This window comes from Copidosoma floridanum, unplaced genomic scaffold (genome assembly GCF_036245765.1).
Source record: "Copidosoma floridanum isolate Cflo_tuat_1 unplaced genomic scaffold, Cflo_Japanese_pri ptg000004l, whole genome shotgun sequence".
NCBI classification, from domain to species: Eukaryota; Metazoa; Arthropoda; class Insecta; order Hymenoptera; family Encyrtidae; genus Copidosoma; species Copidosoma floridanum.
In genome coordinates this window covers 40,513,900-40,585,988 of record NW_028321881.1, presented here as the reverse complement: position 1 = coordinate 40,585,988, position 72,089 = coordinate 40,513,900, and the positions used below count along the sequence as shown (strand labels likewise).

General features: G+C 32.2%; 4 protein-coding genes across 4 annotated transcripts; 2 read left to right on the top strand and 2 right to left on the bottom strand.

The window, feature by feature from the left end:
* Positions 1-11,993: 11,993 nt before the first annotated feature.
* Positions 11,994-14,198, top strand: LOC106644918 (choline/ethanolamine transporter flvcr2a-like). Its single transcript, XM_014360621.2, has 7 exons — positions 11,994-12,312; positions 12,388-12,619; positions 12,700-12,937; positions 13,031-13,239; positions 13,314-13,417; positions 13,497-13,607; positions 13,719-14,198. Exons 1-7 carry the CDS (start codon positions 12,110-12,112, stop codon positions 14,035-14,037), a joined length of 1,416 nt encoding a protein of 471 aa, XP_014216107.2. The 5' UTR covers positions 11,994-12,109; the 3' UTR covers positions 14,038-14,198.
* A 4,432-nt stretch (positions 14,199-18,630) lies between these two features.
* LOC106644917 (putative MFS-type transporter C09D4.1) lies at positions 18,631-21,320 on the bottom strand. Its single transcript, XM_014360620.2, has 7 exons — positions 20,994-21,320; positions 20,686-20,917; positions 20,374-20,611; positions 20,069-20,277; positions 19,891-19,994; positions 19,699-19,809; positions 18,631-19,587 (listed from the first exon to the last, which is right to left on the bottom strand). The coding sequence occupies exons 1-7, from the start codon at positions 21,194-21,196 to the stop codon at positions 19,272-19,274; spliced, it is 1,413 nt and encodes a 470-aa protein (XP_014216106.2). The 5' UTR covers positions 21,197-21,320; the 3' UTR covers positions 18,631-19,271.
* Positions 21,321-23,497: 2,177 nt separating this feature from the next.
* Positions 23,498-42,241, top strand: lovit (loss of visual transmission). Its single transcript, XM_089597703.1, has 9 exons — positions 23,498-23,841; positions 25,102-25,364; positions 28,413-28,658; positions 30,130-30,380; positions 30,984-31,091; positions 32,290-32,571; positions 40,250-40,380; positions 40,457-40,631; positions 41,689-42,241. Exons 1-9 carry the CDS (start codon positions 23,642-23,644, stop codon positions 41,917-41,919), a joined length of 1,887 nt encoding a protein of 628 aa, XP_089453829.1. The 5' UTR covers positions 23,498-23,641; the 3' UTR covers positions 41,920-42,241.
* A 15,759-nt stretch (positions 42,242-58,000) lies between these two features.
* On the bottom strand, positions 58,001-66,891 carry LOC106646284 (uncharacterized). The gene is made up of 4 exons (XM_089597194.1): positions 66,636-66,891; positions 65,287-65,445; positions 58,823-58,930; positions 58,001-58,308 (listed from the first exon to the last, which is right to left on the bottom strand). Exons 1-4 carry the CDS (start codon positions 66,889-66,891, stop codon positions 58,001-58,003), a joined length of 831 nt encoding a protein of 276 aa, XP_089453320.1.
* Positions 66,892-72,089: the final 5,198 nt, after the last annotated feature.

Here is a 72,089-nt window from a genome sequence, read left to right as displayed (position 1 = left end):
ATTTTCTTCATAAGGATACGTGAATAAATTTTAAATGATGAAAGGAAACCAACTGGATCAGTAATTGACATGATTCAACTTTTTGTTAAAACGTTACTACCATTGAGGATTGCAGGAGAAATTTTACTCACGTGTGTCCGTAACATTTAAGCAACGAAGACCTGAAATTTTTTCTAAATTCAAATCCAATTATTTTTTGGGAACTTTAGAACAGATTTACCTAATCTAAAATTTTAGGGTAGTACTGGCCCAACTGTGCATTTCCCAGTTCGCATGTTTATTAATTTCTCTGACCTGCATAACTCTTCTTTTTGCTTCTTCTAAGGCTTTTTAACTATCTAGATAATCATCTAAGTAACAATTTTCAATATTACTATTTGCTGCATCCATGATAAAAATAGACTCGCGTTTTGTTTTTAATAAATAAAGCCATAAATGAGGAAGATTTTGCACCAAAAACTAAGGAAGACATTCTAAATTCTTTATGTTTTCCTTCTTCATGATGCCAAAGAAAACGCTATGAACTTCTATCCTCTTTGAATTATAATTTTAAGAAACATATTTCTTAAGTCAGCTTTAAATGCAAAATTATATTGGCCAAAGCACATCAAAACCCCTAGAAGAGATTTCAAAAGATATGGACCGGTCAAAAGCATAAGTATCGCTAAAACTACTGGCTTTTGTTTTTGCAGCGGAATCAAAAACTATTCTAACTTTTCCGAGCTTGTTAGGGTTTTTAATACCAAAATGAGGTAAATTCCAAATTCTTTTATTCGAAGTAAATTGGGGGGCTTTTTTGGCAAAGTTATTTACAAATAATTCTGTTTGTTTCACAAAGGTACATACCAGCAAAAATCAGATCTTTATCGAGTTTTTTTTTTTAAAGTTGAAGTCTACGGTCTGCTGTTACGCACCCATCAGTATTTATTTTTAATTTTTCATTCTACAGTTATCCTACTTCCCAATGGTCGTTTTCATATTCACTGTTTTTTTCTAGAATTTCAATGGCAAGCTTATATTCCCTTGTTGTTTTAGTAAAATAAAGTACCTTCAATGATTCGATGTCACTGTAAGTTTCAACTAGTTGATCAATTTTTTCGTATTTTTTAAGTACTTTGGACTCTTTGTTAAAGCTTCCTGAGATTCAATTATGCTCACCAGCATATTCGAACCTAAGCTGCATCTACCATGAATCAACCAACCTAAAAGGCACTGGGAAGCTACCATATTACCTACATCTAAAAAGTAAAGTTTACGAGTAATGGTCAAATCAATATAATTTTGGCCTATAATACTGGCAGGAGCTTTGTTGAAATAGGGGCGCAATTCACGTAACAGTAAATATATGTTGTGAAGAAACATTACATAGATATAGTCACCAAATATGAACACAGTCACGTCTACGGATTTTGAGGAAAAATTAATGAAGTTTCCTTTTTTCTTCGTCTTGTGTATGGGCTCAAATGTAAGTTGTCAAAAAATTGTAGAAAAATACTAGACCTCTGCTCAATAAGTGCACAAATTAATTTTGATAATCTCGAATGAATTATCGAGAACAGTATAATTTTTTACATTGTTCCGGACGCTAGTCACTTTGTAGAATTGACGCTTTTTTTTTATGATGGATCTTGAGATTCAGTATATCTTCTAAAGTTATAATGATAGATGCTCCCCTTTACATGTATTGCATCCATTACCCTTATATTTCTCGAGTATGTGCCCTATTTTAACGCAGTTGAAACATAAGCTTTTTCTACGTACAAAATTCCAACGCTGATTAGAGGGAGTATTCAAAAAAATTTTTACACTCTGTTATCAAATGTTTTTTTTGTCAGCAAAAGATACATTTTTTATCGTTATTTTACTCATTAGTAAAACAATAATTACTAGAATTCATCTTATAAGTTGCATGTACAGTCCCCCTTCGTGATTATCGCTCCGTTTTTTGCGCGTTAATCTGTGAGACGGTACTTCAATGATACTTGCCTCAAGACTCATTATTGCTTCATTGTATAAAAATATCAGTAATTTTTTTTAATCGAATTTTTTAACATTTTCAGTTCTAGCAAAACGCATGTTGTTACTACACGCAAATTGCCAGAAAGTTTTTTCATTATTTCTTTAGTTTGGGTGTATTCCGTTATAGTCTCGAGACTCGCAAAGGAAATCGGAACGCTCCGATATTTTCTCGCGAAACTAAAATGGAGCGTTCCGAAACCTACGATTGCGAGAAGCGCCGACCGGTCGCGTCGATGGCAGCGCTGCGCGCCTTTAATCATGTTCGTATATATGTATATTTATTTATCAACATTACGTCGACAGCACACACATGTCGCATTGACCCTCGACTTAACCTTTTTATCTGTACATTTGACAATAGTGACCTTTGCTCGTAACCGCTCTGAAAATACTAATTGTTAGTTATTAAAAATTATTTGAATCGATGTTTTTTTTTTTTTATTTAGACTTATACAAATTTTAATACTGACCTTGTGTTGAAAGCAATTATCAAAGAGAAATAAAAACACCAGCAATGGGCGATCTACAAAATGTTGGGCCAAGGGACATAATACTTATGAACCAGTTGTTGGAATCTTCTGATGATTCATCAAGTGAGGAGGAAGACGTTGCAATCGCACTACTAGCACTCAAGAAAAATGAAATAAAAAAGAAAAAAATTTTGCATTTTAATTACATTGACGTGGTTGATCAGTACACTGATGAAGGTTTTAGAAAAAATTTTCGGCTGAACAGGGAAACTTTTAATTTTGTTTTGGAAATTATTGAAATTAAACTAACAAATACACGTAAATGTGGTCGAAAACAAACTTCTCCACGGTTGCAGCTGCTCGTGGCGTTATGGTTTTTTGCCAATCCCGACTCTTACAGGTAAAAACATGGATTTTTATTTTTAATTTCACTAACATTGCTTGATGTTTTATCTTAAATGTATATATTTTCCTAAAAGGGAAATATGCAGTCGCTTTCCTGTTGGAGCAGCTACTGCAGTGAGAGCAATTAGAAGAGTCGTTAATGGCTTATATGCCATTCGAAATAATTTTATTTTTTGGCCTGAAGATCTAACAGACAATGCTGAAAGTTTTCAGTTGCTTTGGGAATTTCCTGGAACTGTTGCAGCTGTTGATGGAACCCACATTAATATACCATTGTATATAAATGGGCAAGGTTATATAAATAGGAAAAATCAAGCGTCGATTCAATTACAGGTTGTTGCTGATCACACAATGAAATTCATTCATTGTTATACAGGAGAGGTTGGTTCTGTTCACGATCAGCGTGTGTTTCGTCTATCTGGACTTCAAGATATTTGTAATAATGATGAGTTCTTTCCTAACAACACTCATTTGATTGGAGATGCAGCTTACTCAATACAACAGCATTTATTGGTTCCGTTCAAGAATAATGGTCATTTGACCGAAGTACAAACTAATTTTAATACGCGATTATCTAAAGCCCGATTGGTGGTCGAACGTGCCATTGGAATGTTGAAATGTAGATGGAGGAGACTACTAAGAAAATTGCCTATGTTACGCATTGATTTAATTCCTAGATTCATTATGGCTGCTTGTGTTCTTCATAATATCTGCATTTTTCAAGGAGATTTATACAATTTTGGACATCAGCAAAGGATTCATCGAATAATTCAAAATAATGTAAGAACTCGAGCAAGTCGAATCGCTGGAGAAGCAAAAAGAGATGAAATCGCCAACCATTTATATAATGCTCCTTTGAATATGTAATTTTGTTGCGTGTATCAATGTTAAATAAATCAAAATTAAAAATGCAATTATTTTTTTTATCTAATTTCAATTTTTACTGATCAAATCCATAAATTTATTACGCAATACTACAGTTATTATCACTATCAAGTTTTTTTAAATGCGAGAGACAAAAAGACGACTAACGCTCGTCAAATAAAATTAAGTGTTCATTATAATTGTCATAGAAGCAAGGGTTTAGGAAGGTGGGGCAAATAATTTGAAAAAGGAGAAATGGTATATTTCTTACCTAGAGTAGGAAGTAAAATTTGTGGGCGGAAAGTATGCCCGAGGACACAAAGCACCGTGCGCGAGAAATGAAAAATCAATTAGAAACGTCGCCTTATTTATTATAATCCCTAATCACTAAGAGTAAGAGATGCATATAAATTTGAGATCGTTTCATAAACAATACAATACTTACACAATATTTAATCTATGCACATCAAACAATTTAAGTACATTTCAGTAATAATTTCATTAACTATTTTTAAAACAACACGTAGTACATATTTAAATGAATTACAAAAGACAAGACTACAGGGTTTAATTTTAATGAAAATTTTTTTATTATAATTAGTAAATAGGACATGTACAGAACAAATTTTTTCGCTCGCGTAATTAACAAATAAATTTTTTCGTACTTCTGATCAATGCTTTAAAAGCATATTTTTTGATGTTGATAATAACATATTCATATATAATATACATCCATCGCTCAAACTCATTGGATTGCACCTTCTGGCTGGGTAACTCTTATAATAAAATGAAATAAAATTTAAAAAAGTAACTTGAAAATGACATTAGCATAATAGTAATTTGTTTTTCAATATAGGTTAAAAGGTATAAAATTAGTTAAGAATTGTACTTTACGTACTTCAAGCGCATTAATTAATATTTTTTGTATGGTTTAATTGTCCAAGTGCAGTAAGAATTGCATTTGAAACCTTCATTTTTGTCTTGAACTCAGACTCCTTACGTTTTCTAGTTTTTTTTTTTTCATCAACTAGTTTGCGTACGGAGTCCTCAATACTTGGCTTAGCAGTTTTCGACGTCTTTCTTCTCTTAACTACTCTCTCCTCTTCTGATTCTTCGCTGCTATCAGAATCTTTAACTGAAGAAGCAGTTGATACTGGTGATATGAAGACTTCCTTTTTAAAAATACCATCCATTTCCTATTAACAATACACACACATATAAGTATTAAATATATAAATTATTAATATTTTAATTAAAAAATTGTACCTTCATATACTCAAAATCTCGCCGATTATTACCACTTTTACCATTATAGTCTTTTACTTCTTTATATTTTGTTTTCAAGTACTCTAACCTTTGGCGACATTGCTCAGCACTCACGTTATATCCACATTTTTCCATATTTTTTGCAATAGTTTTCCAGCAGTTGGTTTTTAATGCTTTAGGATCTTTGAATAAATAACTTATATCATCATATTCATGTAACAAGAGAAGTGTCATAGCCTTGTTCCACCGACACACTGAAATATCCAAATGTAGCTTTTTATTTAATCGAACATACATAAAAAATTTGGCCAAGAAGAGTATACATATATACTTGTTGATAAATACATGTGATGAACTTACCACCATGTGATTCTTTTACAGTAAGCGTTGCATCACATGTTTCACTTTCGCATTCTACATTTCCAATCAATTTTTTGCTAAAATTTTTCTTTGTTTTGTTTTCTGTGCCTCTTCCTGCTAGGTACATTTCATCTATATTATCATCATCATCGTTACCGTCATCTGAAGAATCTATATTGAGTTGAACGCTTGCAGATGAGAACATGGAAGAGCCTTGTGATTTTGGTGGGGCCTTTTTCGTTGTAACTAGTGCCGATTTGTTTGAATCATCGCTTTCATCCGTGGATGATATTTCAAAAGACTTGTCTTTCATTTTTGATGTCTGTCCTTCTTGCATGTTCTTAACATTCATTAATAAACACCTTCGAAATTGTGGGTCTAAATAATAAACAGGTTATGTTAGCATTAAGTAAACAATCAAGTCGCTATTTACTTTTAGAATCTAGCTCAGCGACATAAGTCCAAATACAATCATTAAGAGGACGAAAAAAAAAAAAATTATGCGTACCACTTCGAGCTTTCTCAGCAGTTCTTTGGCTTACATTCACAACAAAATGCTGGCCTGTTTCAGGATCCGTTAATCGCAAATCTATTTTAGCAGATTCCATTCTAATTAAAAGAAGCTTATGCGTCAGCAGTGATTAGCAAATGATTTGCATGACAGAAGAACAATGTAACGAAGACAAAGGACCACAATGCGATGTACGGCGTATACTGTTGACGGCTACGAATATGATTAAAGGCGCGCAGCGCTGCCATCGACGCGACCGGTCGGCGCTTCTCGCAATCGTAGGTTTCGGAACGCTCCATTTTAGTTTCGCGAGAAAATATCGGAGCGTTCCGATTTCCTTTGCGAGTCTCGAGACTATAACGGAATACACCCATATTGCAGCAGTAAGTACGTCCTCTTCCTGACCCTCATATTAAGAATAAATAACGTATTCTCGAGCGTATTCTCTGATGAAGAGATGTAACTCTGATTTTACAAGCAGTTATGATTAGATAAAAGTATAAATAATAGTAGAAAAAAGTAAAACAATTATCAGCATAAAAGTAACTTCCAACTTAAAAATTCAACTTTAGAAGTTCTGTGATAAAAAGTAAACGCTTTTTTAAATCCATCCTTATCTCTTTTCTCGTTTTCCTTAAAAAACCTACTGGTTAATAAATTTCCAATAGGAATGAGTAATAGAAATACACATATTAAATGACTAAATATTTTTAATACTACTATTTATCATTATTGGCATTTTCTTGAGTTTTTTCTTTATAATCTTATTTCACCTCAAGAAAATAAATTTTTTTTTAATTTTTCGAGACTTCTTTTACTTTCACTTATTTTTAATGTCACTAAGATATAAAATCACTAAAAATTAATGTTTGAAGTGAATACCACTATTGTTAGAAGGTTTTGAAATAATTTTTTGTCAATTTATATAGTTTTATGGAAAAAAAAAATTTTTATTACAAAAAATAAAGTAAAAAAGAAAAAAAAAGAAAAGAGAAGAAAAACAAAAACAAGCATCAATTATTGTTAAAAAGCTAGATTATATTTTTTTCATAGCATTATAATTTTTTGTATTCTTCGCGAAATTCTGTTGGTATTTGGACGAAACTTTATTTCTAACTATAACAACTGTTTTAGTTTTAGTTAACTATTACAACTGTTTTAGTTTTTAAATTTAGTTCTTACAGAAGTCACGATCTTCTCTTTTATTATTATTTTAAATTTCATTTAAAAAATTAACATCAATATCGTTGTCACAGTTGTCGGCACCTTCATGAGTACACGTGTCTCTACTTTAGTATTAGACAATCCTACCTTTCCTATTATTTCAATTCTGTCGTTACAAAAATAAAGTACATTTATTATAGCATGTTACAGTAATTACAAAATTCGGAGTTTTCTTACTACGTATTAAAAAAATTTTAACTTTCTGTACACCTACGCATAACTTAAATAATTTACTTAGTAAAACGGAATGAAAATTGAAAACATTTTCTTTAAACTGTATTAATTTTTACTTGCTAATCAAGCATTACAATGAGAGCATACTGCATATCCCAACTAAAAAAGTCCATAAGAGCAGTTTTCATCCATAGAAAAAACAGAAATTGTATATACAATAGGTGCCTTTAACAATTTATTGCAGCGACTTTAAGTGCTATTTAAATTGCTATGTAAGCACATCAGCTTGGAATATTTTAAGAAAGATTGCCTTCGATAAGTGAATTCTAGAGTTCCATTGTTCACTCATATTCTAAAATACATAGCTTTTGTTCAAATAGATCGTCTTTGTATCAAGTAGTTATCCTCCAACTGATGTAGTTATACTGTATGGTGCTAATCGACAAAAAATATTCCAACACTTATTGTATACGTACGGACAAATATTGAATCTAAATGAGCTCAAGGTAGATAAGTCTTGTTAATTTTTAATCTCACTTGGAATGAAAAAATTTTAAAACATCATTCTGCACACATTTGGATGGAGTAATTGATTTTTTTATGTGAATTGTAATCACCTACTACTAACTGTAATTTATGATACTTAATTCAATAGACGAGAAGATCACGCTTGCTTTAGACTTGTTCTATAAAGAATATTAAAAAAGCTTATTGGAACAGTAAAAATATTTATTTCCTTTTCATTCACCTATTAGATCAGCTTATTTTTATATTAATCTTATACTAGAATAGTATCTTCTCCAAGTACATTAACATCAATATTTTGGCGAAATTTAAATTTCAGATTTAATATTACATCATTCCATAATTAAACTAAAACAGATAAATTTTTAACACATTTCACAGCGTCTGAAGCGATATATTATCAAAAATATTTTATTGCTTTTATCATGGTGAACCATAGGGATTTTAAATTGTTATCGCTTTATTTAATAATATTCAACATACTTGACATCATGATTGGGCGTGGATTCTATGTTATAAGTAAAAAAAATTTTAGGATTGATTATTTGCCTTTGAAGTGATTGACTAGAGAATATGAGATTAATAATAAATGAGTAAATCCTCGTGATACAATTAGTAAGCAATTCATCTTCTCTCAAATCCTTGAAGTTAAATTTGTTTTTAATCAATTACTTAATTAACTAAATGATACAACAATACCCATAATTATTGTATCCATTCGGGATGTCTTAGTACTTCAATGTATATTGATTAAAATTATACAATAATGGTTGCTAATTATTTTTAAACCCTTTAACAAAATTTTTTTTAGACTTGGCATAACATAATACGCAAAAAATATATTGATTGAAGTAACTCATTTTTAATAAAACATTCCAATAAGAAATAGATTTTCTACTTCCATGAATTCATTCTAGCCGCATATAAAATACTTTAATGCATATCACACAAATATAGAGTGTAGTATGAAACGTAGAAGGTTGCGTGAAAAGGTCAAGAAAAATTATTAGTTCTTAGATACTTATGCTTACTAAGAAGTCCGACAAGTAAAGATGTAGTTGTAAAAGCAAAGTCAACTTTTGTAATTGTTCATTCACATACTCGAACATAATTTGTTCGTGACGAATATTTGTACGATTGACTTTATTGTTTTTTGATACTATTTAAAATATCGTGTTCTCATTATTTATTAATAAGAAAAAGGAATATAAAAAAATGGTATGTTAAAAGTTTTTATACGTATACTGATGTAAATACATTGATAGAACTTATTAACATTGAAAAATATTTTATTAATTGATAGTTTTCAACTTTTTCCAAAGGCAAATCCTATATAATTGTTGTATATAAAATAATATTTAAGCGTAAGAAATTGATCATGAAAAAGTTTCGGTTGATAACGTCTTACTGGCATCAAGCTGTAAAAAATGAAGGAAAAAAGAAAAATAGTGCAACATCAATTTTTCACTGTAGAAAGCTAGAGGCACTTTCTCCTTGTTTTTAATCCTTCTTCCACAAAGCTGAAGCGGCTTATTTCCAATTTAGAGGTAGGGCTGAGCTTTCCTGCCTTCCCATGTGAATTCTTATTTTCTCCCCTAGTATCCCCTCGGTGTTGCCTTTAAGTTTGTAGTGACTTGACTCTGTGTTTTAGGTTTTTTGCTGAGACGATGGTTTTTTTTCTATTTACCTTTTGCTGTTTTTTCCACGCAGAGTACTGTGCTAAGTGTAAAAACTACAGTCATTAAGTATTATTTACATTATATGTGCAGATAAGAATAACATTAAAAATAATCGCTGTGATTTACATTATTAAGAAAATTTATGAATTTCGAATTTTTAATGAATGACAACAAAATTATTGAAACATTTATTTTCATCACGCTTAAAATTCAGCTGCAAAGATTAAAGTTCAAAGTTAATACTAAACAAGCAGTAAGGTAAAAATATATATTAGTAAAACAGTTTGCTATTCACAAAATGTAAAAATATAACAATTAAGTGCGTCTTAGTGTTATCTTGAATCTAGATGTTATTTATCATTATATGAAATACACAGAAAAGAGCTTGAGTATTCACTTTTAACGATATTTTATAAATTGAAACGATATCAAATATATAAATTATCATTCAAGTTGTTCGATATTGGCGACTCTTTTCCATCACTGCAATAAACATATTAACATAAAATTTAAGATCACAAAAAATGTTGTCATGTAATTTGGCTCTATGTTTAAGCAAGTATTAGTTTATTACCTATAAATGCATGAAATCTTTTTGCTCGTATTAAAGGATAAAAAAAGTAAAAAGTGGCTAACATAGTATATTCATTACACAGGTATACAAAAACGGTTTATGATAAGTGTAAGTTTATTAAAGGTGATTTTAAAGAATTTTATCAAACTTAGATAAAAGTTTATCCATTTCATTAGTGTTTAAAAAAATTCTAATAAGGTTTCAATGTCACTGAAATGTTTTATGCATGGTAAATAAGATTTTTCAGTTTTTTAACAATTTACACATCATTTTCGTGTAGAAATATAATTTTCCTTTAATCAGTTTTTTGAATGTTTTATATACATATACACATATATATATTTATATATATTCTATGCTATCATACAATATGTCCACCCATGGTGAAATAAGGGTTCTTGCTTGGTAACTCAATAAGCACAAATTTTTGTAGTAAATCAGAACGCTGGAACAAGTGACGAGATACATTGCTGAAATAATCAATTAACTTAAGCCACTAAAATTTGAAGTACAAATATATTAAAATTGAAGAAACTGAATTACAATAGTAATCTGGCTTGTTTGTATACAAATCTGTAGTGAAGTACTTCGAATAGATTTCAGCTATATTTTGAAAATTAGTTATGACAGGAGAATTTTACTATAAAAAAAAGTAACAGTATTAAACATGAAACATTTACCAAACTTGAGTTTAAAACTGTAAAATTTTTTCGTAAGTTTTAACGTGTTTTCTCTTTTGTATAATAAATGAGTAAAAACAACAACTGATATACCAACATTTCTTTTGGCTTAAGAATTTAGATAACTAATTATGATGCTGGAGAATGTAAAATTTCATTATCCATATTTATGCTACACAAGCAAATTCATCGTTGCAATGTCAGTGGCATCGCAATTTAAATTTGAGAGCGCCGTCTAATCGGATGACGCGAAACAAAGAAATGATGCAAGCTAGCCCACGCAAAGAGCTATCACCAAGGCCGTTTACTGAGTGAGCCTAAGACCTACTTTTTATGACTTCAGCTACCTCACGCCTGCAAGGTGGGCTTGCGCTATTACTTTTTTTTTGAGCTCTTAATACTCGATTCTAACGCTTTTTCATCTCTATTTTTCTCTTGATGTGAAATTTGTTTATATTTCTACAATACTTATCTTATATTATAATTATATTTGTACGTTTCAAACATATGTCAGTCGTTCTATTATTACTTACAATATTAACTATTAACAATTTACAAATCTAGGAAGAGTAGTATTTGGTTCAAATCAAACATTTTGAGTGTATTATTAGAAGTTATTCATATACAATTTTGAAAGAAACTGAAGTATTTGACACATCCACTGTTTCCAATTTAATACATTTAGTGGCTTGAGCTTAAAAAAATACTGTAATCACTTGATGAAAAATCTTTTGAATGAAAATTAAAGAATTTTAAAGAAGAAACCAAACTCTATGTGAACAAGTACATTACGATGTGTCATGTGTGTCTAGTGTTATAGTGATCTTTCATGGGCTCATTAGAATAATATTAAAGGATCATCATAGATAGTTAAACTTATCTTAGAACAAAATTGTTAATTATTAATAATATTTTATGTAGCTTCCCTTTACGATTTATTTCACGGTCATTGAAGTAATTAGATTCCTTCGACAAAAATTTGTCCATCAAAAATAATACAAGTGAGATTATTTACGTTTTTTTCAAAATTCAATCGGTAAATTGTTGCGGTGAATGAAAACCTATTGATTATACCTTTTTATCAATGAACTTTTGTGTAAATTTCATTTGATATCGCTTGATAACGATAGCTCGAAAAAGTACGTTTTTTTAAATCAGCAACTGATAACACAACACTTTTCTTTCTTTCATTTCAATAGATAAAGCTGGCAACACATTATTGAACTGACAGTTGACAAATACTAGTTACAACGTTCTGCACCTAATGTTTCTAACCGGGTCTACGTCAAGGATAATATTAAGTAAAAGAAATAAAATTTAGTAAACAGGTTTTGTAGTTCATAAAATTTTTTTGAGTGATGTTGAAGAAAGATTTAAGTGCCTTGACGGATATACATAATGTCAAAATTGTAAGTTCAGTTAGAAAGTTAGATGTTGATAGCAAAATTGACACCAAAGTATATCGAAGAAGATGGTTGATCTTAGGATTGTATATGTTTTATGGAAGTTTAGTTTCGAGCCAGTGGATTCAGTATTCAATTATTGCCAATGTAGTGTCCAGGTATGAGATGCACACTTACATGAAATTCAACCTGAATTAAGTATCTCATAACTGTTGGGAACTTTTCTTAAACAGGTACTACGGTGTCTCACTAATAGCCGTTGACTGGACATCGATGATTTACATGCTGTTCTATGTAGTCTTTATATTTCCTATTAGCTATCTATCAGAACGCATTGGGTTAAGGAATATAATAATTTTAGGAAGTTTCTTGTGTTGCCTTGGAGCATGGATCAAAACATTTTCTGCTACACCTGAAAGATTTATTACAACTTTTGCAGGACAATCTTTATGTGCACTATCTCTTGTATGTTTATAAAAAGTATTTGTATCTCACACTCTAAGACAAATTTTCTACTATTATTTACTCTTGATTTTTTTTGGAAGGTAATAACGCTACCTATGCCTGGAAAATTATCCGCCCACTGGTTTGATTCAAGTGAATTGGCAACAGCTACGTCACTCGGAGTTGTAGGTCCCCAGCTTGGAATATCATTGATGTTCTATTTAGCACCTCAAATTGTAAAAAACCACGAAAGTTTACATGACATTGGCATTGACCTATCACGTCTGTTCTGGGGTGTAGCTCTGGCCTCATCTCTAAACTTAATCCTCATTGTACTGTGTAAGTCATGAAATATACTAGATAGTTATGGTATGTACAAAAACTGTTTGGTATAGTAACGATTATTATTATGCTGTGATGTATTACCGAAAGTTTTTAAGGATGAACCAAAAATACCACCAAACGAGGCACGTGCTTTGCAGAAAATAAATCTCAGCGAGGTTCAAGGATTTATTGGACCAATGAAAAAGCTTTTTACAAACAAGAGTTTCTTAATTCTTTGTAACTCATACGGAATAAACGTGGGCATATTTAATGCACTGAGCACACTACTTAATCAGTTGTTTGTAAAACACTTTGTGGTAATTTGACTGGCATTATCGAGACAATTTAATAAATAACAGATTAGTACAGTCTACTTTTTGTCACATTACAGAATGGCGATGAAGATGCTGGAACGATTGGACTGCTTCTTATTTTTACAGGAATATTTAGCTTACTAACTTTTGGCATTATACTAGATAAAACGCGTAAATTCAAGTAAGCCAGCAAATTGTCTTCTTATACAACATAGGCACATTAAAAAGTTTGATTTATAAAATAGTATTTTATTTTACAGAGAAACGACTGTGACTGTGTACTTTCTTACGTTATGTGGACAAATACTTTTTGCTATAGCAATATTTATGGAAGTCAAGTGGATGGTTTATACTTCTGCAATGTTTCTTGGGTGATTATTACGAGAGTGTATTTTTTTATAATCAATATGAACTTACTTTTTGAAATAAGTGTCGATATAATTACTGTAAATCCTGAATTTGAAATAAAACTTTTTTCTTAGATTCTTTATGTCAGGATATTTCTTGCTTGGCTTTGAAATGGCAGCGGAATACACCTATCCGATATCTGAATCCCATTCAGTAGGTATATTAAACATCGCTAACAATGTTTATGGCATTGTTCTTGTTATGATATTGGAGGTTGTGCTAGAACACTATGGTGATATACCTGTACATATCATTTTCTGTGTGGCTCTATTGGTTGGCCTAATAATGACAATAATGACAAAAGATGAGCAGAGGCGACAAGATGCAAGAAAAACAGCAGTATATCACGTTATTACCTTAGATAATACAAAAAAGCAAACAACAATAGAATAATTTTTCATATCTATTATACTTTATTGAAAGATGACGTCGGCTTATAAGTTGTTTCAATCTTATATCTTGTATTTTTCATAATCCTTAGATTTTTAAAAAAAGATGGTAAAAAAATTTGTTTTTTAAGCATAATTTATTATTCTAATGAAATTTGTATTTAGTAGAAACAGTTATGTTTAAATAAAATCGTTTTATTATTCACATTTTTAACGATTGAGTTGTAATTGTGCTATGAAAGTACTTGATAAAAAAAAATACTTATAAAAAATTTTTACCTTAAAAATTGTGTAACCTTCAGCAAGTTTTCATTTCAAACACCAACAAAATTTCATAGCCACGAGAAACTGGTCAAGCATTATAAAATATATTTTCATCCGTTTTATCCATGCTCTAAAACAGTTCAAAGATCTTCTTAAAATAATTTTGCTATTTAATCAATGCACTCCAATAGATTACTGACAGGGGTTATAAAGAATGTACAAAATAATATGTAAATCGTAAAAGACGAAGATATTATAAAACCATCTCATAAGTTTGCTAAATAAAAGTTAGTTTTGTCTTTGATTTTTAAACATTAATTTTATCGTGTCTGTCAACATTATTAGCAACAATCTAGTACTTAATCCACTGTCCTAAAACTAGGCTTGTACAAAATCTTTACAAAATCTTCATAAACATTGAGCTGTCTCAGTTTTTATAAGCTTTTACAGCAATCTTGCTACCGTTTTCAATTATAACCATAAACGTATACACGTATTTTTATTAAATAAAGAACTTAAACTTTTTCTCTTTATTTCCTAACTAGCAGCCCCCCGTCTCGGCTTCGCCCGAGACTTACTAAATAAAACACCGTAGTGTGTTGATATGTAATGTGAAACGTTTTCAGTTAGAAATTTTACACATATTCCTGACACATCTCAGAACAAATATCTTTTTATTGAAAACATATTTTTTCGGAATCCATATAGTTTATTTGGTCAAATAATAAGGTGTAAGAATTCAAAACAATAATTATGCTGAAAAGTACCGTGCGTTCTTTATGCCGTTAAATAATCGGTGGCCATAAGGAGCCGTTGATTTACAGTTTCATCCGTGTAATTCACGAAAAGGGCTAGTTTTTGAAACTGTTAAGATTTTAAACTCCCAAAAAATTTATACTAAAAAAAATTTTTTTTCTTTTATCTCACAACTTTATTACCAGAGCAACAAAGTCCTGGACCTTAAACCCTACATTTTTTAATGCCACAAAAACACAAATACATTTTCTACTTATTTAAAAATTTGAAGTAGGATCTTTAAAGATTTCAGAGATTGCTGTGAGGGTACAATGAAAAGCTGATCTCTCACGTAATGGATTCTTTATTTGTCGATTTTGACGCTGGTGTTCCAATCTCGATAAATTTTCTGCGTCAGTTTCTTGACGCTTAAGTGAAATTGTATTTATTAGATACATTTGAAGTTTTTCTTTCAATTCATCCTCTTGCGACTTTTGGCATGCTTAAAATTTTTGTGACCCCTAAAAACTGTTTTCTGTCAACTTTGTTAAGTTCTAATATATTTGTTGGCAAGGTAGTTTGACGTCAGATGGCCCTAAAAAGACCGGTGAGCTTGTTAAGTAAACTCTTCCTTGACTTTAGTTAACAGCAATTGTGACTGCCTGGATACCTCAGGGTGATCTTCTCTGGCCTGCTGTTGAAGACCCAGACTGATCGGGAGAAAAATTACAAAGTCCGAAGCTTTGGGGCTAGTTGTAGTGCTCTTTCCCAACGTCTCCTGGTATAACGTCGAAGACGTTGGTGTCTAAAGCACCTTTTTTAATTGCAGATTTAGTTGTTTTGGTGATCTTAGATGGGGAAATTGGTTAGTGATTCTTGTTCAGTGGAGGCTGTCCCGTTTGCTCAAGTTATTTTTCCTTCATAGCTGTTATAGGTTTGCCCAGCGCAGACCTTGGAGAGGATCAGTGATTCCTGGTTGAATGCTTAGAGTCGAGAGGGTAATATAGGGTCGTCGGTCACCGGGTTTTCCAGCCTTGCGAAGAACAACTCCGCAGGTGACGTCTGCCAGTGAATGGCTGACTTGGTTTAATAGTGCCTATCTTTAGTTAATAATATAGTCTTTTAGTCGATGAATCGCTTTTAGAAATAGTAGTAAAAATGTATTTGTTGGCAAGGTAGTTTACACTTAGGTGGCCCCTAAAAAGAACCGATGAAATCGATGGTTAAGTAGGGAACGTAAATACTTATAATGGCCCTAAAAAGTACGTTTTTTAAATCAGCAACTGATAACACAACACTTTTCTTTCTTTCATTTCAATAGATGAAGCTGGCAACACATTATTGAACTGACAGTCGACAAATACTAGTTACAACGTTCTGCACCTAATGTTTCTAACCGGGTCTACGTCAAGGATTATATCAAGTAAAAGAAATGAAATTTAGTAAACAGGTTTTGTAGTTCATAAAATTTTTTTGAGTGATGTAGAAGAAAGTTGTTATTATTATTCCTGATGATGAAAAGCTGGCTACAGGTAGCTTGATTCTTACCCTAGGAGTCTCTATGTACAGAGACTGTGATGGAGGGAGGTATGCTGCTGTTCAAGGATATCTCGTCTTCGGGTCGTTTCCCGGATAACCAACCGCTCACCGTTAGACGGGAACATGTGGGTAAGCGCGTTGGGGATGCGTTGACTAAGAAGGTAGCTGTTGTAGCTCCCCGTGCTCCTCAGAGCTGTTTTCCCTGGCTTACATTTGTAGCCAAAAATTCTCTGACTGTACCAAGCGGGATGTTGGGACTGCCACACAACTCTGAAGAGTTAGTGCAGATTGTGCTCTGGCTAGATATGTCTCCTGGTATTATGCCGGAGACATCATCGGTTGGAATGACTTTTTTTTCGATCGCACTCGTCGAGATTCAGGGTGAATGGAAAGGTATAGGTAGGTCCCTTTCCCCTTAGAGAAGAGTGTCGTCCGTAACCGGGTTATCCAGCTGCAGGACTATATTTTCCATTGTCTATGTAGCTCGTTTAACTGCCGAAGCACGACTGCATCAGTTATCGAGATGCTCCGGCCTATTATAACCACACTTATTTAATTCTGTTGCAGGTAGCCTTGATTTTATGTCGACGCCACCTAGTGAATTTTACTGAACTAAAGTGAAAAGCTGGCGTATTTTTGCAAAACTTTGAGCTTATTTATTGCTATTGTTATTTAATTTTTTAAGATAAAAACTATACTAAAACCATCTAGGAAGTATCATGAATCAGTGTGCAAAATTTCAGCAAAATATGTTCAGTAGTTTTCGCGGTTAGCGATTACAACGGTTTTAGCGAATTTGCTTTATATATTAGTAAGATAAAATTATTGCACAAAATTCATATTTGCTATCTTTATTTTACACCTTTTTGAAATAATTTTACACTGAGGATCAGGAGTTAAAATAATCAACTAAGAACATCAATAATAGTCATTTAAATTTGTTGTGTAATGTTATCACTTGCACACTATCGTTGATAGTGCCTTAAATAATTATCTCTAAAGATAAATTTTTCCAGGCTAAGGTATTCTGGCTAATCATGTTTTTTATTAATAAAGTCTTTGATTTCTAAATGAAGTTTTACCACGAATAAGATTATGTTTTTCTTAGGAATCCGACATATCAAATGAGCTTCGTACACTCATTAAAAATATTATCTAATCATGCATATTTTGATAAATAGTTTCTTAATTTACCAATAGTATTGACTGTTTGATTAATAAATTTTGTCCACTTCGTAGTGCGTCTATTCTTATCTTGGTGGAAAAAACTGTGTAACGCACTTAATCTATAAATAATAACATTATTACTGTCATTTAAATTTTACTTTCTAATTTTTGAGCAAAACAACAGCAATCAAATAAATTTAGAACTTTAATCACATTTTGTGAAAACAAAGAAATACTGTATCAATGATTTACAAATCGTTTATTTTTATAATCTGTTTTTTTTTTAAATCATGAACGTGTGATCTCAGCTTGAACCAATCAAATAATAAATAAAATTCCTAATTTTTTTTTTTTTTTTTTTTAATAAGTAGTAAAATATACGTCCAAACGTAATGTAAACCGAGTTTAATAAGTTATTTGAAAATTTTTTTAACAAAAGTATGTATGTTGCTGCAAATTTCATGATAATTAAACAGGCAATATAATATAGTTGGTCTGGTACTTACTGTAGCTTAATGGTATCTTTTAATTTGTTAATAAATATTATTTATAACTGTTCTCCTTGGGGCTCACAACTTTGCAACTTTATTGCTTCCAAAATATTAACACAGAATCAAAATTATTATAAAAAACAATAAAATCATTTCTGATTAACTAGTTTACGTATCACAAAACTATTATTTGTAGCTTTTGGCTCATTCATCAACTTTACTTTAACTATATCTAGTCGTATACTTGTATGAATTTAATTTTGCACTTACAACTATTTTTGAAACTTTAATTTCTCAGAGAATTTAATTAACTTTCCTTATTATCACTCAAGTTCTCTGTATTCCTAAGTATTGCAGTAAATGTTTACATACTTAGATAGCAAAAAACGATTGTCAGAGTGTTAGATGAAATTGATATGGTTGGAGTAGTAACGATAAACACACTTATCTAGTATTTGTATTTTAACTGTACCTGACATTTTTCGGTCATAGAAAAGAACTTAAATGGTCTTCGTAAATATTCGTTCTTAGAAAAAAAAATTCATAGTAATTTGACAAAAACGAAGGAGTGGGCTCAATTGTTTAACTGCTGTAGAACGCTTTTAATGGATTTCTGAACATTGAAAAATCATGTTTTTAATCAGAAATCGAATTTTTAATTAGTATAAAAGGGGGTCTAATTGTGCAATGTGATACATCATAAAATTCGCTTGGCTAAGAAGAGTCCAGTATTCTGACTGGTTGACCAAATTTATAACTGGAATGGCTGACAGCTGAAATTTTTCCGTGCAAGCGAATTCTGCAGTATATCAAATGGTACTATCAGGCCACTCACAGTCAGGGCTTAATGAAGACATGTTGCCGCATTGGTAATATTTTCAATCTTTACTGTATTTTACCTGAGATGGGATTATATAAATTAGTTACAATTTCATATCTGAAATAAATATTTTATATTTAATACAAGCTGTTAATAATGCTTAACTTAAAATATATTAGTATATTCTTTGGTTAGTTAAGAATTTGACTGGTAGAGATATTACTAAGTCTTATTCTCTTTTTCTACATCTTCTTGAGGAACATCTTGATAAACTGCAGATTTCCTTGCATCCTGTCGTCTTTGTTCATCTTTTGTCATAATCGTCATAATCAAGCCGATTAAGAGAGCCACGCAGAAAATGATGTGGACAGGAAAATCACCGTAGTATTCCAAGACAATCTCTAATATAATGACAAGAACAATGCCATAAATATTGTTAGTAATGTTTAATATGCCCGCTGAATGAGATTCCGATATCGGATATGTATACTCGGCTGCCAACACGTAGCCAAGAGCTAAATAGCCCGACATAAAACATCTATAAAAAATATTTAATACTTATCATACTCATTCATCACTCAAAATGTAAGACTGTACAGAATTGTAGATTTTTCCGTGAGTATTATTAAAAATATTTAAGAATATCTACCCAAGAAAAATGGCAGCAACATACACCATCCATTTAACCTCCATAAGTATAGCAACAGCAAATAGTATCTGTCCACATAACGTTAAAAAATAGACAGTCACAGCAGTTTCTCTGTACGATTAAATCATGTGGTTTGACTTTTTAATATTTTGATATGAATAAGTTTTACTTAATAAAATTTTTACTACTTACTTGAATTTACGTGTTTTATCTAATATAATGCCAAACATTATCGAACCAAACATTCCCGTAAAAATAATAAGTAGTCCAATCATTCCAGCATCTTTTTCTGCATTCTGAAGTAGAAAAAAAATACATAGATCAGATGGACATTGGATGTAGTTGTTAAAAATAATAACTCTGAAACTACCGCAAAGTGTATTAAAAACAATTGGCTTAGAAGCGTGCCCAGCACATTAAGGATGCCCACATTCAATCCATATGAGTTACAGAGAATCAAGAAACTTTTGTTTGTAAAAAGCTGTTTCATTGGACCAATGAACCCCTCTACTTGGTTGAGATTCATTTTCTGCAAGGCTCGTGTCTCATTTGGTGGTAATTTTGGTTCATCCTTAAAAACTTTTATTGTTGTATAGTAAGCAAGTTATAAGTTTTAACGAAATATGTTTTGTTTTTAAGTTCTTCCACCAATCTTAATATATTTTTTGTACTTACAAAGTATAACGAGGATTAAGTTGAGAGACGAGGCCAAAGCTACACCCCAAAAGAGAAGTGACAGATCAACACCAATGTCATATAGATCTTCGTGATTTTTGACAATAAATGGTGGCAAAAAAAACATCATTGATATTCCAAACTGGGGGCCAAAAATTCCGAGTGACGTAGCTGTTGATAGCTCGTCCGAACCGAACCAATTAGCTGACACTCGTCCAGGCATTGGTAGCATGATAACCTTTCAGAAAATATAATGGTCATGTGACACCAGAACGTTCATTTGTAACTAAAATCTAAATGTTATATGAGTACCAGAGAAAGTGCAACAATCGATTGTCCTGCAAAGGTCACAAGAAATCTATCGGGTGTAACGGAAAGCGTTTTGATCCATGCCCCCAAGCAGCACAAAAAACTTCCTAAAATAATTGTGTGTCTCAACCCAATGCGTTCTGATAGATAGCTAATAGGAAATATAAAAACAACATAGAAGAGCATGTAAATCATCGAGGTCCAGTCGACGGCTCTTAACGAAACATTGTAGTACCTGTTACAATGGCAATATGTCCAAGTAAAATTATGCTGATTAAAGTTTAAATTCAACTGAAACATGAAAATCATACCTGGCTACTATGTTGGCAATGATTGAATACTCTACCCACTGACTTGCAACCAGACTGCTGTAAAATACGTACAGCCCAAGATTTAACCATCTTCTTTTGTAAACCTTTGTAACAATCTTGCTGTTCGAGTCTGACTTTTTATGCGAACTCAAGATAATAACATTATTCCCTTTTGTTAGAACACTTAAGTCTTCTTTCTCCATTTTCACGTAGGACTCCACAAGAGAATTACCTAGTAACTACTCATTTTTCGTTGTTCTCCCCACGACTGTGCTCGAAACAAAGTCATTAAAAACTGATCAATGCCGCCAGTATTAGCTTACTGATACTTATTCGAAGAGAGATAATGCACTATCAGTCGTCGAGTTCGAGTATCTACTGGAGTGATAAGATTCGTTGATTACTATAATAGCAACTGGTTATTATCTACTGATCTTCAACATGATTTACCAAAAAATCTTTGTAAAACATATAATTTTGTTTAAAACCATTTCTCGAAAGCACACAAAATTAATGACTATGTAAATGCAATGATTAAACCAATTCCACATTTTTTAAATGTATATGGCAGAGATCATGTCACCAGCCTAACGAATAAGACTTGGTGGTCTCATCGGATAAAAGAAGTACACACGGGCGATTAAAGATATTTGATGTGTAGAAATTTTAAAGTAAAAAAAACCAATAGAACTGTTTGTGACGAAACTGGAATGTATGTGACAAAATTATACCAAGTTTTGAAAAGATTCTTTTTTCAGAAATGAAAGGTGAATATTCAAAGTTCATCTAATAGTGTATGATGGACTTTTAAATCGAAATTGAAAATGTCGCTGTTTGATGAAGATAACATTTTAAATTATCTTGATCTTACACTTTAGGATCTTACACACAAAATACTTGAAAAATTTTGTATCATCAATACTTTTAATTTTGTATGTATTTTCACTTACTGGGTAACATCTAATGAGTGTTTTATTTAGGGAATTTTGGGTAAAACACAATACCTGATTACCAATAATAATTGTTACGACGTAAAGTATAGAACCGAAAAATTGTTATAAAACTTGCAAGTGTACTATTGAAATAAATACAAAGAGCACGCAAATGTAGTAATAAAGAGCAATAATAACTTTTGTATGAAATTGTTAACAATGATAATGATTGTAATAGTAGAAATAGTAACAATCATAATAATTTTAACCATAATCACAATACTTCAAAGCATTCTAATGATGACCCTAGCACGATTTATATATAAAAAATTACGTAAATATTGTGTAACAGGTGAAAAATACTTCTTTATTGAAAAAAGATGGCTTAATCTATTTTTACTTCGAGCGTAACTCACACATTTACAGAAATCGTTAATCGAAATTCCTTAAATAAAGTTCTGTTCCGCCAATATAGGAACGCATAAAACAAGAACGATAGTCAATAGAAGCCTATAGCATTGATTTACGCTGCAGGAAGCTAACAAAGCGTCGGCGCCAGTGGGGGATGACAAAGCCACGAAGACTAAGGGGTGGGCAGACGTCAGTCGAGCGCCAGACTCGTCCGAGAGCAGATTCCGTGGATTTTGAGTTTCTTTTGCTTTCGCGCATTCGTTTGATATGAGATGAGCCTTTGAAAAGTAATCGTTAGGCTACGTTACATTCAAAAGTGACGGTGTAGATGGTATCGTTTGAACTTACGTTTTTTGTAAGTGGCTGGTACACATTTTTTTTCTGTAATACTTAAAGAATAGAAGATCGTATTTTTGCAGAGTTAGATTTTTTAAAAAAAAAAAAAAAATATTGTGTAGCATATGTATGTTTATAATAAATTTTAAATATTTTGACCACCGATGAGTTATGCGCTAAATAAATGAGTAATAATTTTTCTGCATAAAGAATAAATAAGGGTGAACTTTTCTACAATCATCGCAAACAATTTTAAGTTGATCCTTTTTTCTTAAAAAATTCTTTACGACACTGGCAAATTTCCGAGTCTCTTTTAAGTTTGTTCTTCTTATCTCAGACGCTCAGTCCTTACTTTTACTACCAACGTGTGATTTTTAAATTTTCAGTGTAAATAAAGATTGCCTTATCGTTGTTGTGTGCATACTTAATTTGCATGAATTTATTCTTATTGACAATCGATATCGTAAAATTTATTTAAAAAAATAGGTTTCTTTGCGTTCATGAAAAGAAGCATGAAATCCTTTTAAGTCATTTACTAATTGTAAATAATTTTTCCTAGGATTTTATTCATGTTGAGTTTATCAGTATTTAAAATTCCATCTAAATTTTATAAAAACTCAAAATAAGAAAATTAATGTAATCGCATGTGAACAATTTTTAAGTCCGTTAATGATCTTGTTGACTTAATAAGAATCTCAATAGTATTATCCATGGAGTTATTTTTATACTTAATTAATACATGAGAATACAATAAAAAAATTCAATATTTGACAACTGTATGATTTGTATAACTCCTTGCTATTTGTGTATTCACAGAAGTAGCAAATCACACAAAAAAAGTGATAAAAGGTCGAAATAAGCGCTAGAACTGTATTGTTTGAGAGAAGCCCTTAGCTCTTCAGCTACTTAAACATGAAAACAGTGCAGTTACATTCAAAAATAGCTACTTAGTTCAAAGTCTGCTTGAGTATGGCTGAAAAGTTACACGAGTACGAGGGCCTTACGGGCCGAGCTCATGGCTTGAGGGACAAGGTGCGAGGCAAGTGGGACGAGTGTAAGGAATGGAAAAACAACATACCCACGGATCAGGGCCTCGGGGGAGTCATTGGTCACTTCAAGGGTCCACCCAAGCTGGAACGCACTCTTGATGATTACGAGCATATCTACAAGTAAGTTCAGTGATTATTTGCTTGAACAATCTAGGGAAAATGGTAGATGCAAGGAAAACTGTTTTAATAGTGTTTTGTTGGTAAGGAAATTTTTAACATTTGATAAAAACAAGCAAGTAAAGTTGAATGTTACATTTATCATTTCTGCTACGTCTTGCTTTTTCAAGCTACCTAAATATTTGTTAATCAAAACAAAATAAGATATACTCTCGTTTCTTTGTCAAGTCAGAGATCGTGAAGAATTATTGTCATCCAAATTTTGGTATTACAGATCCACTCTTCCCGAGTATTTCCCAAATTGTCATTTTAAGTTTGTTATCGCCGACTTCATATTATTGACAAAAAAAATTAATGTACAGAGAGAAATAGATAGCTCAAAAATTGTGTTATCAGCAGTTAACTAACTCACTGATAATACTCTTTTTTCTTAGAATCTGTTGGTAATCTCAAACAGATTACGTATAGACGTCAGTGTGATTCTTGATGTATGTGACGAGTTGCGGTAAATTCAAGTGCAATGCCGTGAGATAAAATTTTTTTTTTTTTAAATTTAACAACCACAAATTTTTCCTCTTTTAAAAAAATTTCAAGCCATGTCAGGAGTAGTTGTTCATTTCCGAATGGAAATCGTTGTCAGATGGTTTCAATCGAAAGTTGAACTCTAGCCGTATTTAAAATATCGAACTTTCTTCAATATAGCATTAAGGTATTGACATTTCACATGAACCACTGATGGGATTGAAATTCATTAATTAAATTTGTGTGGATATCGATGCGAATTTCGCTCTGATTACAATCAGAATAACGTTAGAATACTGATACCAAATTATGTCAAGGTTTTATGTTAGGGATGAATATTAATAATTTTTACTTACGTAATCGGCTTAAGGTATTTAAGAAATCAATAAGTTGGTTGGTTATTGATTTGTGCAACAACTGATCAGTCATAAAGTCATAAATATGCAAAATAATAGCTTACGATGTTTAAAACTCACAAATGTATTTTCAACAAATGGCTCAAAAATGTATCAGACTATAATCGAGTGTAACACAATCTAAGAAGAAAAACAGATACTTAAAATCATTGATTGGTATCAAAAACAAGAACATGGTTGAATCAAGCTAATACATTAACTTTAAACGACCATTTCCGACCAAAACCCAAAGTTCACTTTGAAAAATATAGGATACATTCCATGCAATAAATGTTATGTTTCATAAGAGAAAAAAATGTACAATTTCAACACGTTTTCTCCACAGACGAAAGACAAGGTCAGAGCTGGTGCGTATCTCGGCCGCGGTAATGGGCATCGAATTCTCGTACGCGGCGGAAACGGCCTTCGTATCACCGACTCTACTGAAGATCGGCGTCGATCATCAGCACATGACATTGGTCTGGGCGCTCAGTCCACTGGTTGGCTTCTTCGTGACCCCGATACTAGGCAGCGTGAGCGACCGATGTCGGCTCAAACAGGGACGGCGTCGGCCCTTCATTCTACTCTTGTCCATCGGTGTTCTCATGGGTGAGTGTATTTTGATTTCGCCTTGTTGGACTATAACGAAGCTTTGTTGTTGTTCGCTCGCCTCACCCTTTTTCCCCTCTAGCTTACTTAAAAAAGTGCCAACGATGATTTTTTTTTTTTTTTTTTTTTTTTTTTGTTTTTTTTTTTTTCTATTTCGTCAGTACTAAGTATCAAGAAATAATGGAGATAAGTTCCATTAAAGTTTTAATTTAGTTTTAGTAGTTTTCGTCGGATTAGTGCCATCGTCTCCGGGGCTATTTTGCGGCCCAAGGGACCTGCGAAGCAAGGCCCAAGGGACGTAAGGTAGCCATGGAGCGATCGCGCTTATGTGGCGAATGCTATTTTTCCTACCAAGGGCACACCAGCCTGTCAAAAACGCCCGAGGTAGGAATGGTAGTTTTCCTACGAGTTTGAAAAGTCTTTGTTTGCGAACCGAGAGGTTTGCGGCCCGAGCCGAAGGCGTCAAGGTTTTCGTTTCCGCCCTCGGGTGGTTTTAGGAGGCTGGTACTTCCTCGGGCGAAAAAGCAGTTTTCCGGAACTCGTTCGAAAAGTCTCCTTTACGAACCTCGTTACGTCCCTCGCCTTTGGCTCGGGCCGCAAACCTCTCGGTTCGCAAACAGAGACTTTTCAAACTCGTAGGAAAACTACTATTCTTACCATGGGCCTAAGGTGCAACTGCCGCTTTGCGCCCTCGGGTCACACTTTGCGCCCTTTTAATCATTTTGGGCCCACGGGCAGAAAAGTTTTTTGCGCCCTCCGGGCCCAAAGTACTTTTCTGCCCTCGGGCCCAAAGTGATTTACAGGGCGCAAAGTGTGCCCACGGGCGCAGAATTACACTTTGCGCCCTCGGTAAGAAAAACATTATACGCGACTGGGGCACCAACCTACAACAAGAGCGCCCTTCGGGCGCTCATGTTTGTACTTTGTGCCCTAGTGACGTAATGTACCATACCATAATTTGTAAGCAGTAGGAGAAAGATCCTATACATCATGTATTTGTACCATAGTTTCTCCTGATAAAAAATATCCCTACATTATGTTAAACTGTATAATAGGAACATTCCATGCTTGTTGATAGATAAAAAGATAGTCACTAAATATTAATATTATATGTATTATGTATGTAGAGGATTTTCCTATTACTGGCTCACATTTATTTCAAAATTTATGTAAAAAAATGTTGTTTGAAAAACATTTTCTTTCAGTACTTTTAGTGTAAATGTCATCCACAGTAATCACTTAAAGCGATATTACAACGAAGTCATTCATAAAAAAGTTATACGACGTGTAGGTAATTAAGCTGCATGTATAGCTTAACTATTCTAATCCAGCTAACATGGAGTCAAGTTCTATCAATTAAAAATTTTTTTTTCATATTAAACGTTGCTGATCAAAAGTTATATCAGTTAAAATAAAAGCAATTAAAATTTCTACAAAAAGATGAAGGTATTTGCCATAAATCAGTTTTCTATCTTTAAACCGTTAAAACTGTAAATTGATGGTACTAAATGACCTAAATTCTGTTTTTACCGACAAGACTTCATTTCAGTTTTCTTTTAAATTTAATTTAAACTTATTTCATATTGTTTACTACTTTGTTGCTAGCGTTACAAGTGAATTCGATATTAGATATGTGTCTCGTGATGAAAGGCCCATTTTACCAAACGCCGAGACATCTGTCTCGTTATTTGATTCAACACTGCGTGGAAAAAAAAATAAAGGATACAAATGCGTTGGCTAAATGTAAGGAAAAAATAAATTTCAATTTCAATTGGCTTCGAATTAAGAATATCACAGCTGACTTTTGGAGATTTAGATCGTTCTCACAGCTCGTAGACGAAATGCAAAGACTTTTCTACGAAAACAGATAATGCAAATTTTTACTCCAGAGTTAACGAGACACTTCCGCCCGTAGAAAAAAAACAAAGATAGTATAGATACAACAATATTTTTTAACTCTTTTAATAATGTTTTATATGCTTTTAAACTCTTAAATTCGATAGAACAGTCAGAGCTACTGACTAAATTTTTAAAGCTTTTTATGGCTAAGAAAATTTTAAAAATCATTAAAACTTTTACTATTATTTACTTTTTTTTATAATGTAAAATTATCTTGAAAATGTTTTGCTCTAAAAAGCCTTTTAAACACTCAGTGGATAATTTTAACTCCATCTAATGTGACTAAATAATTTTTAGAAAAATTATAACTCATGAAAACGGACGAAAGAAATTTTGTTAAAATTGTTTAATTCACATGTTATTCAAATAAAAAATCAAAATTCATTTTTAGCCCGTGTTAATTTAATTTTTATTCAAATTTTATGATTGGGACTTTAGTTACAGGCTTAGTGTACAATAAAAAGATTTCAGTGGCGTATGACTAAAAAATAAAATTTTGAAAGTAGCGGATATCCCCATGTATGTGTGTATATTATTCATGTTATTATCCATACTGCAAATTTCAGTATATTCGGATTTTTAGACGTTGATAAAAGTAGTCTTGCCAAGCATTTGAGAAAAATTTAATCAGTTGTAAGTTTAAGGTGCATGCTTTTACTTTTCATTAAACGTAGAAACATCATAATTATAATTGCTTTCACCTTACAAAAATTATTTTCGTTTAAGAAATAAAGGTTAACTAGTTTTTTACCGTTATTTACAGCAAGATGTCTTTGAAAAATTTCTTAACTACACTGTTTTCATGCGTTGTGCGTATGTAGAAAATATTAACTACAAGCTTTGAACCAGTCATTTGAACAAACTTAGATTTTTTAACTCATTAGTTTTGTGAAAAAAAAAGTTCATTTCATGTATCAATAGTAACTTACTCATTGTGTACATTATTAACAAGAATTAAAAATAGTAACTGCCATCTACTCAATTGTCAATTACTTTTTATTATACAATTAGAAACGTTCACTAACTTCCGAAATTTTGAAACTTTTGATCCAGTCACCACACCTTAAAAACGAACAAAAACTCTACCAGAAAAATGTTTCCCTATTAGGAAGCACCCGTAATCTATTTTTTTTTTTTTTTTCTAATAAGGACTGATACTCGTGCCAAATGGTGAAAACTTGGGCTATACGTTCGGTGACACCAAGGGAAATTATACAGCCTCGTTCATTCATCGCACGTCAGCAAAGTCAAGAGCCGAAGACCTTCCACCTCCACAGCCGTCATCTCATACGTGGGGCATATTTTTCACGATATTAGGTACTGTACTGTTGGACTTCGACGCGGATGCCTGTCAAAGTCCAGCAAGGGCTTATCTGCTCGACGTAACGCTGCCAGGTTTGTTATAGCACGTAAGCGATCGAAGGTCAATCGTTTCAAAATATACTTAAGAATTACGGTTTTTTTTCTTATTTATAAAAACAAAAGATGTACTCAGTTTATTTAATTTATGAGGAGTTTTTGATAATAATTAAATCACATGATTATCAGAGTTAGTAGAAAGATAAATCAATGGTAGATTATTCTAGACTAAAATAAGTCTTATTACATAAATATTCGCGACAATATTGTATTCAAAATTAATCGTTGATTTCAAGGGTATTCGGCTTACATTTTCTTATGATTGACTTCTTGTGTGTTTTAATATAATATTAACCAAAAAAGGTACTAGATGTCGGAAACATAATTATTACATTAACAAGCAAAGTGTACTGACATTTATATATGGTCTTAATTATTTTTGAGTTGTAAGCGTTCTTTAAATATCGAAGAAATTGGTGAAACAATTATTATTGTAACTCTTAAATTTAGTGTACAAGAGCAGTTGCACAGTAAAGTAAACAAAAAAAGGTACAATCTTCTATCCATGTTAAGAGTTACGCTCTTTGCAGTGGGAACTGTGCAGTTATATCCACGTTAAAGTGGCTTGGGTGATTCTTACTAGAATAATAAGAATCTCTGAAATTTTGAAATCATGTAAATGAAGTATGCCAAATTACTTTGCGATAAAAAAAATTAGATTAGGTTTAATTTTCAGAAAATCGCTACTGAAAGCTCACTAATTACATATCTAGTCTTATAGGATTCATTACTAAAATGGCTATAACTCACAAATAAAAGACTAACTTCTATAAATAAATGTTGTCTTTGTACATTTTTTCATAAAAAATCTTTTTGAATTGTAAAAAGAATGTAAAAACTATTGAAATTTCAAGAAAATTTAGAGAAACAAGATTTATTATCTTCTCTGCATGCACAGATTGAAATGATGAGTTTTTATTATACTTTTTATCGATATTTTATAACTTTTTAGGCCAATAACACTCTGGAATTTGAATTCGTGATTTTGATATTTAATTATCATGACAATACACAAAAAATAGTTTTCATAATTCACAGAGCCTTAATGGGCCCCTCGATCGGTACAGCACCCAATGCCCAAGCCACCTTCAATCTTGTACATTTTTATTAATAGTGAAAATTTTGCACTGTAATCTTTAAAAACATTATGAATTGCACACTGTACTCCACGATATTTTGATTTAGCTGATTACTTTTTAAAATTCAGGTGAAAGATATTTGTTTTTTACCTGTAGTAATTAAAAATGGCTTAATATACGGTTAATCTTGGACGCATAAATAGTGTAGAAGTAGTAACTTTAATTTGAAAACTAAACATTTTTCCACACGACTGTTGATATCAAAAGTCTTAAAACGTACTAACTTTACTATTTTATACTATGATAAAATTTTATCTAACTGAAGTAATGTTTTCTTTTCATCTTTAACCACATAAACTTATTTTTAGAGGACCATGCAAGAGGATTGAGTACCTTCACTATAATGGCAGGTCTAGGTGGTTTCATGGGTTACGCTTTAGGAGGAATAAATTGGGATGTTACAGCTATTGGGCAAGCCTTGGGTGGACATCTTCATGCGACTTTCACGCTGATCACGATAATTTTTATCATCTGCGTTGCAAGCACTCTTACGAGCTTCAAAGAAATACCACTTGATTTTCTGGAGAGCGAAGAATGTCAGCAGCAGCTACGTCTGAAGGTTTCTTTAGTTTCTTTTTATTTCTTGAATTATTAATTTTGTTATTTATCTAAATTTTTTTTTCTCAAACGGTGCCTAGTACAAATTCATTACATCAATGTCAGGATAAAAGTATAATTATTGTATTGATTGAGCTTTCTAGAATGAGAGCCTTGCGATTGCAATACCTCATCATTTTTATCGATTATTTCTGAATGAATGTATTTAAATGTAATACCTCTTTTTCATGAATTTGCCTTGGTGCTTGCAAATTATTATTTTCTTTTTTAAACTGTAATAAATCCATCCTAAAAGAATCAGTATCACGTGACTGTCAACTGAATACGCCGTGATACGATTGGTCGTGAGGGTCGAAAGGCGGTACATTTAAATGTTTATACGAGATTGAGTAGACAAGCGCTGGCTAATCGAGGTCGTTTTATTCGTTTGAGCTTCAATTTATTTAAAAAATTTATTCATTCAATTTAGATTAAATAATTATTAGAAATATGTTTAATGAAAAAAGTTTGGGGGGTTGGCGTGTGGAGCACGCAGGGGGCAAAGCCCCATAGTTAAAGTAAAAAAATATTGTTTTATATGACACTTATTAGTTTTTTTTGGCAGTTGGAGGAAGTACGATTAGATGGAGAAAGAGAAAAAATAGCTGGCGGAATTCCTGCATCCTACGGGACACTTGGAAACGAAGAAGATTTAGATATTGAAAAGTCCGAGGTAAGAGCATTTAAGTTTTGCTTTTTTATAAATGAAATTTTGTAACTAATAAAGAATCATATATTAACAGAACCAGAAATAAATGTGTTTAATAAAGTTGAAAATAACAGTAGAGTACTTTGACTGTGGTGTCTATCTATGTGTGCGGGAGCGTGCGAGTGCTTGTGTAATCAGCAATCAGCAAGATCTTGGAATTCCTTCGACTAATTTTAATAATTCTTGGCATATTTTTTTTTCTTAACTTCTAGATACCAATCGACGCTGAAAATAAAAATTTCAATTTTATTAATTTATTTAATGTCATCGGTAAAATTTTTTTTTTTAAATCATTAAATTTATTATTATACGTATATAATTGACCATATCTCAGAATTTGCTGGACTAACATGATTAAATCTTGGTTTATTTTTTTAGCTGATGAATGCCTAAGACAACTCAACAAAAACTTTTAATTTCTTTAATTCGAGATTTTTTTATTACATTTTATTTTAATTTTACAAAATAAATTTTTTGAAGAAAAAAAATATTTTTTTTACCTCGGGCATTTTTCAGGGTCGGGTGTGCCCTCGGTAGGAAAAATAGAGTTTGAATCTGGTGCGCATCTAACCAGGGCACGCACATGGAGTCTCTTGGGCCTGGTGCTTGCCCTGGTAACATGAGCCACCAGGTACGAAAACTACCTTTTCACAAAATTATCATAATTTCAAACTGTTAAGTTGTAGTATAAAAACACGCTATAAACTAAATTTACGTCTAATCGGATGTAATTTTTAAAAAAAAGTTGATTTACATGTCTTCGTAAGTAGTGGTTATGTGGTGGTCATACTTTTTGCTCTGGAAAAAATAAAAGGCACTTCTGTGAAATAGTCTTACCTTAAAATATTATGATTTGTATCAAGTACTTCTTTTCTTACCAACGTTTTTGTCTCACTTTACTATGATTGTCTTAGTAATTTAATTTTTCTCGAAATAATTCTATAAAAAAATGCTGTCAGTTTGGTAATACAAGCAATAATATACTTATTACTTATCAGTGATATAAATCTAATCTGTTTAATCTATACTGTTTTAAGATGAGCTAAATTTTATAACTATAATTTTATTGAGATCAATTTAGCTATCCATTAAAAAGGAACTTTTCTATGTTGATACAATAAACTTTTGGACAATCAAAAAAACTCTTTAATTTATTTTACAGGAAATTCCAATGAGATCAATTCCAGAAGAGCCAAAGAAAGTTGGCACAGTACCAATCATTCCAGACGTGCCAGCGCCACTTCCTGTTCCTCCAGTTGGTGAAGAAGGTGCTGACGTTAACCCAAAAGCAACGCTTAGTGAATATCTTTATTCCATACTATACATGCCCCATAGTATGAGAATGGTCTGCATGACAAATCTCTGTTGCTGGATGGCACATGTCTGCTACTCTCTGTATTTCACCGACTTTGTTGGTGAGGCTGTCTTTGGTGGTGATCCTAAGGTTCGTATTACGATAAAACACGTCTGTTCATACAATTTAATCGAAAAATTTTCCTGTAACGTCGTATATTAATTGCCCTAGAAATACACCTGAATTGTTCTTGATCTTTCTTTCATCTAGTTTTTTTACAACAAAGCAATACATTTTTTAATAGTGATTAGGAACTTGGAAAAAATTATTGATGTTAATTAAACTGTAAATAGATTAATCTACAACTTATTGCGAGTGCTTTAGATTGCTAATAATATATCGAAATGAAACTTTCAGATATACTTCGTTGCAATGAAGTATAAGAGAAGTTATTGTACTAGACCCTGGTATATAATCTTATTTATTTATATTTTTTTAAATAAATATCTCCTAAGATAGTGAATCAAAGTAATTGATGAATCAAAATGCCCATGATATCATATCTTTGTAGCATGTAACAATATTACATTGTCAACAAGCGTAGATGAAAACTTAGAACAAGTGTCAGAGGTAAAAATTTTTTTTTAATATTGTGTCTCTTCTACATAATAATACCAAAATATAAAAACAAGCGCCATGGTATACATTAAATGTGTACGTGCATGTGTATGTACGCATATATACCAAGCTAGACATCCATTTTTTACCTCACAGTTAACCTACAACTTTTTTATAGGATTTTAAAAATATTTAAGATACTATGCGATAAAAAAAAATAATAATAATAACAATAGTTGCCTTTAAGTTCCTGTGTGTGTTTTTTGTTATAAAAAAAGTGATGGCTACACAGTCCAAGTACAAAAATAGTATATGACGAACCTAGTCAGCAAGTGAGGTTAGGAATATCTTAGATTCCACGTGAATCACGTTGAGTGGAATCCGCTAGGCGGCGTTGACATAAAATTGAAGCCACCTACAACATAATTAAATTAGTGTGGTTATAAAACGCTGGAGCGTGTCGGAAATTTCTGCCGTAACAGAAGCAGTATATAAACTTATAGTTTTGCAAAATATGCCAACTTTTCACGTTAGGCTGCAGTCGCATGGAGAGCAATGAAGCGTGCAGGATATAATTGTCCCCATAAGCGGCCGTGTTAAGTCTATTGCGCTGCAGGATAGCCCTATTGCGCGGCGCAATAGACTTAACACAGTTGCTTATGGGGACAATTCTATCCTGCATGCTCTATTGCGCTCCATGTGACTGCAGCCTTAATTAAGTAGGATCTGCTAGGTAGTGCCGATATAAAATCGAATCTACCTGTAACAGAATTAAATAAGTGTGGTTGTAATACACTAGAGCATCTCGGGAATTTCTGCAGCCATCTACCAGCAGAACATCGAACTGCATCGAGAATGTAGATGTTAGTCGTGCAACTGGGTATCCCGGTTATTGATGACACTCTTCTCAAATGGGCAAGTGACCTACATCTTATTCCATCCTGAACCTGCAGGATTGACGAGTGCCACCAATGTAAACAATTTTGTAAAAGAAAGCAGAATCGCTGTAATTTTCCCACCTCACCCAATAGATAACGACCACTTTCTTTTGTTCTCCTTGACCTCTTAACTTATTCTTTGTTTTCTTTATTAATCTTCTCAAGGGCGTCCCCTTGGTTTCTGCGAGTAGATGCATCTGCTTCTTTCTTAGTTTTTTGTTTTCTTTGTATTGGTGATCTGGATAACAGGGGCAGATCGCCTGTGGACTTCTGTGCCGGCTTGTGTACCAGGGGCAAACCATCAAAACAGGCCCTTTCTCTCTCTTTCTTTTGTAATTCTTTGTTATCTCCTAACTGTGCTGGTTTGGGTACAAGAAGCAAACCACAAGCACATCGGCACAAGCACCTTTTATCTCTTGTTTTTCTTCCTTATCTCCTAGCTGTGCTGGTTTGGGTACAAGGATCAAACCACTTGCACAAGCGCCTTCTATCTCCTGTCTTTTTGCCTTATCTCCTAGCTGTGCTAGCTTGGGTACAAGGATCAAACCATCGGCACAAGCACTTTCGATCTCCTGTCTTTTTTTCTCGTTTCCTAGCTGCCTATTTCTAAGTTCTATGACCTGACCTTATGGACTGGATTCCGATGGTGTCTCGCACACCGGTGCCGGATTCGGCAGGCCTTTCGAATCTAATGGCGTCGTTCTACAGGCGAGAATAGATCTTAGCCCATTATTCATGCGTATCAGTTCGTATCCGTCAGGAGTTTCTATGTTAGATATATCGGTTTCTGTGACAGTCTCGTCGGTAGGTGTATTCGATCTAGTAGATTTGATAAATGAACGGTGAAGATGTGATTCTGTGGTTTTTATTAGGAATGCATGTTCAATTATCGTCTCATATAGTGCCTCGTAGGGATCTGAAGGGACAATTGTCAAGACCGGATTTCATGACAGCGCGTCAGTGTTAAAATTTATCTTTTCAGCCTTGTAAATGACAGTACAATCGTATTCATATAATTATATTTACCAACGCGCTAGTAGCAAAGTTGGGTATTTGATGGAGTGAAGCCAAACTAAGAAACGATGATCAGTTACAAGGATGAATTGTTGTCCGTGTAAGTATGGTTAAAAATGATTAACTAAGAAAACTGTGTTCGAAACTATCCAAACTGGTAAATTATAAAAGGAGTCCGATTCCTCGATTCTATCATTTTTTAGTAAGTCCCGTACTTGACTTTGAATTTCATGGCATAAATGAGGAGGATAGCGGCATTGTTTTATATTAATAGGTTCATTATCAGTCGTGAGAATCGCTTGATTGTGGGTGTACAGCTTAATTTATCACCAGGTGAGTGAAATCGATATGGAAATAGTGATACCAAATGAGTTACATGATCTCTTTCCTCCTCATTTAGTCCGTCTAAATTTAGTTCTTGCACTGTCATGGTTATCCTACTTTGAAGGACAACCTATTGTTCTGCATCTGAACTCCCTTTAATCGTTTGGACGGACATAAGTGTGCTATAATAAGCTTCTAGTAATATTGGGGGTATAATTAAATTGATATTCTCTGTTTTGCTATAGGTGATAAAAACGTATGTGTACCCATTTGTGTTCTTTACTAGACATTCTCCCCCAAAAATACCAGGTCCGGCCTCTAGCCTCGGTAGGTATCCATCAGATTTATTACTGTTGCTAATTTGAATTTTACACAAGGTTCGAGTTCAAGCAGGAAGTAAAAAAGTATCATGATGAATAAAAACATCCACGGATTGATTTCACCCAAAAGTCACCTTCCTTTCCGAAAATGAAATAATAGCTTTATGTGTTTGCAAAAAGTCGATGCCTAATATCCCGTCGCAGGGTATACAAAAGTCACTAGGCACTAGGTGCGCGGAAGTTTTTACATTATTAATTTTTAATTTAATTCGACCTAGCATTTTAACAAACTCTTCACTGATCCCGGTCAGTCCGATCATGAAATCATAAGATATTTTTACGTTACTTTTCCCTAAATTATGCTTAATAAGATTTAATTCAGATCCAGTGTCAACAAGGAAGTTTGGCAAGTCAGAGCTCAGTTCGGGGCTTTTTAGGGAAATCGCCGGTAACTCTCTAATCTTCCAGGTCTACCGATTGCAACTATTGGTTGTTCTTGGGCGTGTTTTGTGGGTATGTTAATGGGTCCGCCATCACGCTCACTCGATGAACTCGGTTCGAGTTTAACTTACCGCTATATTCGCATTTAGTTCGATTCCGAGGTGAGTTACAATTGTTGCAGTTATGTCCAGTTGCGTCAAAATAATTGCAATAATCAGCTTGACATTCACACCGGAAATGTCCAGACTTCCCACAGTTATAACAATTGCGAATAGATGGTCTTTTATTATCAGGTTCGTCGTTATTTCTTTTATAATCACACTGATTATCGTCCTTTGGAGCTCCATGATTGCTTGATTGACTATTGTGACTATGGTTATTTCTGCGATTGTCATTATTATTTCTATAATAAGCTCGTCTATTAAAAGGGGGTGGTCTACCGCGGTTAGACTCCTGCAGAGGTTTACGCAGTTCTCAAGACTGATTTTTCATGCGTTCAATACTCTTGGCTACACTAATTGTCGATTCAAGATTATAAGTTACTTGGCTTGGCATCTGGAACCGAAAATTTCGACGCAACCCAAGCTGGAATCTCTCCACAGCAACGTGGGCAGCCCCTTGGATCATTATATTAATAGATTTGGGATGATAATCCTCCGAAATAAGTAAGGCTCACTTCGGTTTGTAAAATTTTCCTGACCCTCAGTCCGTATTTAGACATACTCTCTTGTGCTCCCTGGACCACACGGGATAACTTGGCTTGAAGCTGGGTTATACTATGTTGAGGCAAAAAGATCTCTTTAAGTTAAGAGAAAAAGCGATTGAGATTTGTGAAGGTTTTGTAAATAATTTGGTTGCGTGCATCCCTGATAATTTTAGTCTTAATGGTTTGCATAAAGAGATATTTCTCCTCAGGGTTAAAACATAACTGTCAACGGCTCGGCATTCTTTGATAAATATTGGAATTGGTATTTCCCTACCATTTAATTCAGGGATCAAATTATTTAGTTTGTTAAGTTTCTTGTATGCGATCTTTAATTTATTGTTGGATTCCGCAGCTGATTTTGATTGATCGTTGTGAAACTGCCTGCTATTAAAATTGTGTTTACATTATTCAAAGAGGGGTCTGTACTGTCCTCATAAGGATCAGTTCATGGTTTATTTATCACTATAATGTCGTCAAAGCTATCAAGAGGCGGATCTTCTTGAATGGATTCTACGAATCAGTGACCTGACATCGATGACATCTTGCGCTCTTAAATTAAACTTAGCTGATAACGATAACTGAAAACTTCTTCTCGTGGATGGCAGGAGCTGAAGATCTATTTGCAGTGGAGTCCCAGATGTTGTAGATCGGCAGGTTAGTGATGTTTTTACTGCAAAGCCTCTGGTGCCACCGGTTGAAATGACGCAGGAGAATCGGCTGGCGGTGCCCCTCCTCAGACGATGTGTCCAGGTGAGTTCGGAGCTCATTCGCAATACCTTGGCTCATGGTCTCCTGTTGAACGGTGTGTCCAGATGGACTCAGGGTTCTTCAAATATGTCCTGGCTCGTACAGTAGCATGGATTGGAACGAAAAGAACAACATTGTAAGTGTGTACTAGTGATTTTTAAACAATCTATACCCCGTTTGTTCCTCGTCTTCTAAATGGTGGATCTTAAGAGGCTTTTGAGCGAAAACTCTTGTTGTTAGCCCCCAGACATCCAAATTTTATGACCTGTTCCTTGGGCTTGGAGCACAAAGCTGTAAATGGCAAGATGGCGTTCTTCGTCCAGCAGATGGCGTTGTTAGGGTGGTAAAAGTACCAGGCCACGGTCAGGTAGGTCCCTGCTACTTTGTAAATCGGCCTCTAGGTGTTTGGAAATCTCTAGAGCTTGGGCAGCCGTTTGTTTCCCTGATGAGAAGTTCTTTTCCAAGAGCAATATTAAAGTATGACTCCAACGGCAATGCTGTCCAATGGTCTTTTCCAAGAGCTTGTGGAGATGATGTCTAGGTTGTCAACCTGGACCTAGGGAATCGTTTACTTGACTTCCGGACTATTCTGGCTAAGTGTAAAAAGTATACAGAGGTGTACGTGCATTTTGGTTTGTAAGGGACCGTCAAACTGAGCGTTGCAAGCTCTACAGCAGTCTGGCCTTGATAGAACTCGAAGTTCGACTATCTGCCTTCCTCCTGGTATCTGTCTCTTTTATACGCTCCTCCAGATTCGATGATATGGGACTTGCGTGTTGGCTCTGCAGATCGTGTGGATCCTGGGGACTATGCATCAGCTTGCAAGCTTGCGTGATTGCTTTGGGGTACGTGCCGCACCTTGTATTATACGCCCTATAAAAGGATTTAATTTTGGCGGATATAGCTTAACTCCTGAGGTTGGTATGCTCGGTGGTTCAATCATCGTTATTGCTACTGTGACAAGTTTCTAAGTACACACATATACACACATATATATTCACATACATTTACCACAGATCCCTTTGGGTCGATATTATGGACTCAGCTCTTTATAATATAGAGTAACTGCAGCGCACCTTTGTGTGCATACAAGACTGAGGGAGACAGGGAGAGAGAGGAAGAGAGACAAAAACAGATCCTCTGCGCTGCAGTCAGTGCTGGCTGGTACGGATAGATAATATATATAGATATGTGCACGGCAGCGTTCGTATGCTTACTCGTTTTACGGGTCAACTCTCCATATAAGGCACGCCTAAGGAAGTTTCACTTCAAAAAATTTGTTTACATTAAATGTTGTTGCATACGATTCTTGGATACAACCTATAAAAAAATGGAACTTGTTTATAACATAACAAGCTTTTTCTTTTTTTGCATTTGTCAATATTATTATAACTTTTTTCGATGTGTGTTACTTCTTTTTCTTCGTTTTCGAAATCTGATAAATTCATATTATCTTCTAATTTTATTTTTACTTAAAGAGGTTCAATTTGTCGCTATAGTCCATACGATGCTCTCTATAGTTTTGTATGTTGTCTGTTTTTCTCGCTCTCCTGTGACAACGTAACCTTTTGTAGTTTTTACCTTCGTTATTAATTAATTTCTTCTCTCAGTAGTACCCTTGAAATGTTTAATTATATTAAATACGATCATTAGATATTTTTTGATCATTGATAAAATTTTTATCTCAAGTTCATTGTTGATAAATGAGGTAAATGCGCTTAAAAAGATGACAGTACATAAACCTACATGTAAAAATTAGCTGAATAAGAATATGTATTACTCGGTTCCTAGGAACCCTAATGCCTTCAAATTTTGACAGTGTTATTGTTATGACTTTATTTATTTGTAAACAAATTTTCATCTAATTTTCATTGTTAATTTGTTTACTGGTAGAACTGCTGTAAGACATTCTGCACAAGGTTTGACAGCTTTACATCTTCAGTTACTACGCTATATATTCGGATAAATAACGTAGAGTTAGCTAAGGCCCCATTAAAATTGGACGCGTGAAGTTTATTAGCTATCAGTAAAGTCACACACAAACGTGCTAAGGCTTGATTCTTTTTGTTTTTAAATAAATCTATATTAAATAAATATTTTGTTTTAAAAATTGTTTAAAGTTTTTTATGCAGTTCTTATTAGATGCGATGAGCAAACATGTAGAATTCTTAGTTCTTTTTCTTGTTCTTTTTTTCCACTTCATCATAGATTATGTTCATGTAATCATAGAAATCTATATTGTTATATAACATGATCTTAACAGCGGTAGACTTAAATCAGTCTCGATCTTTTTAATTCTTTTAGCACTAAAAATTTGAAAATTGCCGTTAAAAAATTGTTTAAAAAAGTGATTGCTATCGTGGTGTGAAAAGACATGTAAGACTCTGCTATTTCCAGCGGGCTAAAATGTTATCCTCCGTTAAAAAACAATGCAAAATAAAAAATGGGTTAGTTAGTATCCAAATCGCATAATGTATATTACTCAAAGTTGTACTAAACAGATATCAATTGTAATTCATTATGTGTTCTTCATAAAAAGCTAATATATAGGCAGTATACTAATTTATGCGTTGCATAATGCAAATTTCACGATTCATTTAGTCTACCTAGCAAAACTTTAATAAATACTAATTATGAATTATATTGTTTTTATTCGTTAAATGTAAGAGAATCTTAGTTTACTGATTAGTATGAAGTTTACTAATTTATTGACTTTTCAGGCACCTGAAGGATCGGAAGGACGAGCGTTATATGAATCTGGAGTACGATTTGGATGCTGGGGAATGTCTATGTATTCCCTCTCTTGTGCTTGTTATTCTCTGGTTATAGAGAAATTGATTGAACGATATAAGTATGTCTAAGTATCGTTTATCATAATCACAAGATCAAAACTGGTTTATTCATTGTTTTTTTTTTTTACATTTTAGAGCCCGTAAGGTTTACATCTGTGGACTATTATTCTATAGCTGTGGAATGATGCTAATGGCTTTGACAAAACATCGCGTTGGTGTTATTTTATTTTCATGGACTGCTGGTGTCATGTACTCCACACTTTTCACTATGCCATACCTACTGATCGCACACTATCATGCCTCTGGAACGGTAAGTTTTTATTCATTAAAATAATAAAATAAATCATTTTTGCATGAAATATTAGTCCATTCTAACATATACTTTTTTTTTAATGTGATCTACGGCATGATAAGTTTTTAAAAATTTTTTTTTTTTTATTCATTTTATTAAATGAAAGTAGTGTAAAAAATTCGGTTTTAAATAGTTTGTTACATAAATAACTACTTTAAACTGTGTTGTTAAAAGATAGTAACAGTTACTAGAAGTTTATTTGGAAGTTAGACAGTACTGTATTGATTCATAATTTAACTCATAAAATCATTGACTCAACAAATTTTGTTCGTTATTAAGTTATTAACGACTTTAGACTACTTTTTTACCGAGTTCTCCTCTGTTTCTACATCTCCCTTTCAAGTTCACACCAAAATGTGCATAAAGCAATAGTAATTAGGAGAATCTCAAATTTAGAACTTTATTTATAATATACATGAAGGTTCTGCCCATATGGAGAGTATGTGGAAATAAAACTTTCGTAGTTATCGTATGGTCAAAGCTTGATATTCCTACTTGTAGAGCTAATAGTGTATATTTTAGAGTACAGTAAACGTTGTTTGGTTGATTAGCAGATTCAATCAGGTTGTAATAGCCTAAAGCCCCAAAAAACTGTTAGGATTTTCTCCACATCTAGCTCAAATCAACTAATGAACCAAAGGGCGTTTTCTACAGTAGAACGCACGGTCTGCTGATTAATGTCAACTTGCAATCTGAAGAAAATTTATTTCCGAATACTTTTACAAGCTGCCTGCAAATTTTAACAGACGTTAAGCAGATGATTTGATTGAATCAGACATTCATCGATATTAATAGCATTTATTTTTAGTATTTGCATCATAATTTAATAAAAAAGGTATAATTATCTTACTAACACAAAAAATGTATTGTCCAACTGAAGTTATGTACGATATAGCATCCCTTCTTAGTCAAAGATATTTAACCGTATAAAGTAACATTACTGATACAGTTATAATCTTGTAGTTTTATTATAAGTTATAATAAACTCTATCTGTAAATAATGCTTTTTTTATAGTTTGCTGTCACAGCTGAGGGTGAAGCAATTCAGGAGCAAGGAGTCCGTGGTCTTGGTACTGACGTAGCGATAGTCTCGTCAATGGTCTTCCTAGCTCAGTTCCTGCTATCATGTTTCCTTGGAACTGTTGTTAGTATATCTGGCACAACCACGGCTGTCGTTTGCGTGGCCAGTACTTTAGCTGCTTGTGGTGCTGGTTTTGCCACGCAAATTATGTACCTTGATCTGTAAGATCGACCTGATAACCTAATTGACCAAATTTTACTCGTGTTAATAATAAGCTATTACATGACAATGTGCGTAAAAAGTGATAAAAATCAACTGTTAATGAGATAATATTTACACTGACAACAGAAATACTAAATCTGTTAATATTAAAGGTTTAAAATTTGAATTAAGGACAAGAAGTTCTCAGTATTTTTTTACGTGTTTTGAAAAATAATGTCCTAATATTATTTGTTACTTAGTTAGTTAGTATAAAGTTTACTAAAATATAGGTGCCAACCTCGTTAAGTCGTGAATGAATTAATAAATCGTGAGCATCTAATTTTTATAAGATTTGAACAGTGAAAACAAAGAGCTTTTTCTTTTTTAATGGTCTTTTCTAGAGCTATACTGGACCATTGCCTTACGAGATTGAAATAATTATTTTTATGATTATTTTTGTAAGGAAATTATCCACCTTAGTCTTAAATTACGTAAATTATTTAATTTAGTGCTTTAAATAATGAGCAAGTATTAGGAAAGCAAAAACTGAAAATCTTTAAATTAAATACGTATAAACAATTTTTTTCCTAGTCTGCATTGTACTATAGACATAGAAAAGCTGATACATTTAAATTAAGTATTATATCCAAAAGAAACTACATCTAAAATTTTAATAACAAATTCTGATTGTGATTTACACTGATAATAGACTGTTAGAAAAATCCTTACCGTACCAAATATGAACAACAAACCTCACTAATAACTAAATCAAATTTTGTAATACAAATTCTTTAAGGTAGCTCTATTGTATTGTACCCTACCAAACAAGGGATACAAGCAGAATGTATATGTGATGGAACCAATTGCTACATATTTTTCATAAAAATAAACTTACTTCGTTATGTCTTTTGAAATAGAAAATAACAAATAACTTTTCATTAAATTTTCATAAAATCTAAGTCGTCAACATGTTAATTTAATGAGCCCAATAAAATTAGAAGAAAGAGCCATAAGTATCTATTAGATGTGCACCACTCAGCATTTCACTCTGAAGAGTAAATCATTCTAATGTTAAGTTCCATAGGACAGTGTGTTATAAGAAATGCTATTTTAAAGTTACTTAAAAGTGAAACATTATTTGGACATCATAAACTATGCATTTTTATTACTGTTGAATCTAGAGTACTTGAATGACAATACTACAAATTTTTATATCTCGTCAGTACGTAAGTAGTTAAAAAAGGATGATGCTACCTTCAAAAATGTATAAAACTTTTGAAAACACATGTGCAACATTTTTGTGAATTTAATGGGTATGTCATTATTATCATCAAACTTGTAATGTAATGCAGTATTGCCAATATTAGTTCGTATTTTAAACATTAAATTATCACTGTATCTGTATAAAGAATTTAATCATCTCCAGCCATAGGAATTCAGTTAAATTGTTTTAACAAGTTTATCTAGGGGTATTGAACTGAACTTTCTCCTGTGTAACACATTACTAAATAAATCATATGCATGTGCAAATATGGATGATAAAAAATAGCAAATATAATGTTTACTACTTTACTAAATCCAGTTCTACCAATCTATTAAAAATAATAAGTGACTTAAAAGAGTTATTTTTGGAATTGTCGAAATTAAAAAAGTAACAAGGCATTTAATAACAATGTTATATGAATACTAAATGGTGGAAATAGTATATAGTAAATGCTGAATCAATCTGATGAAAAATATTTTAGATGACAAGAAAAAAAAATTGTAATAATTAAAATAAAATATGCATGAATGAAAGCATTTTCGTAATTAAAAGAATTGAGAACCAAGATGATAGGCATTTAAAATTTAGATATAAGGTGATTAGTTCATGGATAAAAAAAGATATATCTTCGAAACTTAGGCCTACATGTCATATTTATTTCTTGCATATACAATAACTTAAGTATTTGATGTGAGTTTTAATTTTTTCTTGTTAACGTTGATGATGGGGTCAATAAATTAATTGGAAAACAGAAACTCCGAAAAAATTTAAACTTTTAAAGTTAATCACATATATTTTAAAGAGTATAGTATGCAATTTGTAAGATTTCGTAGGCTGTATGTCGTTGTTCTTTATGAGTATGTACATAACTGATAAAGACATCAACGTATATTATTATAAGCGGTTTATAATACGTTGCTCCTAAAAGAAGGAAAAGATTCTTAAATTTTGATGAGAGTAATAAACTGAAAGTTAGAATCTGTCTTTGCTATGAAATTAATTTTTTTGCATTTGTTAATGTTTTTCAAAAAATGAATAAATGACTATGTTAAGCAAGCAGGTAAAATACAAGTTATAATGGTTTCGTATGTAAAACTTGAACTTTAAATGTATTGCACACCAAACCCCAAAGTATTATTATTAGTATTACCATCACTGTTTTTATTGATGCTACTTAAGTTATTTTTATCTATATTCTTGTTGTAAGTATCGTCATCGCTATCGACAGATTGAGTGTTGTAAATCATAAAAACTTAAAGATTATTGTCATAGTTTTTTCATAATTTGTGAAGCTAAGATAAATTTGTGACTGGAGTGTAAACGACATTTTAAACATCAAACAGTCACATACAATTTTTTTTCCTAGTTTCATACAGTAAATGATAGTGTTAAAATCAATATCATAAATAAAACAGTGTATTTATTTAAAACGTTTTTTCGTGAATAAAAAATGATTTTTGTACATCAGAACAACCACTTTTTTGTCTTAGATGTAATGTACTTCACTGTTTATCGTTGCATTTTCAGTTGACTATTTAAAAAATACCAGCAAGGTTCATCATTACTTTAACTTTTTGTCTTATTGTCATAGTTAGGATCACACAATATAGAAATGGTTCATAAAAACTGTTTTATTTAAAAATTGTTATAATGTGCTCCAAGATATCAGATAATAATAAAAACATACGAGATTGTAATGAACCAAAATTTAAGTTGCGGTTGAAGCCAATGATGTAAGTCGACTGAGAAAAACACAAATATTCTGCTGAATTAAGTATTTGTTTTGATTTTAATAAATAAATTTATTAAATTAAGAAAATATGACTTATTAAAAATGTATTTAGATGCTCATACTCGTACTTTACTATGTGTAGGTATAAATAAATAGAATAAAAATTTTGTGATGAAAATTCTTTATTCTTAGTTTATTATTTATTGTCACTCTACCAATACACCTTTACACATTCATATTATTTTGATGAGAAATGGTACTTTTTAGCGTTGGTCAGTATACTATAGTAATATTAGTAATAGCGCAGATGAACTTATTGAAAAGAAAAGAAGTATACATGAATGATTAAACTTGGTCTCTTAAAAAGCAGAAAGAAAATAAACTTTCATTAAAACAAGATTTTTACAGTAACTTATACAAAGTCCAAATAACTGGAGTATAAACATGCAAAAAATATCTGAAATACTTTCAAGATTAATACTGTCGGGCAGTACTCTGATTTTCATATAAAGACTATTACACTGATGCTTGCTAAAGTATACGCCAAATTTTTGTAGTAGTTGCATCAAGATGTATTACTTAGACCCAGTTCACTGCTATACAATACCTGGCCTAACTCAAGATACTATGCTAAAATATACTTAGTAATGCTTCTTCATACTTCTTAGTTAGTCATGATGTATTTCCTTATTTACAAGCTTACAAGACATCATAATAAGAAGTTCATAAGAAAGGTCCTTTTGTTCAGATGAAACATGATTAATTTTAAAACGAACTTTTTTACTGCAAAGTTTATACAGCAGTTCATTATTATCGGCTGGTTAAACGTTTATATGAGTGTAAAGTTAACAAAAGAAAAACAAAATAAAGTTTAATAAAATGTAGTAAGAAATTCGTATAATTTTCTACTTACCATCAAATAAACATATTGTGAAAAATATTTTCTGTGTCATGAATTTAAAAAGTACTAAATTGAAGAACTGAATGATTTTTTGATTGATATGTGATTAAAAAAATGTATGTATTTAATCTGATTAAATTACATGATCATAAAAAACAATAAGAAATTTTTGATATTTACATATTTATTTGATTTTGAAATTATATTAATTGATACAAAATAATGTTAAGTTCTACACTTCACAACTGTTCTATGTAATGAGTTTATTATAGAGTACCTAAGGTTATTCCGAAGTCAATCTTAGACTATACATTGAATGTATAGTGACTATACCTGCAATCACAGTATTTTCAAGATTTAATGTTTTAATAATTTAAGTGATGTTATTTTGTTTCTTGTACTATTTTTTTACGGTATTTAAAAGTAGTTAAGAGCCTTGCACATTCTTACATAATTTTTTCCCGTAGGAAACATCCTTTTTTAAATAATGGCATTTTCGTATTTTTATCACTTTGTATATGATCTTCAGTAGCCCATTTTGCATCCCTTTTATATACTTGTTACAACGTTACCATACGCTGTTCCTCAAGCTATGATATCGTAGGTAGCAACGCCATAGAAAAAAACATATTACGAAGTCGTAAATGAATTAGTTTGACATTTTATACGTAATGATAACTAACCACTTACATATCTCAAATATTTTGTCTATATGTTCAATTCACTTTACTGTCAATAATTAATCTTAAGTCTTTACAATAGTTAACTTTTCTCAGATTTCGATCCTTGATTTGTTTACTTATTTTATTAGAAACACTATCGCTGTATAAACTAAAAGTAATAAAAATAGTTTTTTTACAGTTAACAAAAGTTCTCTTAAACTGAGCCATTTGTATGGAATTTCTACGTAGCTATTAAATTGTTACTTTATGTAAGCTATCTGATAAGTAACTCATTAACAATTCTTTGTCATGAACTAACTGTTACACCATACTTTTCAGTTTTTACTATAAAATTTGCGGTTGACCACATCAAAGGCCTTAGCCATATTTAAAAACGTACTTAAAACTTTTTAATTCCTACTTATTTTTTTCATTATGCTGTCGGTTATAAACAACGAGAGCATCTTTAGTACCAATATTTCTTCTGCATCAAAATTGAGTATACGATGTCACATTTTATCTATCCATAAAATCAGTATCTCTGGCATACATAAGTTTTTTAAAATAATTTGGCAGTATTAAATATGAGTGAGATAGTTCGATAATTTGTTCGTACTATGTTATTACCAAATTTGAATACCATCACTATTTTAGCCATCTATACAGACTAATTAATACATATATTTAAAAAACGACTTAACCGGCTAACACTGTGTCCAGAAATACTCTTTCATGCCATGGCACTAATTTCGTTAGTTCCACCTGATTAATTTTTTAATTGTTCTCAACACTTCCAGTGGCGATGTGAGCTTTATGAACAGTGTATTTCATTGTTATTTGAAAGTCTTAACTGTTAATTTCTTAGTTTAATAATCTGAATAGAAAAATGTTCTCCAACATCGCCAAAAAAAACTGTTAAAATATAGTCAACTACATCACAAGGTTTGGTCAGAGTTAAAAAGTTATCAGTTATCTTTTGATACATTTATTAAAATTTTTTCGTTTACAACTATAAATTTAGCAGATTTTTTGAATGTAAAAATGTTGTTAATGTTCTAATTTTATTATCTTTGCCGAAAACCAATGTTATACACTTCAGTGCATCGAACATAGAGATACGAATTACACTTATAATAAATAATAGCGTATACTCGTAAAATGTTTCATTAAAGTTCAAAATCTTTAAAAGCTTATGAGAAATTGAATTTGTTAATAATGGTGCAAGCATTAAAAGTGTGTGTTGGAAATCTCAATTCTACTGCTTATTTAAACCCATTTTATTTAGTTGGACTAAGTTAACCCTTTATTACGTTATGAATCTCAATTATGCTTTTTTTCAGACAAAAAATTGACACCCGCCTTTAAAGGAACGCTTTTTTAAACAAATATCATCCTTACATTTAGGTTCAGCGGTAGTAGACCTGGTGGAGTTACTTTTTAAATCATGTAGCTGTGAGCAGCGTCTGTGTTTTTCAGAGAATCAATGTAAATAAAAGAATACATACAAAATACATTAATATCTTTTTGTGTATAAATACCCTAATTCATCTGCAACTTTAGTTTCTTCACTTCATTCTCCAAATTACACGAATTTTTGTGGTGAATTTTAATTTTTCTCTCAAATGACAAATAATTTCTTAAGTATTTTAATTGACAACTGACTTCGTAATGTTTTAGATAACATTATTATGAGAATTTCATAAACATAAGGTGTGAGACAGTGTGTAACATAACGTAAAGAGGTTATATCTTTTAATTTTATAGAAAAACCAACGGTAAGGGTATGACCAATGCTGTTGGCTCATCAGTACTTACTCGTGAATTGTCCGTGCATGCAGTACTGGCGATTCTAGCATGCGTTGAAATACGTTTAAGTTCTAGGTGTCAAGTGTATACGACATTTTTTTGGCGAGGCTGCAAAGTAATTCAAGAGAGCCAACAGCTGGCTGCTGTCTTCAACTTGGTAGAACTCAAAATTTCTATTAGAAGAGTATACCTATTCAAAATATCTGATATTTATGTGTATCAAAAATAAAACTATAATCTATTTCTATAACTTCATAGGCTTCTTCGAAAGTAGTCGTTATAATCATAGGTAATTTGGTTTCAACACGAACTAATTTTTTCCGTTGACACTCTCTACATGTTCGTACGTATTCTGAAATGTCTTCTTCCATATCGTCCTAAAAATTTTCTCACGTATTCTGCTATAGGTCTTTGCTATGCCTTTATGTCCTCCTATCAAGGAATCATGGGCCTCATTAATTATTTCTAACCTGTCGTCATGCAAAGGGATGAAAACCTCGCCAGTACAAATAGTGAGTTGTAAACTTCCTATCTTTCAGTCTTGCCGTAACAAATATTAAATAGGTAACCAGTGAAACCTTTTTAATCCGTCTCCTATTTAAGCTATACTCACAGTAACTATTCCTAAATTAATCATCACATTCCTTAATCGTTTCAGGCATTCTACCACCGTAATGACCGAGGTTGCGTCTTCTGCTTCGTTCTTTATAATTAGGGAGAAAATTATCTGTCCATTATATAAGTCTGTCTGTAAGATGGAACCTATTCCGGGGTTTTCAAGTCCTAATTTGATAACATTAATTATGTCCAAGTCCTTTAGTTGTTTGCACACATGTGTTTTGTCTGTACAATCTACTGACATAAAATGCGCGATATTGTCTTTTCTCATAAGCAACTAATCTCTCGAAAACCTAATATGCTCAATTACTAAAACTCATTTTTTACTTTCGTCCCTATCGTCATGACTATCGTCGTCAATTCTCACCTTTTTACCACCTGTCGTCTGCACGCAACCCTTAAGATTTTTTTTCTTTTATTTTTTCTTGCTTCTTTAGGGCCGTTCCCCTGCTTCTTTATGGGCTTCCAGGCTCCATTTATTTTTTGAGCTTCTACCTGTGCCAGCTTGGGTACCAGGGGCAAACCATCAACACAGGTGCTCCTTATTGTTCTACCCTTTTTAACTGGAACCTCTATCTGTGTCGGCTTGAGTATCGGGGGAAAACCATCAGCACAGGCGCTCCCCATCTTTATACCTTTTTTATCTATAGCTTCTACCTGTGCCGGATTGAGTACTAGGGGCAAACCATCAGCACAGGCACTCCCTATCTTTCTACCCTTATTAACTAGAGCATCTCCCTGTGCCAGCTTGTGTACCAAGGGCAAACCATCAGCGCAGGTGCTCCCTATCTCTCTACTTTTTCTTAGCTGGTGTTGCAGACTAGACTACGATGGTGTCTTGCACACTGGCACCGGATTCAGCAGGCCTTCCGAACCCAATGGTGCCGCCGTACGGGCGAGAATAACCCTAGTCTATTCCTCATGCGTATTAGTTCGTAATCCGCATGTCTCTCTGTTTCTAGGGGGTCCGTTCCTGCGGGGATTGCTTATTAGGCCTAGTTTTATTCGAGGGAATATCAGAAAGGGTTGTTTTTGTGGTGTCTATATAAAAAGCCCTATCAATTATAATCTCCTGGGAGGTGTATTCGGGGCAGTTAAGAGCAGGAGGGAGCGCCGAATTTTGCGAGAGCGCGTCTGCATTGGAATTTATTTTTCCTGCTTTATAAACAACGGTATAGTCATACTCGTGCAATTTAATTTTCCAACATGCTACTCGTGAAGTCAGATCTTTAATGGAATGTAACCAGACTAGGGGCCTGTGATAGGTAACTAAGGTTAATTTTTGTCCATATAAATAAGGTCATAAATGTATCACGGCGAAAATCAAAGCAAGCAAATCTTTCTCGGTAGTGGTATATTTAATTTCTGCGGAATTCAAACTTCTCGAGGCATACGCAATAGGTAGGTCTTTACCAATTTCCCTCTGACTTAGGATGGCTCCTAAAGCAAGATAGGAGGCGTCTGTAGTTACAATGAAGAGTCGCGTGAAATCATGATATAATGTAAAAGGGGCTGGATACCGAAAATTTTCTAAAATTTTTTGAATGCTTCTATCTGTGGACTTTGCCAGATAAATGAAACATTTTTTTTTAATAATGAGCTTAGAGGGATTGCAATTTTTGAAAAGTCTGGAATAAAACGGTGATAGTAGCCCACTAGTCCCAGGAATTGTTTAATTTTTTTCGCGGTTTTAGGTATGGAAAATTCAGCCACCGCACGAAACTTGTTGGGGTCTGGTCTAACTCCCCTTTCTGAAATAATGGGTCCTAAACAAATGACCTCCCTTCTAAGGAACATACATTCGTCCGGTTGTAAGGTTAGTCTTGTGGTTCTCAATCGCCCGAATAATTTCCTCGATTTTTCATGGTGTTTCTGGAGTGAAACCGCATAAATTACAATGTCGTCCATATATACAAACAGTTCGATGCCTTGAAGGCCGCTTAGGATCTTATTTATTAAGGCTTGGAAAGTCGCAGAGGCTTCCTGAAGACCCATAGTCATACGCTCATATTGAAGGTGTTGAAAGGGGGTAGAGAAAGCAGTCTTTGGGGCGTCTTTTGTATCTATAGGCACCTGATGGAAACCGGAGGCCAAATCAAGGGTTGAAAAGTATTTGCATCCACCTAAATGGTTCAAAATTTCAGTTATATTTGGTAAGGGATATGCGGGTGCGACCGTCTTTTCATTCAATGCACAAAAGTCAATAACCAACTTCCAACGTTTCTTCCCCTGCGAATCGGATTTTTTGGGGACTATCCTAGCTGGGAAAATATAGGGTAAATCCGATTCATCAATTACATCATTATTTAATAAATCTTTAACTTGGTTCTGAATCTCGTCGCGCAAATGAGGAGGATGTCGATATTATTTTATGTTAATGAGTATATTGTCAATAGTGGGTATTCGATGTTGAATGTTAATGGTTTGACTTAACTTGTCTCCGGGTAGATGAAAATGATACGGAAAGGACGAAACCCATTGAAATACGTGGTTTCGCTTCTCCTTATTTTGCCCGTCCAGATTCAAATTTTGTACAATTTTGGATATTCTGGTTTGCCGATCTACTTTTGTTTGGATCTCCGAGCTGCCCTTGGCAGTTCTTACCGGTATCATCGTATTATAATATGATTCCCAATCGATGGGGGGTATAGATAAGTTGATATTTTCAAAACGTAGTGTCAGCGATGAAAAGGTGTGCAAATTCTCCATTGTTTTTAACAAGGCACTCGCCCCTGTAAATTCCTGATCCAGCCTTCAGTCTTGGCAAATACCCATATGCTTTGTTGGAATTATGAATTTTAATTTTGCACAGTACTCTAGTTCTTGCGGGAAGTTAAAATTGATTGTAATAAATGGTGAAAGGTACTGACTGCGACCCAAAAAATACTTAATGCTCGGAGAACGAGATAATGGCTTCATGCGTTTCTAAGAAATTTATGCCTTATATTCCGTCGTACGGTATGGGGAAATCGTTAAATACAATGTGTGCCGAAACCTTGGCATTGTTGATACTCAATTCAACTCGGCCTAAAGTTTTGACAAGCCCTTGATTGATCCTCAATAGGCCGAAAAAGGAATCGTAGAATACCTTAATATTCCTCTTTAGTGTTTTTTGTTTGATTAAATTAAGTTCCAAACCTGTATCGATGAGGGAATTTGGTAAGTCGGGTATCAACTCTGGGCTCTGTATTAAAATTGATGGCAAGTCTAATTTTTGCGCTCGGCCGATGGCAACAATGGCTCGATTCTGGGCGTGTTCTGTTGGGCTGATGCTGGGTTCACCACCACGCTCACTCGACGAACTCGATAGGAGTTTAAATTTTCGCCATTATTTCCTTTTGCCGGATACCTTCGGGATTTACAATGGTTGCAATTGTGTCCAAACAAATTACAACGATTACAGTAATTTTCTTTACATTTGCGAGCAAAGTGACCCAGTTTTTCACAATTGTAGCAGTCGCGATTGTGTTTCATCCTCTGGTCATTATGAGGCTCGTTGTTATAATGATGACTGTTTTGTCAAGATCTGTTGAGGCTAAAAGAGGCACCTCCAGTAATCTTAGCTTAAATGGTTTGCATAAAGAGATCTTTTTTCTCCGGCTGTACGTATTTTTCTTAATAAACGTAAAAATCGGTAAGTCTCCTTTGTTAAATTTTGGATTATTTACTTCACTAAGTTACATCTTACTTTCATTAGTTTAGAAGGTAATGTTCATTTAAGATGGCATTTTTTTACTCATACTGTTTTCTATAATAGTTTTGTAAAATTCGATTCTATATGTGAACAATACGCTCTGATAAAAATTTATAAAATCATCTTTAATAGTGTGTTTAAATAATTTTACAACCCTACTTTTTCATTAATTTAAAAAAAAAATAACTGTTCAATGTTTAAATCCACTTTATAATCTAAATTTTACTAAGTAATACAAAGTATAAAAAAAGAAGAAATTGTCTAAGTGAAAATTCACATCCAATCACGTCACATACCTAATGTTGTTATTACGTTTTGTAGAGTAAAATTAACAAAAAAATTTGTTAAATAATAACTTATTACTTCTGTGTAGATATTTCTAACCCTTAAAATTCAAACTAATTGTCTTAGTGTCTGTATCCCATAACAAACAAATAATTTGACGTCACTTAGAAAATTCACTGCTTGTAGATGAATAAAAACTGTTGTATGTACAATGTAACGCTCAAAATGCTTCTGTTTTACAATGGATGAGATGATTTCTATAACTGTTTATGACGAGCAATGTGAATGTTAATCATATAATAATGATTTGAGGATTTACATATAGTAAGCCAATTTTGAAATAATACTTCTTGGTAACGTTGGTGTAAGAAATGATAACGCCGTTTGGTATCAAAAAAAAAGAAAAATAGAAAATGAAAAAAAAATAAAAAAGAAATTTGTACCACTAGTGCCATTATTTATTTCAAATCTGTTGGAATTGATCTTCTATCGAGTGGTGATTCCAAATTCCTTTGGAAGATAAGATTAAAAAATTTGTTCACTAACTTAAAAGAACATTTATTTCTGTATAATGTAATAATAACCGTTGTCCACGGATTAAAATAAAACTATTGTTTTTTATGAAACTATAATTAATTTTCCTGTATAGTAAACCTACCTATCTACATTAGTGCACGCTGTATAAAAATATACTATATCATCACATAATATTCTTAATTTTTAAATACCTGTAAAAAACATTAAAAGAGCTTTATTAAATATTATATACTTTTGTAAAAAAAATGAAGAAAATAGTTTATCACAACATTGGAAAGAATGGGAGTGAAAACCGGCCTCTAAAAAAGTTTTCGTACAAGGCTTGAGCCAAAACAAATATGATATAAATTATTGGATCAAGTCTGAAATCAAGTCCCAAAACAAGAAATAAACAAAATCTTAAAAGGCTTAAAATGTTAGAAATGTGAATCAAAATGTAATGATTAACGTAAGTTTTTTTTAATTTTACATGAAAAAATTCAACTCAATTTTTTTGAATAAAGAAGTTTCTGGTTTTTTTGTTTGATACTAACTTATAAGTCACGGTAGATTGACAATATTGCAAGATTGACTCCGTAATATACTTCACTTTACTGATATCACAACTATAGCTATGATGGGCTCATATGAATAGATTTTATATGCTTTTGCTTCTAACATGGTTGCAGATTCTTAATTAAACACGCCTACAATAATGGATAGAGCGAAGGAGGAAAATTTTCTGCTCTGACGGTTGCAGTAATAAACATAAAATAAACGAAGAATCTATGTACCACAAAACAGTATAGATGTAGCCCAAAAGCCAAAGCTTCCATGGCTTAACAAAACATTTGACTTCAATTAGCTTGTTTCATTTAGTAATAAATAGTAACAATGGTAAGTTAAATTCAATGAGAATTCAACTCCATAAAATGTATCTTTTAACAAAAATAAAAGGTCAGGTAAACTTGGTATGTTTAATTTATATTTAAAAAAAAATTTCTGAAGCTCTTATACAGTGCCAATAACTTATATTTTTGGTAGTTAATTTATGATAAAAATAGTAAAATAACTAGTAATACCTTATCAAATTCTGTTATAATAGTTTTTTCACATTATTTCATAAATATCTAGTAAATGGTAAGAAATAAAGTGGATTAAAAATTTTCAGCGTGTAGAGCAAAAATTTTTCAATCAAAATGGGCCTTTAGTTCTGTTTCATCTACATAAAAATTTCTGTAGGGAGGTATTAAAGAGGCTGTGACAAAGTGTGAAATGCCCCACATAAACATCTACATAATATAGGAAGATTTACATGTAAACTAGTGGGGCTTCGCCCCTGCACACTGTTGTTGCAATTCCCCCTCGATTCTAACTTAAAATAAGAGTTATGTGATTAAATAAATCGATTAGTAATGTATGTCACCTTTGAATTTTTCATAATCCATAAAACTCATGAATCAATATCAATAGATCTAAGTTCACGAAGTTTCTAACTATATAAATATAGTGCTAATAAATCATTACTTAATCTTTTTTTTCAAGGGTTTTTCGATCATTGAGATTACTCGCTCTGAGTATTTGATGACAATCAAAAAGTTTCTTGAGTATTTCTTGATGATCAAGAAGGCCTCTGATGGTTGAAAACAGCTTAGAGATATGAAACTTTGTAATGTATTCAATAACATCCTTTATAAATTTTTTTTAAAAAACGTAAAAAAAAGTCACTCGAGAAAAAAACGAAAAAAGTTCCTGAGCTATTTTTTTTCTTATGATAAGTAGGTAAGTGCATACTCATTCATAAAAAATGAGTTATACTTGATGAGAGTATTCTAGGGATAAAATAAACGCTCCCAATACTTCTAGTTTTGGAACAGTCCTTATTAAAATTTTAAAGTGAATCAGTAAACAACTGTCAAAACCATTTTTTTTTTTAACAAGTAAGAAAATAGTCACAGGAGAATTGAGCGAAAAAATGTTTTATTTTCGTTTGGATAACATTACAAAATGATTTGTAATTGAGTTTGTGTTATTTTGTAGAAAAAAAATTTAATTTTTTCAGATACCATGCTATTATCTTTTGAGAATTCCTAAATTGACCTTTCAAGTATTTCTCAATCATCGAGAAACCCTCCCAGTCTTTTTAGACAATCAAAAAACCCTCCGAGTATTTCTTGATCATGGAAAAGCTCTCAAAGTTCTTCTCGACGATTGAGAAACCTTCTGGTTACTTTTTGATAATGGATAATTGTACTTTTCATTAGTTACCTCTCATAATATTAGTTATTTTTGTGAGCTCGCGGTGGCTCAGTCGGCTAGATCGTGGATTGGCACACGGGAGACCGTGGTTCTATTTCCGGCCAGTGCGACTCTTTCGGGCAAGTACCTCTGTGTATTTTCATATGTGCTTTTTCACCACGCAATACTCCTCGAGGAGGGTTTAGGCGACTTTCTCATAGCAAAATTGCCTAATTTCTCCCTACCCCCTTCCTTTAATGGGAGGCCTCCCATCCCTTTCCTTATCCCTTTTCCAAGTGCTAAATGCCCATAGTAGTGTCCTTATCAAAGGAGCCGGACGTAGAGCACTATAATATATAGAAAAAAAAATAGTAGTTTTCCTACGAGTTTGAAAAGTCTTTGTTTGCGAACCGAGAGGTTTGCGGCCCGAGCCGAAGGCGAGGTCCGTAACGAGGTTCGTAAAGGAGACTTTTCGAACGAGTATCGGAAAACTGCTTTTTTGCCCGAGGAAGTACCAGCCTCCGAAAACCACCCGAGGGCGGAAAAACTTATTTTTGTTATGTATAATGTTTTTTTTTTTTTTTTTTTTTTTTTTTTTTTTTTTTAAATTTTTAAGAAAAAAATAATGAATGTGTATAACTTTGTACAATATATTTTATTATTTGACGTGTTGTATGAACATCGATGACTCGTAATTTTAATATTTACATGAGCAGGCTGATAATATTGTAAACATTCAACACTTTATAATAAATATCCTCACAAATTTTTAAAGGCAAACCATACACATCAGCTTAATAATACACAAAAGTTAAAGTGTAACAGAAATCTAACGAATCGTTGAATATTCAATTAAAAATCTATATATTTGCAACAGTTTCTCACAACTAGATGTAATGTGTAATAGTCAGAGACTAACGCTTTTAAGGGCAATAAGCTACGTTACGTTAATACGTTTTATTCTTTTCTTATTTAAATAATTTTTGATGAATGTGTTAATAAAAATGAGTTGAACGTATTAAATACGTTATTGTTAATTTTTTTTCTTAACCACTTTCAGATTTAGATAATCTAATGTACCTGCCCTAATGACATCGAATGTCAAATAAAGTTTGTTAGAATGTACTAGTATCTATTAAATCACACGAATTTCGCTATTGCTAAAGTATATTTCTTTACGTAATCTCAAACAAATTAATCAGCCCCCGTGAAAAATTCACGTGAAATAAGTAACACCTTTTTTTGTAAAGTATTTTGAAAATCATACAGTAACTTAAGAAAATAGTTTGTGCAAGTGATTTTAATAGAAATTGTAATCTAATATTTCTTTTGTCTATTTGATTTTTTTAATTTTTAAAAACTTTTTTTTGTACTACACAATATAAGTAATAGTTTTAGAAGACTCAATACTCCCTTTCAGTAATTTCTATGATGTTTTGTGTAGAATTCCAAAAGTTTGAGTACTATCAGAGCGATCCGATATACAGACTAACAGTTAGAATTTCTCAAGAAGTACAAAAAAAAAATCGCTTACTGTCTTGCACGAAATAGATTAATAACAAACAAAAAAGATTCTATGCTTTACATCTTTGAAGTAATCCAGTAAACCTTTGTTTAATATCTATTACTAATCTCTACATTAAAAATTTAAGTACAAAGTCTTACACGAATTCGATAGAAATTTAATTTTTTGATGCATGACCTTGATACGTTAAACTTATTCGAATAAGTATTAAACTAGTATAATTTCGTCGTTTAAGGACAGTTTAGAGTGTGTCTACGAATTTCCACATTATTTATTTATTTTTTCATGACATAAAAATTTTTTTCAGGGTACATCTCCTATTCGACTATTTTAATATATATATATATTTGTATTTAAGGTTCTGTCTTCATTAGAGGTATGAATGCAATACATATATATACATATATATTATAAGATTACTTGATTCACCATAATTATGAAAGATTTAAACGTTGCCCGAAAATATTTTTTTCAATTACATACTTAAAATAGCAACTAATAATAAAATCTCCGAAATAACTAAATAATACAAATAAAATAACAAAAGTAAAAAAAATCTACAGTGACACGTTTTAAGATTTAGATACTGTATTGGTACTTAAGTACTTTCGTATTACCGGAATGCAAAATTCTGATAAAAACATACTCATGGTTGTTTTCGTTTCTGTGTTCATTTGCATTTATTCAATAGTCAGTTCAATATATGAAGCATTTTAAAAGAATCGCTTAAGCCATGAGAAAAATACTTTTAAATAACTTTATATGCAAGGTTTATTGGTATTTGACTGGTCTCTCCTATACAAACGTAATTAATTATTTTCTTGTTATATAAGACCCTACAAATCTCTGCTGGGAGTAATAAATTCAAGTTTCGAATTTGCTGCTACAATTTTTTGAATCGCAATTGTTTATGATGCCAACGTCTTCGGTACCACGAGGTCCATTCGTGACAAATGCAAGTGGCGTCGCAGCGTAGTAGGGAAGCAGCTGAAACTGCGTAGTTGGAAAATATGCAGGTGGAAACAGACCCTGTCGCTGGGCCATTTTGAAACGCGAAGTCAGCTGCTTCTTCCATTTTGTGCGTCGATTCTGAAACCACGTTTTGATCTGCACCTCCGTAAGATTTAACTTCTGGGACAAATCCATCCGTTTGCTTACACTCAAGTATTTGTCTTTCTGTGAAAGATGTTATTTGGTTTGTTGACTTTTATTAAATATTGATTAAGTATACTTAATTTACTCATTACTTTATGATAATGCATCATATTAGTATTTTTATAATTATTGTGCTTAGTTCAAATTTTTTTATACTTGGGGGCTCAATTCTTCACATACATAACCCTTGAACTTTGATTTAATTTTAATTTTTTGTGATGTAAAAATTATGTTTTTTCTAATATATCGTTCAGTATTTTTTTTAACAATTATTTTTGTTTTTTATCTTAGACTTCTCAAAATAGCAGTTTTTCATTTTTCCGTTTTTAGAATCAAGTAAGTAATCTCTACCAATTACACAACGAATACAAGGCTAAAGTATATGAGGTACTCAAGATGAAAAACCGAATACATTAAAATTTTATTAACAAATTATATAAATGATATGTATTTTATGCATACTTTATCTTCTATTGATTAAATTTCCTTTACTCGTCAGATTTAACGCTAATGTACTTAATGTTATAAAACTAACCTTGAATTCCGTTTCAAGCATTTCAAGCTGTTTAGCACTGTAAGCTTGTCTTGGTTTCCTATCAATACCTGGTTTCCGAGATCTTCTTCCACAAGGTTTTGGTGCTGTAATAATAGCAAAAACCATTATGGGTAATACATCATTCTCCTTCTTGAACGATATTTTGAAATTTCAGGATTTATCTAATAAAACTATTAATCTGAACTCTTGGGATTTATCTAAAATTATAAATACGTTGTTTTATATAAAAATAAAAGATTTTTTGTATGTTTTTTAAAGTAAAACCGTTTCAGCGAATATCTAGACTAAGTCATTTTACTGAAGTAAATGAATTTTTTTTTTTTTTCAAGTGCTTACAAGATGGAGAAAAAAAATCCTCATGTATAAAAATAAATGTCACACACTTTACGAAAAAAAAAAACACACCCAGTGTAATGGAAGATAAAAAAAATCTCAGGAAAACAGAAACCAACAAAAATTCAAATGACAAACCCGAGATTTACTGCAGTGTTAATGAACGCTAGCTTTTATCACTCCTAACCACTCGTCTAACAAGCTAATAGCAATAGGGCGTCTTCTCTTTTTGCTTTTCTGTAAGATTCGCTTGTAAAACGTTAGTCAAACCTCCAGGAGTTTCAGTGCTTTGGTATTCACACTAAATTTCACGATAAGGTGTTAAATAGCCGACATCAGGTGGAACACGCGTCCAAATGAGAAATTGTCACGTATACGTAAGTGGTTCTTTGATCTAGCTTAGGACATTTTTAGTTTTTTCCACTTCTGAAATTATTCTTAGCTACGATCTCAGTGACTATTAGCTATTGGGACTTTTCAAAAAATTTAATTTGTACAGTAGTTTTGTAACATTGAAAAAATATTGTTCAGATAAATTTTTTAACAAAAGCGATATTATGTGATGAATAGCTTTACTGACAAAAATATGCAAATTTATTTATTCTCCCAAACCATTCATTTTTATCAGTAGTATTTGATAAATTCACGTGAACTATTATTATGAAAACAGGTGATATCAATGAAAAATCATCTTGTTAAAATTAAGTTTATAAATAAAATCCATGTTATTCCAAAAATATGAGTTTAAAAATGTTTTATTGGTCATAATTTGACCATTTTTACGTTGACATAAAATCTTTAAACGATAAATTAGATAAAAATATTTTTTATTTTGTAACACATCGTTATAAATTTTTTTTTTTTAATTTTTTACTTAACTAATTTAAACTAATGAGGGTGTTTCAGGCTATAATATATTTTTATAAAAAAGCTTTATCCTTTGAAAGATAAAAATGATCATTGAGATCCTTATGCATGGCTTAATACATTTATATACACACATGTGAAGGCATTAAATTTTTTTACAACAATAATTTTGGATCTCTTTAAAAACATATTTCTTTTAAGTTTTTCTAAAAACTTTAATTTTGCAGGTGCTAAGCTGGAGGTAAAGTCTTTTTTTATTCAATTAATGTTAGGCGAAGATTTCGTTCGATAAAATAAACATTATACAATTATTAATAATGGTGTAATATAATATGTTTACATACTTTAATATAATACGATTATATTTATATAATGCATTACTTTATATAATGCATTAAATAATACTGTATTGAATAAAGGCTATTTGTTAAAATAAAAAATTCTAATAACTAGTCATCAAAAATGAAGGAATATTTAAATATTAATTTGTAGAAGTAAAAAGTTGACGTTAACGTAAATTGCACATGTTTATCAAATAATTAACAGTTCGTTTAAAATTTCCGAAACGGACGATATTTGTTGACGACGGTTTACGAAAGGTACTATAGAGAGGACTTCTTTACGTGGAAAATTTTGTGTTTACTTTTCGAATACAGGTGCGTTTTCTCTGAAAGAGGGAGATCTGTTCAGCATATTCTTTTACATCTGGGCTTTAGTAACTAATATAACTCATTCACGATATTAATGTTCATAAGTATGATATTCAGTATCTTTGATGATTGGTTTTTTTTGGTCACAGTAATGTTTATTATAGATAATGATTTTGACTTACAGATGACTGAAGATAATAAATCCTACTTGTTATTTATTTTTAGAAAAGTATAAAATGCTAACTTTGATCCGCAAAACTTTACGTTATGACTTTTTAATTTTTTTACTATGTTAGTTATTTTTTGATGACTATTAAAGAAAATTTGTCACAATTTTCATACAGAAGTCCAATTCATATACTTCAAAATACTTCTACACATGAAGCTCCTATTTTCTTATACTAGACATTACGAATGCTCTTTTCTGATTATTCTTATTTTTATGAAAAATCGTAAAGCTTCATCCTCAAACCTATTTTCAGAGAATAATACAAATTTTAAGACTTTTTTAATCGAAAAAAATCAATACATACACGTTTTGGTACTCTATCCTAACAAAAAAAAAAAAATAAAAAAAATAAAATAAGTGATGAACAAACAAATAAAAATTTTTTCATTCATTATTTATTTAACTAATGTTTTCTGTAACAAATAAGAAAAAGTATGAAATGATTTTTCTAATTTTAAAGAATTATAAGATAAATTATTTAGATAAATTATCAATATAACTCAAATTTCCTTCAGTATTAAAAATTTTGCAAATGAAAAGAAAGATAAAATAATTTGTAAAATCAATAAAACTATAAAAGTATAACCAATTTTACTAACATTAATAATAATGACAAAATTAGTAACACTAGTAGGAGTAATAATAATAATGATAATAATAATAATAATAATAATAATAACGATAGTTATAATAATTATAATAAAAACAGTAGAAAACGCAGAATTTTACTTCAATTGATCTAGGCAATTCTAAGAAAAAATCTACTACGTTCTTTTATACACACAACCATAGTTTCATGAGTTTGTAGTTCAATAATTTTTTTTTTGTATACAATTCTACAATCTTTCAGATTTTTACATAATCTTATAAGTTTATTAAACTGTCTTAAATTGGAGAGAGGGGAGATAAAAATTCAGTATTTCGTGAAACTCTACCGTTAAAAAACCATTATACTATCTTAACAATGAGAATAATTATGAATAAAGCTTTTTTTATTTGTTGTGTGCGATTTGTTCAAGCTAAGATCACGTGGTTATAATTCCAGTAATATTCGCTGGTTCTAAAAATAAATGGCTTGTGAGTTATTACTACAAACTGTAAGTTTACTAACTGGGAAAACAAAATACCGCAAAATATTTTATTACTACTGGGTAAGTAACACAGTAAACGCAAGTCCATTTTATGAATTGATTGAGCACCTCCATTTCCGGATGGATTATTCTCAAACAACGTGTCACCAAGAGTGATGAAAAATCAAAGAAGGAAAAAAAATAAATGAAACGCTCGCGTTGTAAGAGGGTCGGGGCGAAGGAGCTTCAACAGTTTTACAACTCCCGCAAATAGAATATTAGAGAGATTCCAAATGTACATGCGCGCGCTCACTAATTGAGCGAGAAGAGATGGAAAAACGTTGGTACACGAGAGGGGGTGGAAGGGTGAGGAGAAGGAGATGATTTACGAGTTTACTCAGGCGTTTAGCAGCTCTCACGGGCAAAGCTGATAAATGGGCTCCTAATACGCTCGTATTCCTTATATGCACGGGAAACGCGGAAAAAACTGTAGACGGCCTTTTGTGTATCATTTTTAACGCGACTGCGAAGTATTTCACGCTCGCTTGCATATCTCTTCGCTCATTTGTCGCCGTTGGCACGAAAACTGTGCGTGCGTGTGTCTACTTATTTCCAAATTCTTGAAATCGATGAGTACAATTCTTGTTTGTAAATATATTGACGATTAATGCTAAATTGAATTTCATTTTATAAAAAAATTAATGTGTCAACATAAAGTATTTTTTGTTGTCTCTTGGTGTGTATTTGATCTTAGGGTTTGGTACGAGACTTAAAAGAACACTTGTAATATGTAAAAGAAGTTTATAGACAGTTGTCAACTCAAAGAATAGGCGTGGTGGTATCAATCAAGTTCAGATTGGGAGTTTCTCAATAGCTCAAAAAGAAAAGGAAGCACCACTTATATAGGGAGTAACCCAAAAATTTGAATCATACATAGCTAGACCGATAATCCATTTAATTTTTAACTCATAGGTATATTCGAGATTATAAAAGGTGATAATAAACACTTTATTAAAACTGTTAATTATACTTCCACGAGTAAATGTATATCGTAGAAGGTAGTTAATAAAATAGAAAAGAAGACTTCTAAAACAATTAATAAATTGCTTTGGGATGAACCAAATTCGCACAAAATTAATACATTTTCAATGTCAAGTAAATAGCCAATTAAAATAACAGCACGTAATAAAAAAAAGTTAAGAATATCACAGTATGATAAAATTCAAAATGTGCTTAAGATTTGAGTTAATAAGCTTTGTGATGTTATTCGCGCTATTTAACGATTCATTTGAAAAGTAACTCTTATTTGAAGGTTTCCATTTCCTAGTCATTATATCACAGTTGTACTCAATAACAGAATAAGAGTAGTCCCGTAATCTTAGAGCGAACAAAACTATGTCTAAAAGTACTTTTTTACCGTAAATTGTTATGATGATCTATATTTTTTTGAGGGGAGGGATAAAGACTGAAACTTGACCTACTAGAGTTAAAGGATTTCAGATTATTTAAAGATTCTAAAACATTGTAGTCATATGCATCACAAGACCATCAAGATTTTGTTTGACAATGTATCTACCAACACTCTTTACAAATTTTAGCGTTTTTCGGTTCTTATGGAAACTTGCATCGTTGGCTATTTACGCTGGCTTGTGTAGCTGTCGATAATTTCTGCCCAAAAACCAGCATGCTTGCCTTTTTATTATAAATAATAATGCAGTTTATAGTTCTATTACATTAGCTAACAAAATTTACCATGTCTTTCGCAGAAAAGTAGCACAGTTCGCTTAATATAACGAGTACCATTGTTCGTGGTTTCCCATACAGCGTCAAGTAATGACTAATGGAAAAAAAACTTTATGCAAGGCTCTGTTTTTGGTACGAAAAGGAACTTGGTATTATAAGTTCACTTCTGTGATAGCTGTCACAAGAAGCACGTATAGTCCAGGCGTAATACATTTTTATTTAAAGTCCCCTCGTATTGTCATCGTGACTGTCAAACTATAGAAACTCCATGTTAATATTTCAGTTAAGATCCATACCAGGACTCGAATGAGAAATATGAGTTTTCGTCGGATAAGTGCCGTCGTCTCCGGGGCTATTTTGCGGCCCTAGGGATGGAAGGTAGCCGCAGAGCGATGGCACTTATGTGGCGAATCCTATTTTTTCTACCAAAGGTACACCCGACACTCAAAAACGCCCGAGGTTGGAAAATGATATGTTTTGAAAAAAAAGGGTTTTTAACTTTTAACACGAGTAAAACAGGAGTTATGTAATAAACAAGAATTGTAATTGATTTTTAAGAGGTGATAAAAAATTGTTGAGGTGATTAAAGTACTTATACAAATTGTTGCAAGAATATGAAAACCGTAAATCGTATTCATTTTTGTGTGTCATTATCACACACATGTTTAATATTGTTGCTTAAATTTTTAATGATGTACAAATAATTTAACATCTAGTCAAAAAAAATTGCTCTGCATTTTCGTAAGACAGCTGAATAAGTCTTCGAGAAGAAACTACATCAACTATGAAACTCTTTATGAAAGAGTAGCAACTCGTGATAGTATTCATGAAGGGATATGAAATGGAGCTATTCGTGGGTAAAAAGAGATCGTTCTAATCTTTGCAAAGTTCTGAGACATATGAATCTATAAAAGAAAAATTTAATACTGAGGTGATTTTTATAAGCAGTTTAAATCTTCGTTTAATGAAGATAAATTAACAATTTTAAAGAAGAAACATAGGTTCCAAACGTTATTTGTGTGCCAATTACATGCAGAGTTTAGAAGCGTTTGGCGATTTAAACCTGATAAGATGACTTATAAGTCTTAAAATAAAAATTGTCCACATTTCTTTCATACACACATTACGTTGATGATGAGTATTAATAATACTATAAAAAAAAGTGATATTAAAGATTTTTTGAAAAAAAAATCAAGTTATATTTCATCGTATTGTTCTTAAAAGTAATGAATCCATTCGAAACTTCAGCTCACGTGCGAACCATTTCAAAAGGTATAGTATAATCGAGTAAAGCTAGGGCCATTAATACAGACTCCAACACGTCATACAATAGACCTATGCCATAAATTAAAGTACCGGGCATCACGCGAGCGGTGCATCAGTAACTCTGTAAGTGATCATGGCGTACCTAACGTTTTACACTTACCCCACATGTACTGTTTTTAATTTATTCGGTACGAATCGATTGATAAACGGGATAGAAAAAATAAAAAACTCGTTAAAATCTTTTGCAAAGTAAGATGAAGAGTTACATTGACGTCAAATACCTTGAAGGCCAAATATCTGTCCAGGTTTTGACTGGGCGAGCCAGCTGTTGTACAACAGAGACGCGGAGGCGAGGGATGCTGCAGAGTAGGCCGTGGGGTCCAGTAGATTTGTCTCGGGAAACTGTAGATTCGTTCTGACGTATGATCCGTTACTTGTACCTGTAATTTTAGAGGAAAAATAAAATTTTTTTGGTCGTTTTACGTTAGTCTTGCTTCCTAGTTTACTGATGACAGTGTGTGTTGTTTTTATTAGTAGTTTTTGAAATTGTAATTTATTCATTTTTATGAAAAAATCAGTTAGGTTCGTTTGGTAAGTTTTGATAACCCATGTAGAATTCACTGGAAAATAAATGTGATGTGATAATATACCTATATATGTAAGTATATTAATCAACCGTGTATTTAGTTGTAATCTCTATTACGTGATTATTAACATTTCGTACTTAAAGGAAATTTTTCTAACAAATTTCTACGTTTACTAGCATATTCACATGCTTAAGACGCAGATTTAAGTAACAAAAATATTTTTGTCTAGGTATCCACAGTAAACGTTCACACAACACTACATAGGAGTTTATAAATCTTGCTAAACTTATTTCACGTAATTTTTTTTTAAAGATATCGGAATTCGGGATATTTACCTTATCAAAATATTACATGGAAGTTTCGTTATCTCCTGACAAATAAAAATTGTCGATATTACTCCAACTCCCCCTAAAATTATCTCCACCAAAATATTGTTCGTATTAAAAATGCAAAAAATACAGCACATTATTTCACATTTGATAATTTCTTTTACGGAAAAAACAGAAAAATAACTTTTTGGATGATACAAGACTTATTCCAACTAAAGTTTGGAAGCTCTTTAACGCATACGTTATAATATGCCGTGGAAAATAGTTGATTTTAATACTTCTGGTGATTTTTTACAATTAAATTCTTAGTAAGCATCTTCAACTTATAAGTACTCTTCCACGTCCGTTTCACTATGGGGAGTGACGTGTGTAAAAAAATTTTATGAGCAAAAGTTTGAAAAAGATATCAGAAGTTTTTTCTAAAGCAAAATATTGAATACGTAGTATTTCACCTGGGACAAAACTACGTACTAAAATAATATATTAAAACTAGCTAGCTCGAAGCAATAATACTCGTATACATGACTAAAATATGATAATTTGTAGTATTACCGACAAAATTTCAAGGGATATCCAAAAATCAACTTCTGTACACACAAGATAATTAAAGTACCTCGGGTTATTAGTGCGTCTCTATATTCTCTACAATTCAAAGACACCACCAATCACCTATTAGTTTCTTCTAGTCCATATAACATCAAAAAGTGAACTCACCGACATCGTCACTTTTAATCCTTTCCCCGTTGTCCCTGACCACTTGACAGGAGTCCGTTCTCGTACGCCCCAGTATACTGTCAATGGAAAAACTGACAACTGAGCTCGAGCCCTTGCTCGACGTTGTCGGTCCCAAACTGACAACATCGCTGGGGGTGCTCGAGTCTAGTGACGAGGAGGACTCGCTACTGTCGATGATCTCGTTAGGTTCTTCGGGACTCACTGACCACGGATTTTTGGCTTCTTCTGATGTCATCTGGTAATGATGTTCTGATCTTTCAGAAGAATAGTCCTTTTAAAACATCAGTACTAAAAATATTTCAAGTTGGGATGCAGCAATGTATTAAGCACAGTATTGCTTACATTTTGGACGGGAAAAGTACTAATTTGGATAAATTTATTTTTGTCGGCACCCTAAATAGATGGACTATTAAAATTGCAATTTTTCAGTTGATACAATTATATTCGTTACAAATGAGCATTGTCCATTTTATTAATAGGTAAAGGAACCTACTTTATAAATTTTACGGATGAGATTGAAAACAAAAATATATCTTGAAGGCAGTGACGTAAGGTTTGTATGATTGGAATTAACATTGACAGAAAAATTATAATTCACCAAGTTTCACCACAAACTGATCAGGAAGAAGTATTGGATTATAAAATACTATATGTTTTACATAATGTACATTTAACATTCTTATATACTCACTGTATACTTCAGTATTATATGAAGTTAATAAATATGTTTCCTCACGCTGAGAGAAGGATTTGTTTACTGTTAATGTACAAGTGCGTTAACAGAAAATTAGTTTACATGTTCTTTACAACTTCTTAAATTTTAACTGATACAGACGTCATGTTAATAGTTAACATGCCATATTTACCTTGAACCTGCGCCGCGTTAGATGGCACCACACGGGATACATATTATACGTAAACTAATAGTTAACATACAAAGTTAATTACAAACAAAACATTCTCTCAGTGCATTCAATTAATTTTATTGCCTTAGTAAAGATACTTCTGACAAACAAACTTCGTTGTTTTCCTCACCTTATTCGTGAAACTTCGCTATCCGTTAACAAACCAAGAGAATTTTCACTCCTTTTAACACCATTTTGCAGCAAAATATTACTACCGGTATGATTTAGCCGTTCTGAGACCTAATGGTCCCAACCAACTGATGTACAAAAATCTCACGTTCACTCTAACTTCGTATCAAAAAAAAAAAAAAAAAAAAAAACACTAAACTAACTTTACACAGATTATATTTCTTCTCGTACCGATAAAAATATGCGGGAACCTAGACCACGATCACATTGAAATCTCAACAAGTGCAAGTGCTGCTCACGAGACTCCTGCCCAGCGCACTTTTCTTCCCGACCAGCATCATATCTACTCCCGTGTGTCCCACCACTAAGATCAGAGGAGGCGCGGCCTCTGACTCTCCCTCACAGGTCTGCCTATCGCGTCTTTTGGATGCTGCGCGTTGTTACGGAGAGGCGAGAGCTTTACGATCTTTATTTTTTCTTCAGTGGGGCAAAGCATCTTTATAAAATGTTTGATAACAAGAAAGTCTCATTTAAAATAGTATTTATTGCTTGGATTCACCTTTTATATGTAAAATCGAATTTTTCATAGAATTTTGAAATTCAAATGATAAAATTAATTCATTTTACGTTTTCATGCAAGCTTTTTTTATCTTCAAATAATGTACATTGATGTTTGAAGTATAAATTGGATTATAAGTGTGAGGTTTTAAAAAAATAACTGAAATAAAATTTTTTATAACTTATTTATAAGTATGATTGTACGTAAATTTTTCTACCATGTTGAAATAAACTTACAGATAAACTTCGTTTCTTTTCGATAAGTTTCATGTTAAATTCGTTTTATATTTAAATATTCTCTAGCAATATTAAAACCTATTCTTAACTTCGTGGTATAGATAATTACTTGATAAGGAGTCCTTTTACTTTAATAAATATGTAAGGGTCTGAAAAAAGTGTACAGGACGTTGGTCTTTACTTGATTAAATATGTTTACCTTTTTCTGTAACAACTACTTCTGTACAGTGTACCATCTACATAGAGTACACTACTTATACTGCTCTTTTTTTAGCATACACATAAAGAAACTTAATATATTTGAAAAGATTTATAATTTAATAATATTATTTTTCAGTTTCAAAGCAACACCAATATTAAGGAAACATAAAACACGACTTTTCCAGAAGTATATTACTTCATGAAAAGAGAAAATTTCCGACCATTCCATGAACATTTAGAATATAAACGACCAATGTCCTTTTTCCCGCATTCAATTTGCTGGCACCAACAGGGTCCGAAGAAAAGAAAGTTGATAGATTATCTAACGACAACTCGACGCTTTTTCCACGTTACCTCCATTTTCTAGAACCTTTTGTGATATTTACTTCCATTTTGGTTAAATAAAGGAAACTTTTGTATTCCCTTATATTCCTATACATACACCGAAAAGATTATTGTTGCGGTTTTATTTCAAAATAACAAATTTAGAAATTCCACTTGTGATTCTGATGCCGATCAAACTAATATCGACATGACGAAAAATTTACCTTGGAAGTAAAAACAACAAAATTTATTATTTCAAGAAAAATTATAAGAAAAATCATTAAAGAATGTTATCTCTTCTTTCTGTTGCTTTCAAAAATAATACAAATTCACGTCTATCACTGGTATTATAGATCAACATTACTTCATGCCAATGTGCATCTCATAATTTAATTCCACTTCTGTAATAAATCGTAAGACCTCGGAAAAGTGAATTTAGGATGAGTCCATCCAAGAAATCACACCTACATTCACTTTATCCATGAAACTCGGACATTACTTTCCCCAAACATCCAAGCTGGTAATCGCGGAGAAAATAAAAATCACGCCCTGCCACACATCATTCCCAAGCTCCAGCAGCAACAAAAGAGACACCTTCTCCGATCATTCTCTGAATCACCTTTTCGCCATCTTCCTGACCGCATACGCGCGTCCGTCCAAGCATGGCTTGATCCCGCACGCGATAGTTTCAACAGAAACGAGGGGAGAATCATGATCAGTCTCGATCAATCATGCATCCTCCAACACTGAGACCCCCCGACTGTTATTGGCTAGAGCATACCAGCAATAACTCGTGGAGACTCCGCCCACTGCAAAAGCGTGCCTTGGTGGGGAGAAAAGAAGCAGTTTTCGGCTACTTGCTATACACGTGGCCAATAGGAGGGGAGATGGTATCTATCTGCTGGTGTAGCGGTACAGTACGTCGTGTTAGTATAACTGTTGTTAAAGAAGAGCGCAAAAAATCATTGTGGTTACGTAGAAGGTAATTATTGCGATTTATCACGCGTTTCTATTATTTCCCCGTTTCTGTATTTAATAACCATTGTGCTGCATCAGGTGGCAAATTACCTTCAGATTGAGATTCACTTACTGGATGAAAATCCTTTGTGTTGCTGAAAGTAGTTTAACAGTATTCACAGTTTTATCGCTGTAGTATAAGATGGATTTTAGGTATAAGTACTAGACAATATAATGTAATTCTATTAAAACAACAAGAAAAAGTACCAATCAAACAAATTTTAAATGACAACGAAATAATTACTTATCGACTATTTTTGTTCTTCTACCTCGAGTACTTCTTGTGAGATTTATAACAGAACTAATCTAAAACGCAAAGCTTCTCTTCAAAATTCTCACTATTGAAACTAGAATAAAATTCCATATATTGAAAGATAGAATCCTTGCTTTTCTTTCTGGTACACGTAGGGCATAAAATTATTTATATTTTTGACCCCTGATGATTTTAATTCAAAGTATCTCTTAGAAAAGTCATCTATCTTAGAAATATAATGATCTCTTGATATTAAAATTAAGCTTTGCAAAATTTTTGTCTACTATACTAGATAGTTGGTAGACGTAAAGTTACAAAATGCTAAATTACTAACTTTTTTTTTATAAAGCTTTAGAATAAGTAGCCTCGTAATAAGACTTTAAAAAACCTACAATGACGGCCCCTACTTGTCCCAAATGTACAGTAAACGTTAAAATGTAGTGAGATAATTCGACTTTGAAAACATTGTTATTGGAGGCTAATGGACGCTGTAATGAAACTTTAGTACGAAAAATATTTTTTTACAGTGTAAGGTCCCTAGTCAAGAGTTACAACTTTTGTGGATCCAGAAATTCCAATAGAAGAATGCATATCAAAAGACAAATTGATGTAGACAATTTAATCATATATTATTACATTATTTGAGCACTAGAAGCATATTCCATGCTAAATAAGTCTGAATCGAGGCTATGATTTGTGATGAATCAGCGATTAGTCAGTAATGATTAAATGGTATTTATAGATAAGAATTTAGAAATCATCATATCTTGAACATAATGAAATTTTCATGTCTTATAAAGTAGTTTCTTAAAATTTATATCGCAAAGTTATATCATTAATTTAGAAAATAAAGTACATTTTGGAACCGACAATATTCTGAAATACACAACCAACAGTCTCTTAATTACTATTTTTTTCTTTCATAACCATGTGATACAAATGATTCCTGAGATTTCTTCTGGCGCAACCTTATGAATTTACACTTTATATCTCCAACCACCTAAAAATATTATTTATGGAATGTTAATAATCATAATATACATCGAAATCATATGGTTCTACGATTATTTTCTACTCTTATTGATATTTTGACATTCCGATAATTTAAAACCAAAGAGCTTTTTTGAAAACGCAATAAATAGTTTTCATGTGCTTTTGCAATACACTCAAAAGAAGCATTTCTAACTTTAGCCTCCACGTAGCTTAATAAATCGATAATAGCCAGAAGTGCTCACCACGATGAAACTCGTTCCCCACCTTTGTACAAATAACGCGTGAGAAGATGATTTATATCACACATCAGTACAGATGTTGCGTGGAAAAAGTGGGCAAGTGCAGCTTTCTAAGCGCCCTTAGACACGCACGTGGAGCCTACGAGTTGTATAAAGTATCTGCTCGCTTGATACCCTCACCTTTTAGAAGGCTCTGCTGTTGTGTGCATCTTATTTGAATAGGACTTTTCCCGTCAGGTAGATACTTTTTGTAATATTTTTAACGTTCTTCTAATGTTCGTAATTAATTTTTACTGTATCTTTTCAATAATGCCACTATAATACAATGTGATTAAAATTGAAAATTGTTACTTACAGGTAAAGTTGATCCATATAAAATGAACCAACAACAAAATATACAAATAAAAACAATTATACAACTAGTGTATTAAGTATTCCGTATGTTATTTATATAAAAAAAAAAAAAAAATTGATGAATAGTTTTAAATACTTAGTATTAAGTATTAGTTGTCATTTCATAAGTTACTAAATTACAAACTTTGTTTTTAAGCATAGTTAAGTATATATACCGACTTTC

What these genes read in the sequence shown, in the direction of transcription:
- LOC106644918 (XM_014360621.2), top strand. Translation starts at nt 12,110, where the DNA reads ATGTTGAAGAAAGATTTAAGTGCCTTGACGGATATACATAATGTCAAA. An exon ending in ATTGCCAATGTAGTGTCCAG is followed by an intron (nt 12,313 to 12,387) that starts GTATGAGATGCA and finishes TTTCTTAAACAG; the next exon opens with GTACTACGGTGTCTCACTAA. An exon ending in CTTAATCCTCATTGTACTGT is followed by an intron (nt 12,938 to 13,030) that starts GTAAGTCATGAA and finishes TATTACCGAAAG; the next exon opens with TTTTTAAGGATGAACCAAAA.
- LOC106644917 (XM_014360620.2), bottom strand. Translation starts at nt 21,196, where the DNA reads ATGGAGAAAGAAGACTTAAGTGTTCTAACAAAAGGGAATAATGTTATT. An exon ending in GATAAAACACGTAAATTCAA is followed by an intron (nt 19,810 to 19,890) that starts GTAAGTAGTAAA and finishes TTAATCGTACAG; the next exon opens with AGAAACTGCTGTGACTGTCT. An exon ending in GTTGCTGCCATTTTTCTTGG is followed by an intron (nt 19,588 to 19,698) that starts GTAGATATTCTT and finishes TATTTTTTATAG; the next exon opens with ATGTTTTATGTCGGGCTATT.
- lovit (XM_089597703.1), top strand. Translation starts at nt 23,642, where the DNA reads ATGGCTGAAAAGTTACACGAGTACGAGGGCCTTACGGGCCGAGCTCAT. An exon ending in GTCCATCGGTGTTCTCATGG is followed by an intron (nt 25,365 to 28,412) that starts GTGAGTGTATTT and finishes TTTTCTAATAAG; the next exon opens with GACTGATACTCGTGCCAAAT. An exon ending in TAGATATTGAAAAGTCCGAG is followed by an intron (nt 31,092 to 32,289) that starts GTAAGAGCATTT and finishes TTTATTTTACAG; the next exon opens with GAAATTCCAATGAGATCAAT.
- LOC106646284 (XM_089597194.1), bottom strand. Translation starts at nt 66,891, where the DNA reads ATGACATCAGAAGAAGCCAAAAATCCGTGGTCAGTGAGTCCCGAAGAA. An exon ending in GATTAAAAGTGACGATGTCG is followed by an intron (nt 65,446 to 66,635) that starts GTGAGTTCACTT and finishes CTAAAATTACAG; the next exon opens with GTACAAGTAACGGATCATAC. An exon ending in ACAGATATTTGGCCTTCAAG is followed by an intron (nt 58,931 to 65,286) that starts GTATTTGACGTC and finishes CTATTATTACAG; the next exon opens with CACCAAAACCTTGTGGAAGA.